Genomic DNA, 72,089 nt, shown 5'->3' with positions numbered 1-72,089 from the left:
CCTTGCTGGCAAGATTTACCAGAGCTTTCCTACACCTGAGATAGGAAGAATACATTTGACAACTTTTGCTCTCATTAGAACAAAAGAAAGCAAAGCAAACCAGAAGACATCCAAGAGAAAACTTGGAAAGCTACATTTTGAAAGCAAAAACTTTTAAAAGGAACAAACATTTGGAAAAGGTCTTTTAGAATACAAACACTTATGTACCCTAAAATGCAGGACACACTGTGCTCTTCCAGTACTGCATAAAATGATGGAAATTACTGCACCCTTAGCATCATTGTGAGGTGTCTTAGTTCATAGGTAGCAGAACATGACACTGGTATGGCACTAACACAAGCGCTTACTTAAGAGTTACAATTCATATCCAGTCTGTAAAGTCTCACAAATAGGAAAAGATTAAATGGAATTCTCGTTAGATTAATGAGTATATGAAAATAGATATTCTAGCCAGCAACTCTGTTTCACTTCTCAGGCCAGTTAGACAGAACAGAAATCTATTTAGGGATGCATGGACAGAGAAATTATATCTCCATTTTAGTAATAATAATGGATTTCACAAACTTCCATTTCAGCCTTGGTTTCTTTTTTAATGTATTTATTTATATTCCTGGATAGAGACAATGAGTCAGCAAAAGCTGCCCTGGCCCTACAAAATATAAAGACCAGCTCTAGTAAATTGTGTAGGTGTCTGAGCTCATCATTCCTCATGGGACAGTTTATTAATCAGATCATAGTGTAGCTCTTCCCAGTGGATCACAAATAATGTTTTCTCTGGGAAGTGCAGGAGGTTTCTACATCTTAACACTCTGCCACATTTATATCAGTCTAATCTCCATGCTGTGTCCTTGTGTTAGCTAAAATAAGTGATAGCAAGCAACATCTTCTGGGTCTCCCAACTGTGATATTGGGCTGATATTTTCTTCAGGAATAAATCAGGCAATCAAATGCCAGCACTTCCCTCCAGTGCAGTGGCAATAACACAGCTTTATACTCTCAATGTTGGATTGTAATTTCTTGGGATTTTACCTGTGTTCTGAACCATGATCAACAAATGATAAACTGATATAATCTGCAGATACTATCAATCTAACATGTTAGAATACCTATGGATAATTATTTTAATTGATTGCAAACAATTTTACAGGACTTATTTTCTCTAAATTTATTTTTCAGTGATACATAATTACCTTAAGCTGGGAAAAATGTTTAAACTGGCAAGTGAACTAATTGAGACAAATGTCCTAAAACCATGGTCTCTTTTCTAGGAGAGGAAATGCTATAGTAAGACTGGCAGTGGGTTAAACTTTGGAAGATTTGCAGAACTTTTTTATACTGAAAGCCCATGATACCTTTAACAGCATTAGTCAGTCCATTGCAAGCTAGTATGTTCTGGTTCTCTGTACGTTTTATGGACTTTTAGTAGAACTGGATCAAAGATTCTATTGAGAGCAGTTTCAGTATCAGTGATCCATACAAGAAGCTGCGTGCTAGCGTTGATCAGGCTGTGACGCAAGTATTGTGAAATCGGAATATTTGTTTCGAAAAGGTACAGATCCTGAAGCTGGAAAGTCCCAGCTACGTTTTTGGTTAAAAAACTATTTCTAGCACTAAAGCACTAACTTTTTTTTTTTTTTTTCCTGTACAAAACATGGGCTTGACTTATTAACGGAAAATTATAATTAGCCTCAAATTCATATTTTCTCATTTAGATATTTGTAGGGCAGAGGTGGCATTTAATCAGAAAGGAAGTGACAAGAGATTTCATTCTCAACCTGCCAAGCTGTAGTGTTGCCCGGGTGCCCTGCAGAAATCTCTCATGTCTCCCATGCACCAGGCAGCAGCAAATGAGCCCATTAAGTAGTTCTTCCTGCTCGGATGACCAGCTGGATAACAGTTAATCCTGACATTTTAAACAGAACCGACAATTTGACAATAATTTATATAGCTGTGGGAGAGTTCATTATGTCAGGGGACTGCATATACAATGCCCAATGGAAATGAATCTAGGAAGGATTTTAATAAAGAGGAGCTATGCTGTGTGAAGGGGCAACATGGAGGATCAAATGGAGTGGGGGGCATGAAGACCGCCTTTGTACAAATATGAACGTATGAAAAGAGATTGTGGATGGAACGGAATTTCACCAGGGAAGGGGACTCCCCATGTGCAGGCACTGTGGACTAAGCTTCTCTATCAGACTTAGATTTTGCCATCAGAGCTGGATTTTGCCAAAGTGCAGCACAGTGTGAGGAAGTTTCAGGCTGAGCTGTTGTACAGAGAAGCAACTCAGGAGGCCAAATTAACTAAGAGTATTAGACACCTAGAAAGAGCATACATTATAGTTTTGGTGGGTTTTTGTGGTTTTGTTTGTTTGGGGTTTTTTTTGTTTGTTGGTTGGTTGTTTTGGTTTTGTTTGGCTTTGGGTTTTGTGTGTGTTGGTTTTTGTTGTTCTTGTTTTGTTTTGGTGTTTTTGTGTTTGGTGGGGTGTTTGTTTGTTGCTGTTTTGTTTGTTTTGTGTTTTGGTTGGGTTTTGGTGTTTTGTTTTGTTTTTATTAAATGACTCCTGAAGATAATCTCTCAATGTAGATTTCAACCATGCTGTGCTGGCATCCTCAGAAAGTCCTTGTCTAGGTGTTGGTTGATTGTTACTATTAAAAAGGTGGGTACCCAGTGATGGGCTGCAGGACGTAGGTTAAAGCTGTAACTCAAAACCATATGGCAATGTATGTTAGGCTATTGGGCAAGCTGTACAGTACCCTGGTGTTGCGTGACTGAGCCTAAGGAGAGATGTATGCAAACTAAACTTGCAGGTAGAGTCCTTAGAAGGCAAAGAGCACATTAAACCACATAAAGGTATCTGTGAGCTACTTCTAAAAGGTTAAAAACCAGCTTGCTTAAAGAGAGGTGACAATGATAAGAGAGACAGATAATGTAATTGGATAAAAATAATTTTACTTCCAGAATGCTCTTTTGAACTGCTTACTATAACTTAACAGAAAGTTATTTGCAATTTCAGGCTGCATTTAGCAAAGTTGCAATTGAAACAAAAAAAAGAAGAGCAGATATAATCCCATATGTCTACTAGGTGAATAGTACTAGCTGGCAAGAGGAAAATATGACTGGGCCAGCAGTGTTACTAGCTTTTGATCTTTTGGAAAAACTTAAAATGAATAAAATCAGAGGGAGGGTGTGAAAGGTGTCTGACAGTGTGTTACTAAATGAGGGAGCGGGTGGGTTTTGGTAGCTTTTGTTTTTCAATTGTATTAATAAAATTGTTGCAAGCATGATTCACGTGGCATCAATCTCCTTCCTGAGCTAAAAGGAAGAAGGAGAGCCAGTCCCACCTGCAGCTTGTCATCTTCCATCGCAGCTGTCAGGTTTGGTAGGACACAGGGTTGCAGTCCCATGCGAGACACTGAAGATGAGACTCTTGGAAGCATCACAACAGCCAGGATTCAAAACAGGAGGTAAGATTCAGCATCCCACTGTACCAGAGCTGTGCTTGCAACAGGCATCTCTTAAAGAGCATGGACCTCCCCAAGCTGAAATGGATCCCAAGTGATGGCAGGGACATGCTGCTGGTGCGTGGCCCTTCAGGGCACCATTGAGACCTGCCATGGTCTCACCTCTCTACCCCAGATGTTGTTCTCCCAAAGCAGGCAGATCAGATGGTCATGGTCCCCTGTGGCTCCTCAGAAACAATCTCCCCATTTCAGATCAGACAGGACTATGCTTTAATTAGATACAGTAGTATTGTTTGAAAAACCCTGCAACATATTGGCCATGGCTGATGTTAAGAGAAACTAGAGAATTAGGAGACAGGATCTCACATAAGGCTTTTTTTCATTGCTTCCTATGCAACCCAGTGCCTTCAGGAAGTAGCTGTGCTGTTTGTTTATTATTATTAGCTTTTATTAGATTCAGTGCAACCTACCTGAGAGTGCCCCCTTTTTCCATTTCTGGTTTGACACCATTATTTGTACAGAAGTACAATATACTGTAGAAATTATTACAAAGTAAATTATTACAGGACAAATTATTAACATTTCTTATATATTATTTTAAGAAATAATAACCCATTGTTAAAAAAATATTAAAGTTGAATACTTTTGTAGCTGACTGTGGGGGTAGCAAGCAATTTTAGCAGCCATGAAATGTTTACATTTGTGATATCTATAGGAAAACTGAGGATTTTTTTAAATACAAAATAAGCCATACCTTGATTCAGATAGTTTTGAGGTGAAGATCTGCAGCAGTTCCAGCAACTGGTTGACACGGCATCTACCCACCACAGCAGATGAAACAATTTATTTTTATAAACGTAAAAAAGCTATAGAGATGTATGATATTTGTTTGTTGTGCAATTAAATAGCTAATGTCGACATTTCAATTATCATCATTAGCCTTCAACCTGAACACCCTACTGAGATGAATGGGATCAGCTTACAACCACACAGAGAGCCCTTGCCTTAGGGTGTCTGAAGAGATGGGCATAATTGCACATGCTGGGCTCCTGTTCAGCTAATGTATGGAAAGTTGCTTCCATCACCACATAAGGCAGAATCTGAAATATTATTAAAATGGTGGTTTAGTTTCCGGTACAATTCCAGTTTTCCCCACTGCTAACAATTAAAAAAAATTCAGGTGCTGAGAGCTTTGATGACCAGTTATATTCACCACATTTCTTCAGATGAGACCCATGTCCCCGTGTTGTCAACCTCTTCCCACTCTCACTAGAAACTTTCTCCTCCCTGCCTCTCCTGTACCACCTGTTCCCAAACCTTCCACATCTTGTTTTACATCTTCAACACCAGAACTTGGTTGTACTTCAGAGCTCCATCTGAGGATCAGCTGCTGGCTCTGATACAGGACCTGGTACATCTGCTGAGTGGAGCAAGTCTGTGACAGACACGCAGCCAGGAACATGCATCTCCTGCAGGATGCTTATCTGGGTCCTACAGAAGAGCCAGTGGCTCACGAGGTGGCCCAAAGCCACCACTTCTCCTCTGCCCCATGCCATGATGTGATGCATGTCCATGATCATGTCCCCTAGCTGAGCAATGGCACAGTGATAAAGATGGCATTGAAGGTGTGGGAAGAACAGCCAGCTGTGCAAGGGGAAGGTGGCACATGCAAAGTGGAGCTGACAGATTTGTACACCAGTAATGTGAATGCCCAGTTGGATTACCCAAAACATCTCAAAGGTTTCATCAGGAAAAGGCAAGAAACACTGGTTTCAAGAACAGAAAATTTAGAGCAGTTTTATCCTGTATGGTGAGATTATTTAGTCAGGAAAGCAGATGCAAAACTGCAGATTTTATAAGATACATCACATTTATGCATCACGTCTGAATCTACCAGTTGGCTCACACACAGTTCAAGGGTTCTTCCCATCTATGAAGGTACCATCCATACAATAAACAGATGGTGGACTTAACACACCAAAATCTGCCCGAGCCTGCAGGCAAACCTGTGCAGGTGACTCATTGTGGCGGCAAACCATCCTCATTCAGGGTGCCTACCACTTTTCTTCATCTTCTACTTTCTCTCTGGCTTTTTTTCCTAGTTCCCCTCCTGAGGAGATGGGATGAACACAGGCTGACTACATTTTATGTGCATTTTAACAGTACAGGACTGGGCCATTTGGGAGATTTTGCCACATGACCATTGCAGCCAGCTATTTATTATGTGAGGTGAGTAATGCAGATGGTCTATTGCTGGGTGAAGAGATGACCAGTGGCTCCACACAAACCACTTGGGTTCTAGGTAACCTCCTAGGCACCAGCTCAAAGCCAACTACAGATGAAGAGCATAGCCAATACTCACAATACCCCAGTGCATAACTTGTTCCAGCTCTTGATCCTGGAGAACAGGGAATTGATTTTAGCACAGAATTACACCACAAGTGCTGCATTGGCAAGTTTGCCAGTGTGGAGTATCATATTCTAAGTGACAGTAACGCTTTTCTTTTCCCTCTCTCTTTACCTTACAAGTATTTTTCTCATTTTACAGTCTGGCAAAATTGATGCAGAGATAGTTTAGGTGACTTATACACAGTAAGTCATCAAGAGTGTATCAGTCAAAACATAGACTAAGTTGTCTGAATCCCTTTAAAAACAGCTTTTGTCTCCTATTTTGGCCTGACTTAGCATCATCTGACATCCCAAAGTTTTGAGTGTGTAATGTCTTAAACAATGCATGACAGTGCTTGCGTGACATTTGCCAGACCCCTTAAAACAAGTTCTGACCAACTTTTAATTTCTTTGTCCTCTCATTAAATACAATCATGTCTATATTTTGCATATTGTTATATTTGAACTCAGGTATCTTTAATGAAATATTAAATAAATGACAAGGAGGAGGACTTTTTTGTATTATTATAAGCAATAAAAACAAAGCAAATTACTAAATGATTATTCAATTCCTCTGTTTAAGTACCTATAGAAAATAAGGTAAATAAAAATATATTTGACAGTGAATATGTCCAGTGGGAACACTTCCTTGTGTTTTACTTTATAGTGGCTAAACATTAAGTTAATCCTTTAACTTGAATTTAATGTATTAAAGCAATAACCATCAAGGCACAAGGCATTTCCTGGGAATTAATGACTGACTGGGAGAGTTGATGAGCCAATGTGAGGCTGAGGGCCATTAACCTCAGCTAGTCATTCATTTCCCCAAAAATTCCCTGTGCTGAAGTTTTCCGTGCTTTTTTATTATGTCCTTATATACTAGGTATATATTACAAATATTTTCCCTTCTGTTCAAGCAATTTCTAAAAAGATACCATAGGAAGGAGACATTCAGGTAATAACACTGTTTCCCTTGGCTTTCCTGATAATTTTTTTTTTTTTTTAAAAAGATGGCAAAATTAGAAAAGAAACCAAAAGCATTTTAGAAACAAAATATTAATTCCCTAAATTCACACTGCAAGGATTGTTTGAGAACTCTAGTACAGTCACAGACAGGGAGTGACGCAGACTGGCAGCTTCTGCAGTCAGTGGAGCCCAGATGGGCTGCAGTGGAGCTGTTGGCAGCAACGTGGATCATCATTTCTTCCAGAGGTTCCACAAAGTCATGTCTCTGATGTCCCCTGCCTTGACACTTCTCACCCCTGTTCATTGCTGATACCTCACTTTTCCACATTTCCCCAGGAGCAGCAGATATCAAGACCTCTCCAAATTAATTTTAACACTTGGAACAGAAATTGTTGATGCAAAATCACCATTCGTCCGTCACCAGCAGGTAGAGGAAAATGATCTTTCGCCTCTATTCAGCACTGGTGAAGCCACATCTGGAGTGCTGGGTCCATTTCTGGGCTCCTCAGCACAAGAGAGACACGGAAATACTGGAGAGACTCCATCAAAAGGGCCACAAGGGTGTTTAAGGGACTGGAGCATCCTTCCTACGAGCAAAGACAGTCTGCTTGGCTGGGAGATGAGAATGCTCAAGGGTAATCTCATGAATGTATATAAATAGCTGAAGGGAAGAGAACAGAGCCAGTGTCTTTTTGGTGGTGCTCAGTGACGAGACCAGAGGCAATGAGCCCAAACTGAAACACAGGAGGTTCCACCAGAACACCAGAGTGACTGAGCACTGGTACAGGTTGACCAGAGAGGCTGCAGAGTCTCCATCCTTGGAGATATTAAAAAGCTGTCTGGAGGTGGTCCTGCTTGAGCAGGGGAGTTGGACAACACGACCTCCAAAGGTCCCTTCTCAAAAACCTCAAGAATTCTGTGACTTTGGGAAAATCAAGAGGTTTGACCACAGAAAAGTTTTTTGTTCTCTGGGATCCTCAGGAAACCTTTTTGACTAAAAGCTCAGTTTTGCATCATATTCTAGTCAAAGGACCTGCATGGTGACAGACTCATGGAATCAGATCCTAAGCTGTCCCAGGGAGTTTAAAACCAAAACCAAAAGTTGTGATCTTCTATTTTGACATGATACTGTGTTTCTGTTTATGTAGCCTGACAGGTCATCTTCGTGCATTATTAGTTGTTATTAATAAAGCTCATTGCAGTAATATCTCAGGGCCATTGGGGAATGGCATCCTATTGTGTCGAGGGAACAGAACAAGCTGCTAGACATTCCTATGGCATTCACAATGTTTTCCTGCACTGGTTGAAACAGTAAATAGACAATTCATAGCAATTCTTAGGAACAGAAATAGTGATGGCACTCTGTCCAGCTTTCATTTTTTGCCCTTGATGGTATTGATTTAACCTTTATGAAAATTAATCTCCAGAGAAGAATAGAGCCTGAAGATTTTACTTTTAAGACTTGCAATTTCCAAGAGCAATTGCAAGTTGTTGCTCTTTCTGTTTTTTGGGGGGTTTGTGTGTGTGTTTTTTTTCTTTGTTTGTTGGGATTTTGGGTTAGTTTGTTTTTGTGGATCTACTTTCTTATTTGATAAAGTGGTTACCAGCTTACGCCTTGTAACTTGGACAATCTGTTTTCAGGAGTCATTCATTCATCTTATAATTGGCAATAAAATGTTCCATCTCCTACTGTAGCTTGTTTAAAAATCAATCATTGCTAGTAACAAATGAAAACTCAGCATGTGGAAGTGTTGGAAAAGGATGGATGTTGAGCCCTGTGTAAGGAATTTTATTCATCTTGATGTTTTTGTGCACCTGTGAAGTAATTTGAGCACATGACTCCATGATTCAATTTAGGTTGTAAAATAATTTCAACCCCGTATTAGACCTGGAGGTGACATTACGCACTTCACATAAGGAATGCCCCCTATATTAACATATTTAAGGTATAACCCTCAGCATGCAGAAGTAAAGAAAAAAAAATACATGATTAAGGAAGGATCACTCTTAAATCTGAAGCCCAACTTCTGCTTTGGTAGCATTAGTACATGGTTTTCCATCACGGTGTTGATTTTCGTAATGGATGCAGCCCTCACTAGCAAGCAAGAAAATGAAATCATTAAATCCCAGTTTGACCTGATCAGAAGCAAAATAGGAGATGTCACCTCTCTTTTTGCCCTGTTCTGCCTGCAAATAGGAAAGAGGAACTCTAAAGAGGATCCTAAACCAAAAGCACTGATACAGACATTCATCAGACCCCAGGGAAGTTGTGACCCAAGTCACAACCTGAACTTTGTGGCTGATGCTTCCTGCTTGAATGGGCTAAATTAAAATCTAAACCCCAGCAAAAGAGGTTGAATTGGCAGAGAGGAAAAGACAATTCAGACATATGCTGTGTTGCCTCAAACAGTAGCACATTGTCTTGTATGAAACTATCAAAAAACTCTATCAGTGTCGTCTTTTTTTTTTTTGGCAAAACACCATGTATTTGACAAAACTGTTTCCACAAACCAAAACAATTGCCAGTGAGGAGGCTGTATTTTATCATTTGAGATGCCACCCCAGCTGTTAGAGTTCTATTAGATTGTCTTGGCTTGGTGTTTGATATTTATTCTTATCATTTAAGAGCATCAGATACTCATATCTTGGAAGATGTCTATTGAATGGTGATAAGTATTTGGTACTCATACAACAAGTGATATCACTGCACTGGAGTTAACTCAATTTCACAACCTGCAAACTCAGAGCATTATCACAGAAAGAGCTGGAGTTTTATTTATATCAAACCTACCCATGATTAAGTTTGGCACTTCCTTACACAAAATTTGGGATTTCTCTAGTGCTGTCTGTCCAAGATGTTCCACAATTCTTCCTTAGGCAGTTAACTATATTATATCCCACTCATTGCTGTTATAAAATAATAGCTTTATAAATGTATATATTGCATGGAAAGTTAGAGGCACAGTCCTTAGAAATAAATTTTAAGAAAATATTCCAAAGGCTTATAAAGAGATCCAAACTGTTGGAAGACAATCAGTCCATGAATTGCAGTGTTATGAGCTGCAATGATTGCAGAAAGCAGTAAGAGGGGCTCTGTGACTTCTCTTCCACCTAGCTATGGAGTTGCTAAAGAAGCATAACCAGGCAGAAAGAGATGTTTACAGAGAATTGCAGTAACTCCTTAACATGGCAGCCATTTGCTTAAGCAATTAAGAAGTTATATTGATCTGCACAGCAGTTTTCAGAAATACTTGCCACTTTTATTGCCACTGCTTTCAATAAACAATGGTCTCTCTAACTAGACCTGGTCCAGGGAAATGGTTGCATTAGGAAATAGATTAGTAAATGCAGAGACAAATATGACGTCAACTGTTGATGTGGACAAAAATGAATATATTTCCAAGGGAGTTATGTAGTCATGTTCATCTAATTTGTAAATTCCTACTTAGCTATGATTAAAAGCAGATTAGAAAAAAAATCTAATGATTTTGTGGTTTGCTGCAACTGAGCTCTTCTATTTCAACCTGATAAATATATTTAAAAAAAAAAACAAACAACTGTATTGGAACATACATGTAAACTGTATTGCTTTTTCGCTTCCTCTTAGAGATGGTTCCAGCAAAACCTGCATATTTTTCAGTGAAAAAAAAAAAAAAAAAAGGTGACTTGAGATCTACTGAAATCCACTGAAATAAGAGCATGGTAAGGGCTTCAGGAGACCTATGGTGAAGACCATTCTAAGAAATAATATTGATTCCACCACATGTGCTTAATTTACAAGCTGCACTGATCCTGAATCTGTTACATAGACTGCAAAGGAAACACTTTTAAATGACAGCAGACGAAATAGAAGAGTTTTATTAGATGACTGTGTTTCCATGGAATTGACACTCCAGCCTTACTTTGCCCAAGATGGATGGTTGCTAGCATGATCACATTAATTGTGAAGAGACCAGAAATAGTCAGTAATGAAGAAATTGATATGAAGGAAAAATCTTTCTTTTTCTTGAACTGATAATTGTAGAGTTTGCATGTCCAAAACAATGAGTTTGGAAAAATTGTAACAAAATCAAATTGAAACAGCCAATGTCACTAAAGCCTAGTTTCTCAAAACATTGCCCAGGTTTCTTTAACATTTCATTACTGAACATAACTCTCAGATATACTCTTCCAAAGAAGGCGAAAAAGACTTTAGAAGGTCCTATTAATAGAAGGATGATAATTTAACCTGGGAGGAAAGATGTAATGTGAGGATATTGGTTGTTGTTATAGGCAACTGTTATTAATTGCCAGTGATTTAGGATAAAGCAGATTCTTCGAGGGAGAACTTGTTCTAGAGGAACCGATCAGCTGCTGCCTCCTGGGGCTTCTAGCTCTGGCTGGAGCCACAGGCTTTGTGATGTCATTTGCTCAGACATTGTATATGCGATTATAACACTTTCTTGTCTGGCCACACTTCTCCCATTACCACCTTCCTACTGCTGGCTCATTTCCTTCGTTCTTCTGAATCCCATGTCAACGAACTTACTCTCTTCTCCACTTCTGCAGTTCTCTGGGGTGACTTTCAGTACTTACTGACAAAATAATGTCTTTAGATGTTAATACTAAATTAATAGTTCTAACTAGAGCATAATTTTTGCTCAACTGCCATAGCCCTCCCCATTTTTCTTATGCCTCTGTTGTCTACATGGAAATGTTGCAGAGCTTTCACAAAAGTTCGAGTTACTGAAGTACCCTCATTACACTGTGTTATTTTCACTATACATAGCAAATTGAAGCAAGAAGGGTGCCTGAAATTGGGATAACTTTCCAGCTTAACAATACATTTTGCAATGCATAGTTCACAAGGGCCGTTTAACACAGATTTCTCATTAGCATAATAGTCTTGCATGTTAAATGTTTTATATGACATTTCCACAGCTACTATGGGCAATAAATCAAATGGCTTTCCTATAAGAAAATATTTTCTTGGTAAATGTGCTTATGAAAGTGTTTTAACTCCTTACTACTGCTCAGAACCATCGTGTGCTATCGTGATTTTGTCGTCGATTGTGCATCTTCATCTGTGAACATCAAAGAGCCCACACTGCTATTCTTCCTCAACCAGCTGTTGGCTTTATTATGCCAAATTCTGGTTTCCGTAGCATAGACTGAAGTAATTATTTTCATTATAAATGGATCAAAAATTGCTTTGTCACTTGACAGACTCTTTGAGGGGATTTTGCATAAACAGAAAAACCCCATACTTTTCCCAGAAGTAGTTTCTAGAAACTACCTTGACACAAACTGAAAGCTCTGTGCCAATCATTCAGACTTGTTTAGCTGAAAAACAGAAGTACAGTCCAGGCTGGACAGTGGAGAAAGCAGCATTTAAGGTGGTGCCCTGCACAGCCAGTCTTCTTAGAGTGGTAAGCGCATTTGGGTTGCAACTGAAATGAAAAGCTGGTCTAGAAAAATGCTAGAGCAGAAAACCTTTTACTTGATCTGGTCTCGGATGAGGTAGAACATGGTGTGGTAGATTAAACCCAAGGACACAAGAGGGTGCTTAACAAGTTCTGGTGAAGGAAAGTGAGAGATGATTTACCATCACATAAAGTAAATGGATGGTGCATTGAGGTACATCAGTAGGAGTACTGAGTCACAGCTCATCATCTGGAAACCTGGAAATTTTCAGTACTAGAGTAACCCAGCAGTTGCTGTATGTATTCTGGGAGTAATGGGAAAATGACAAGTAATGCTTTTTGGAGCATATTATAAAATAAGTGGGTTTTATCTTCTGGGTGTTTCCATCCTATAAGTTTTCCTGTCAGATTTAGGAGAACAATATTTCACTTGGCTTTCAGTTTGTCTCTGAATCACTGTAACAATGAACGTTATTCTTCCAAACTTCAATTGCTGAAGAAAAACAGGCAGAGCTGTTTGGGAGGTGGGTGGGAAAGAAGAGAAGAGGGGGATGGGAAGAAAGTCTGTGCATGACCAATCTAATTGTCTGCGTCTCACAAACTTAAGGCAAATATGGTAACATTTGATTAATATTCATTGGGAAGTGATCGAATGCTTGTTTTCTTGGTTTGAAAATCAGAGTAAAGAGAACTTTTCTTCTGTGATGGGATAGATGTACGAGCAGCTTTCTGTAAGACCTGAAATGAGTGATGACTTTTTTTTAAAGGGAACAGCCTATGCAGTGGACATGCTTCAGTGAAAAAGACAAGAACCTTCTGCTTGAATTTAATACATTTGTAACAGTTATAAGAAAAAACACCTGCAGACAAAACAATATGTTTATGGAGGATTTAGCGGAAAATGACAGAATTCTTCTAGACTGGAGGTATGTCAGTGTGGTCTCTACTGCTGATGTGCTGTTTGAAGAGACACAAAATTCAGTTGAGGAGGCAAAACTGAAAAATCTATCATATTTTTTTTAATATTCTCATGTATTATAAGCTCAAAGAGAAAAAGGATAAACATTCAATCTAGGGATAAAATATTCGATCTAGAGATAAAATATTATTTATTACTTATTAGATGTAAAAGCTTGTGCTAGATGTTTAACTATTGCCTTCGTAAGCAGAGTTATGGCACCCAAATGTTCACATTGTCTTCTGAATTATTACACCAGTGTGCCACTAGGTTGTTAGGTTTTGGAGTGAAAGACCAGAACCGTTTTCTTGGTTGGAGTCGAGTCAAAATGCTTTTTCTAAAAGCCTGTATCAATTTTTATCCTCATCTCTACAGGTTTATTTGCACTTTTTTTGGTGAAAGTTTTGCTTGATTTTGATCTTTCTACATTAAGAATAGCTTGCAGATGTGCTTATATATAATTAATGTTTATTAATTTTGTGAAATTAAATTGTTTAAACTTGTTCCAGATAAGTACCTGCCCACGTTGCTATTAAAAATTTGTGTTACACTTGCTACTTTTACTACATACAGACTTCTGGTTTATTACTCATTAAATATTCAGATAGTCTGGTGTCTCGCTTATGAGACACAAGAAGAGGAACTGAAAATAGCCTTAATTCTGCAGAAGACTAGACAAAGGCAAGTGAATTTATTTTTGTAGCTTACTTCTTAATATCACTAGACTGCAATGTGATATCATGGTTTGTAACATGACTGCATGGCTTACCTTGAAAAAGCTGGGTCCCAAAATATGGAATTAGAATAAAGCATTTGGGAAAGGCAAAGATTTTCTTAGCCGAAGTGGAATCTGTTGCTGTGAAAAGAATGAATGTAATGGATTTTTCTTATACAGATTTGAAAACAGCATCAGTCAGTGTGATTGCATCAATGCACTCAACTCCTCCCAACCCTGGACTACTGGATCATGCTAGCATATTCTTTTCATGTCAATATCGCAGTGAACAAAAAAGATACAAACCTGATAATTTAAATACATAGTTTGTTTCCAAAATGCAAACACATCAGGCAAAGGCCAGAGAATGCGAGAACTATTAGCGAGGGATAGGCTGTTCTTCCATTAGTGCGGGAGCTAGGACAGCATGTGTAACCTGAAGTTCGCTGCAATTTTATTAAAATATGGACATTTTCCCAACACTTCACTTTTATGCATTTGCCTGCTGCTTTTGAAAAATTTGTAAGCATTGCAAAACAAATTTTTAAGAGCTGACCACCTCCGGCTAGGTCATCTTTCATCACCGGTTCTGAGAGAGCCGTCAAGAACTGGCCTTCCAGCATTTTCCTGATCATGGAAATTATTTGTAGCGGGCCAAGACTACGCGTTTATTTTGATATCAGCGAAAGGAGCCACCAGGAGCTCCTGAAGTCCCTTGCAGACGCCTTCCTGTCGTGGGGGGAGGTGGGCATCTCCGGCACTCGCGGGCCGTTTCATCACAGGTGGGAGAGGGCCGCGGTTTCGCACCGCAGCTCACGCCGGCCACCACGGGGGAGCCGCCGCTGTCGCCCCGAGGCGGGGCGGGCTCCTGCCACCTCCGTTCCCCCGCCGCTCAGTGCGGCCCCCGGGCTTGCCCAGCCCGCGCCCGCCGCCGATTTCGGCGGGAGCCGCAGAGCCCCTCGCTGCCGGAGGCCGCGCCGCTCCCTCCCGCCCGGGGCCGCTGCGGTGAGGGGGGACGGGGCGCTGCCGGTGCACGCGTGGGCGGTGCGTGGGCGGGCGGTTGCGTGGGCCGCGGCGGCGGCGGGGCGCGGACAGGTGGGCTGGCGGGGGGCGGGCGGGCGGTGCGAGCGAGCGTGTGGGAGCGCGGCGGCGGGGGCGGGCCGGCCGTGGGTAGGCAGCGGCGCGGCTGCCGAGCGGCGCTGCCCCCCGCACAGCAGCAGCGGCGGCGGCGGGAGCCCCGGCCCCGCGATAAAAAGAGAAGGGGCCGGGAGGCGCGCGCTGCGCGTTTGCTGGAGCGCGTTGCGGCGGCACCTCCAGAAACGTGCCTGGGAGGGAGGGAGCCGGAGAAAGAGCGGGAGGTTGTGCCGAGCGACGAGCTGCCGCCCTCCCGCAGGAATCCCGGGCAGGCGGTGCGGCGGCACCAAGACGCGCGGCTCCCCCTGGCTGCGCGGCGGCGGCGGGAAGGAGGCAGGGAGCAGCGCTGCTGAGGAAGACTCGCCGACACCGCCTCATCCTGCGGCACCGGCCGGCGGGGTGAGGAGCCCGGAGAGCGCAGGTGAGTGGGCAGCGTCCGCTCTCCGCAGCGGTGGCGGCGGCGCCGGGCCCTCGGGTTTAGCGGTGACCCCCTGCAGCCGGCACCATCCCGGCGGGAGGCACCTCGCCCGCGGCTCCGTGTGTGTGGCTGGGGTGAGGGGCGTCGCGGTGAGGGGCTTCGTGAGGCTTCGTGGGGTGGTGGGCTTGAGGGGTTTCGTGGGATTGAGGGATGGCCGCTGCGGGGGCCGGTGAGGTCGGGGGTGCAGGCGTGCAGGACCGTGGGGTGTCGCGGTGGCGGGTGCCCATGGACGCCGCTAGTGGGGCGGCGCCCAGCGTACACCTGGGCGGTCGCAGTCGGGCAGGGAGGGTGGTGGGGTCCCCGGGGGGGTCGCTGAGGCTGTGGGTGCCTTCCCGTCCGGGGGTGGCCGGAGGCGGCGGCGCCGTGGCCGGGCGAGAGGTTTACCTGGACGTGTGCTCGGGGGTGCAGGCAGCCTCACCCGCGCTTGGGCTTTTATTTATTATTATTTGTTATAGTGTGTGGGTTTTGTTTGTTTGGTTGGTTTTTTCTCAAGAGCAGCTTGTTCTTGGAAAATCACGTTTAATTTCGGTTTCTATTCCGGTTTGAGATTTCTGGTGGAGGCTGCGATTGCTGTTGACGTAGGGTGGTGCAGGGGTGCAGGTACCTGGGCAGCTGTAGGCATCAGAGTGTGGTGAAGTGAGTTAGTTTCTGTCCCTTAATGACTTAAGAGCGTTTTTCCAGATAGAGACATAGTGAGGAGCTTTCGGGCAGCTGCTTCCAGGGAAGATATGAGTAATTGTTAACTGGAAGAACGCAGAGTTGTAAGCACCCGTAAAAGCCAGTGGTCCCCCAGAGCCTGCACTCCAAAACTTTGTTATTTGGTGAAAGCCCTTTTTTGAAGACCAGAAGCTTTGCTTTTTCCAGGAAGGCTGCTTGAATTTTCTATTTTATCATATTTTCAGGAAAGGATTAATGTGAGGGCTCTGGGTGCTGTGTGTTTAGGTCATATTTTGTTGTAAATGGTTAATTTGGCAGAATCTGTGGCTTATGTGCAGTAAGCCTGGAATAAACTGAGTGGTTTTCATGGCATAGAGATGTTCAAGACCACTTCTAATTCTACGAGATGTTCTTCCAAATGCTAGCATTTTTGTGTATGTGCATTTCTTTACAACCTATATAAGGTAACTAAGCTGAGTATGGAAATTATGTTTCAATAAAAGTATGTTCATTTTTCAGATGGAAGTATAAACCAAATTAGTTATTGTATGTACCAAGTTGTTAAGTGTGGATGTTGTTAGTATTCCCACTTCAGAAGTCACCTTGCTCTGTCAAAGGTTATGGTGTGTCTACCAGGCAACTAGGATAACATAAGAATTTATGAAGCCCGTACCTGTCTTGGAGAGTTTTAAGTGTTCTCCTGGGTTAAATTGAGTTGGCACTGGGGTTTTTCTTCCTTCCTGAAACTTATTAAAGAGAAAATTACAAGTAACTCAGTTTGAGTATCTTAACACATCTTTAGAAAGGGGAATACTTTGGAATGGTTGTATAGAAAAACAAGTGAGGTGAAACATTGTGGTAATGGGATTTGCAGCCTAAAATATGGTTAATTTCTCTTGTATGACTACAGGTGGCAGTGTAGAAGCCAAGAACAAAAATTGGCAGAAATTATGTTCTGTGTTCGAGAAAATGAAGAGTGTACTCATGACTAAGCACAGGAACCTGGAAAACCACAGGTATGTGAAGTGATTCATACAGCTGCCTATGGTGCTCCAAGTATTTACTGTATTCTAATGTTTCTGGCTCAATAGGTATTTTTGGACCAATTATCACTTAATGTATTCACAGTAAGAGCCTAATCAAAATGTTATGGAAAAATATATATTTCATTACTAAAAGGAGCAAAAATACTTTGAAGGCACTATGCAAGGAGAGGTGGGATATTACCACTTTTTATGGTTTATTTTAACTATGAAGAACCAGAGCACTAAGTTGCATGAAGATTTTTTTTTCCTTTAAATAAATACATTTCCTATTGATAAACCTAGCAGCAGTTATAGACCTGAATATGCTTGAGATGGAGAGACTAGATACAATAGAAAGATTTGCATGTCTGGATGTTCTGGATGTTTTATCAGTACTATTTCTGTGAGCACTGAAGAATTGATAGCATGAGGAGAATTACAGAGATGTAATTAAGAAGGTGTAATTTCAAATAACTGTCCAGTGGTGATGCGTATGTGTTGTTAAGGGTTAAATCTTGTAAGATTTTTTTTTTAAAGTTTTACAATGCTGTTATCTATTAAAAGAAAAACTTGAAAATAAGCAGTACGTAATAAGAGCTTATGATACTGAATTACCTTAGTAATTAATTTTTCTCATTAATTAGCAACATTAGAGGGAGGCAAAGCTTTTCTTCTGTGTTTGCATCAGTGTGCATAGATTGTAGAAATTAGTCTGTGGGTCTGCATTCCAGGGTTCCTGGGAAGCCATGAAGGATGGGACAAACTCAGAGCTGGAGCCTGAGGATTTTTTTAGAACTGATGAGTGGGAAGTTATCCTGGTAAGAAGTGTCAAAGTCCAGCTATCACTATGTTTGTTCATGTATTTATACTTTTGCATTTGGCTTTTCTTATTCTAGCCTAAGAAGGCATTTTGTCTAAACCTTTAAATTGCTTCTGAGATTATGTAGTTATATCACAAATGCCCACAGATGACCAAGCTGCCTTGTGTCGGCTCCCCTGCAGTAACTGGCATTGGGCACAGTTTTAGTTATCCCCAGCTTCAAAGTAGGTTGCAGACAGAATGATTTATCCCACTATTAGAATGGGCTAAGGGTGTACATCCCATTAGGTATAAGTAAACAGCTGTCACCAATAAGCTATTAAGTTGTAGTATCTTGGAATCTTGAGATTCTGAAATCCAAATCAAAATGATTTTTTTCTACCCACAGTTTAAAAATAAATCCAGGAAACTATACTTCAGGTATAGCTTTGGGCACAGGAGCTGCAAGTTCTCTGTAAAGAAGCTGTTTCTCTGTTAGTGAACAGTTAGACCCTGATCTGAGTGGGGTTTTTGGGTACCATTATATGCTTCCAAAATGTGCCTTTGACAGAGTACCCTGAAGAGCTATGGCAGTTCTTAACTTCAATTAAAAATAAAAGAAGTGAATAAATCTAGATTTGTTCTTCAGGGGAGAGCTCTTCTAACCATCTTTGCCTGGCCGTCATGTTATCACTTGTCACCTGTTACTTCTGAGTGGGGACCCACTCATGTGCAGCTGGTGAGAAAAAAGCATCAGCATTAATTTCTGTACAGCCCTGTAGTTTTTTCTTATTGAACAAAAAAGTTATCAAAGCTATTAATTTAGGTTTTTTAAAGTCAATTGAACTGTTTATGTAGTATGCTTATGGCTTTGTTGAACATTGTTGAGGTCATTAGTTGCTGCTAACACATTTAGAAGAGAAAATGAAAATGTCATTTGTCATTGGTACAAAATTTTAATGGGGTCTTCCATTACATCAAGTGTTCAAAATATTAAATAAAAGAAAACTGGTAACTAAGCAGTGTGATGCTCAAGAGTTCAATTTACAGACACTTCTCAGTGCTAATTATGAAGTATTGACATAAATGAATGAAACTACTTGTTAAAGTGCCTTTTGCAGTGTATAGCAGTTATGTGTTCACAAGATGATTCATAACATTCAGCAATTTGTGATGAGTTTCCCTGCCATTACTGGAGATTACTAAGTATCAAATGTATTTGCACTACACTGGGTTACTTTAAATTAGATTTGATTGTGGAAAGGGAAGGAGAACCATCTTCTATTAACTGAAAAATCAGGCCTGTTTTATGAATCAGTTAGTCAGTATTGAATTTCTCTCTACTGTATATTACAATTTATCCTTTACAATAAAATACAAATGTTTCATCATCTTTGCTATAAATACAGCAGTGTGTGGGAAACTCTCAAGACTTCTTTTGTGTTGTACATTATAACTCATAAAATATAGCAGACTTTCTGTAACTGAAGGTGGAATTCATAGTAAGAAATCTAATTTTGGAATCTAAATGTGTAAGGTCCCATTTTCAATCAGCAGACCTTAATTGTATAGAGTGCTATTTGATTTGATGCAGGATGTATTTGTAAGTACTGCTCCCATTAACAGTGCAACAGATGCTGCATCTTAGAAAACTGTATTGTGCTTCTGCTTTGAACTGGAAGTTGTGGCTGGTTGTGTGTTCTGTTGTCTTAAGAAAACTGTGTTTAAGGGCTTGCACAATCAGTCATTCCACACCATCATGAAGATGGCTGTAATCTGTTAGATTATGAAGCATGATTGCCTGGCAGTTATTGGAAATGTCTGTTAATGATACCAGGGTTTTCCACAAGAAAAACTTTCCCACTCTTTAGTACTTGTGTAGGATTGTCTTGAAAATGGTTTGTGGGCAACAGGAGAATGTACTGGGGCCATGGGTTAATGATGCTGCATGGAAGACAGAGAAATTACTTTATAATATCTATTTATTTTGTGAAATAACAGGTACCAGCCAGTCCGGTATGAAAGGCAGGTTTTTAGAAAAACAGCAGACTGTCTATCAGGAGGATGAGGATGATCCAAATCAAAGGGAGGCACAAAGTGAAAATTTCAGGTGGAATACTCTGAGCGTAAGCATAAAACACAAGGAATGTGTCTGAGGCCATTTAGCTTGGACACTCTGGCTTCTCAGGCTAGAAGTTGATACCAGATCTCCAGTTGGAAGAGAATAGCATTTTCTTAATCTCAATAGTATTAATACAGCTGTTAAACCAAGGGGATAGCTATGATACTGCAAGATGCCCATTGTAGATTACTATAACTGAAGTAAACTCTTGTGAATGTCTCAACGTACTAACCATATGTGTAAAGAAAGTATACTGAGTTAGCAAATGCGTAAAGTAAACCTCCAGGCATGTGGTCCCACTGCTGTCTTTGGGCAGGCTGCTACTGGGCTTCTACAAGAAGTCCTAATGCAGGAAAACATGTAATTTCAGGATCATTTCTCCTATACAGTTTTCATCCTGTATATGAGACCTTGCTCTTGGGTGGTGACTCCATAGGATACTTAGAGCAAAAGGATACTGGTGACAGTATCCTTTTGCTCTAAGAAAGCCATTGCATGGTGTCAGTTCTAGATGACAGAGGACATGGTGGAGTCCACTTGGCCAAATGGAGTGCTACTAACTGGATTTATGATGCAAGAAGGGAGAACCTTCCAACTACATGCCAAGGTGTCTTAGAACAAAAGGAGTCTAGACTATCTTTTGGTGCTGGAAAAGCTGGTGAAGTGCTGGTGGCACAGAAAGGCTACCAAAATAGTGCTGGTAGCAACATCTGAGTTGCTAGGTAGAAGGTTAAAGACCTCTGCATCCTCAGTCTCCACTGTAATCTCAATAGCCTACATGAGGATAAGCAGAAAGGACACACAGGTCAAGATGACACAGCCTCTGGGGCTGAAATCCTTAACATTGCTGTACTTAGCACAGAAGTTGATGAAAGTCATTTAGAAAACAGTGAAGAGCTGCTGGAATAAGTTAGATCCAATTTAAACAGGAGCACAGAAGAGCAGGCAGTCAGACCAAAATAGAAATGTTTCCATGCAAATACCAGAAGACTAGAAGATAAGATGGAAGGACTGAATGCCTAGTTCTAAAGTTATTGGCAGTATAGGTCTACTATAAAGAACATAGCTAGCAGGACACTCATTAGGATTTCTATGAAAAGCCTGGTAAGAAGAACAGTCGAAAGAGTAAAATGCTTGCATTCATTGTGGAGAGACTCAGAACAAATGCATGTCCTCTAACAAGTGCTTCTCTGAACCTTTAAAAAAGATTTTTTTTTTTTTTTTTTTAAAAAAAAGCAATTACCATGGTTGAGCAGGCTGTAAGGAACAGGAAGATATCCTTCAAAAACTTATGTCCAAGAAAATAAAGGTGAAAATCAGGCAATTTAAACATAAAATACACAGTAAAACAAATAAAAGTCTGGTATGTGACTTATAAAAGGCAGAGAAGTTTGTCATAACTACTCTTTCAAAAACATCAGAAACAGGAGAGCTATTGGGTCAATAGGTAACTAATATCTAAAAAAGCTCAAATAAGACTGTACTGTAGCTGAAAGAGTATGAGATACTCATGTTCATGGTGCAGGAGCTCCCAAACAAAACCTCTTCTCTATGGGGAGAGAAATACAGGGTCCTTTTGAGGCACCTGTTCCAAATCAAAGTGCTGTTGGGACTTTGGGATTTATTTATTTTTTTTTAAGAACAAAATTATAAAAGTTATTTACAGCAAATTCCCAACTCTAGATGTGCCAAAGACCTCTAAAAGATCTCTTGGTATAAAACTGCTGAACTGTTAAGGGTGATGTTTAACAGCACAATACTACTGTGGTAGCAGTGAAGTTAAGGGTGCCAAAGGTGATGCCAGTTTTTAAAAAGGTTTCCAGAAAGCCTATAGCAAAGAACAGGGCAGATATGACCGGTGTTTCTGCCAGCTGTTTTCCTGGTAAATATGGTGAAAACTAGTGGGGATCATGGACAAATTTGATATACCAGGAAAGAGTCAGAACAGCCTCACAGGTCTGGTACAGTTCTTTGAAGGCACTGTTGAAGTTGTGAGTAAGTGTGGTCTAGCTGATGCAGTATGCTTAGGTTTCAGAAAGTCTTTTGGGAACTACTCATCAAAGGTGCTGAGCAAAATGAAACTGCTCTGACATAAGAGGAAAGTTCTCTCCTAGGCTGTTGGTTAAAAGATGGGGTAGGAATAAATGACCTGTTTTCACAGAGGGGACAGAGGTCATTGGTGGAGTTGTTCATATGGATCTGTGCCAGGTTTAACACTAGTCAGCCTATAAATTGGTGGTCTGGAAGAGTGTAGAGTGATTCTAAGTTAACGAGTGTAGCAAAAAATGAAAGCTAATCATGAAGAGCCAAAGAAGGATCTTGTGATGCTTAGTAACTGGGGATGAAGCTTGCTGCTGATATTCCAAGTAACGTATGCAAGGGAGAACAGTCCTGCTGTTACTGTGAACTATTAGCACCAAAAGAAGTGGTGTTGCAGAGACCTTACTGTGGTTGAATGTTTAGGGCCAGTTAAAAACCCAAAATGCTAGAGAAGAATAGCCAACAGAACAGAAGTCTGTTATGCCAGTCTATAAGCCACCTGTGCTTTTGTCTTGACCTCTGGGTACAGTTCTGATCCCTATATTTAAAGGAAGCATGAGGGGGGAGAAAAAAAAAGGAGACATAATAGAAGTAGAAATAGGTGGCAATGATGATAAGGACCAATTAAGTAGATTAGGAATCTTCCGCCTGGCAAAGAAATAGCTAAAGATGAAAATGATAAAAATCTATGTAGGAGTGTAATAGAAAAAATGAGCGGGGAATGCTCATTAACTGTCTCTTGTAGTACAAGACCCAGAGGGGATCAAATAAAATTATCAAGCGACAGATTGAGAACAAGTAAGAGGCTGTATTTTTTTTTTTTCTCATAGTGCATAGTTTAACTGTGAGCCACTGTATATACTAGAAGTTTATCTGGCTTTGGGCTTTCAGTACAAAAGCATCTCCTCTTGATTAGAAGAACACAAAGGCCAGTTCTTGAAGGCTGGGGAGGGACCCTGAGGTACATCCCTGCAAGTTTTCGCTGTCCTAGTGCTCTTTTCTTCAGACCTTGGCTCTCAGCCTTTGCTAAAGGCATCATATGGGGGATAGGTGCATCTTTGGCCTGACAGAATATGGTTATTAATATGTAAAATGAAGACAAATTGCAGTCCCCTAAAGAAAATGCTGGCCATATGCCACTCCAGATGCATTACAGAATTATTGGTGAAGAAAATGTGTTGAGAAGGACTTTTTTTTTTTTTTTTCCTTGGGCCTAATAATTTACCAAAGAAGAAAAATAAATCAATTTGGTTTTGAAGACTGTACAAGTTCTCATTGTACCACATTGAATGTGAAGTTTAGTACCTATAAAAGGGTGTTGAGATTCTTTGTTCTGAGGTGTCACGATTCAGCTTTACTTCTGTGCTTGCTCAAAGCGAGTTGAGCATTTGTTATTCCTTGCAGTTTATCTTCAGATTAAAAACCTAAATGCAAAAATAAACTGGAAAAGTTAGGGACAGGCTTACCCATGTAAAGAAATGTTACCTGTATAATAAAATGAAAAATACAGTTTTTGAGTCTTGCACATGGAAGATGAAATCTCTTTTTGTATAAATATAGTGAGATTACACCTAGGTTCTTTCCCTATCCAAACATACAAGGACTAAAGCTATGTTAGGCTTGGTCTGGTAAGGACTTTGAGAAAACAGATTATTAAAAATAAAAGATGACTTGACCATTAGGTGTGAAAACAGCATTTAAATTTTAAAAGCATGTAGAAGTTACGGAACAAGAATTATGCAGTCATCCAAACCAGTTAACAAACTAAATGAAAGAAGAGCGTCCCAGTGCCAGGACTTATGAGCTGGTGTGAATACAACAGCTGTGAGGTACAGAACCAGCACAAACATGGCACTGTTCCCTGTAAGGAGATAAAAGGGCTAGATGTTGGGGTGTCCACTAGGTTAGTTCTAACCGAGGAAAATTAGTCTTCTAGGGTTCCTGTGGTCAGTAACAATAAATCAGCTTATCCAATAGGTGACACAGAGCACCCCAAGCCAGTTCCTGCTCTGAATTACCCTCTAGAGGAGGCTTTTTCTGTCCATGCTGGTGCAGATGGACTAGGGACACAAAGATATCTGGCCTCCTTAAGTCAAAGTTGGCCTTTGAACATACCCATTCTATATGGTACCATCAGACCTGATTTTCCTAGATGTTTTAGTAGGTCACTCTTTCTTTCCAGTGGTACTAGGATAAAAATACACTGCAAGACAATCCTAGCTAAACCCATTTTAAAGGTTTCACATTGAAGTGCCTGTTTTATACTTAAACTTCAGATTGTCCCTCAGAGTTTTCTGTACTTGCCTGACAAAGCCAAGAGCTATATTAAAAATGAGTTTAAAATACTTTTTTGTTTAAGAAAAAACCTGTAAAATCAAAGGTTTTTCTGAAATAAGATAAAACATACAAAAAGAGATCAAATGGAGGTTTTTAAATTATGAAGATTAGGCCATAGAGCCTGTTTGAAAGATGGGGTTAATTATGTACCCCACCAAGCACCCCCAAAACACACTTCTTTCTCAAGAATGGGAGAAGAATCAGTCTTCTTATTAGCTCAGTTATTTTTTTATGATGTCCTTGAATGCTCTTTAGAATTCTCCTATTTGTTCAACAAAAGCAAAACATAGTTCTAAGATTTTTTTTTCATTTATATTTTCTATAATGGAATAAGATACCAAAGAAAAAGTGTAAGCAAAATCTTGTTTTCATCTTTATTTGGCACTTAGTGTAGTTAGGTAATGAAGCTGAACCACTGGCAGTGCTGATCCAAAATGGTCAGCAGAGACTATGGTAAGTTTTAGTTTTATTTTTCTAAAAGTAATTTGGTACCAGGTGCCATGGAACAGAACTTCACTACTAATGTAATCCAAGGCTTAGACTTTCACATCAGTTTAAAACTATACTATAAACCATAATGCATAGTTTTGAATAGGTGAGAGAATGCACCAGCCAAGCACACTTCTCAAGCAATAATTTTTCTAGTGTTATATCAGGAAGCATACACTTATATATATAGTGGGTTTTTTTTTTGAAACTGTCAGTTACACTTTTCTAATACACAACCTGTCTTCTCAGATGATTTTGTATTTCGGTGTTATGAAACTTATACATATGTACCTTTTTTTTTCCTTTTTAGTATTAGCTAAACTTAGTGTATTTCTCATTTTGTTTTGGGGAGGGTGACTGGATCTGTCATTATTCTCTAATGCCTTACAAATAGTTGATCATACTTGGTAGTTTTTATCTGGATGGTTCCTGGTGTTCCTGATAATTCAGGTAGTTGTGTACTCTATAATGAAAATAATAATAATTCTGAAGTCAAAACGAAAGTCACGTGCTGTCCTTGACTCAGATTTCAGTTATATGAAGTTTGTGTTGCTCACAAATAAAGCTGAAACCTTCAATAAAATGGAAGGCAGAGCCCAAAACAAAAAAGCTGCTTATCAGATCTCTGCTGAGCCCGGTGGCTGGGGACAGACGTACTTCTGACATCACCTCCTACAGCCTTGCATCCTGCTGGTTCCTGGGAATGTAAAGAATTTGTGAGTCCCCTCATTTAGGAGACTTAAACTGTTGCAGATTGCTGCTTCTCCTTTCAGATACGCTACCTGTTTTTGTTTCTCTGCTTTTTATTTGCTTCTGTGTGGTTTTACCTTTGATCATTACCCAATTGCACAAATGTTATAGTTGGCTGTTGTGGGTTTTTTTTGGTGTTTTTTTTGTTTGTTTGTTTGTTTTCTGTTGTTGGTTTTTTGTTGGTTTTTTTGTTTGTTTTTTCTTTGTGTGTGTGTGTATGTTTTGCGGTTTTTTTGTTTTTTTTTTTTTTTAATTTTGACTATCTCAGTGTTTCCTGAAACTTGTAAAGATCACCTCTCTTTACTCTGTGCGCAAATAACTTCTAATTTGAATGGATATTTAACAGCATATTAAAGATGCAGACGTAACAGTGGAATCCCCATTGACCCAAATCTGATAATTTTGTGCTTTTAAAGAAGTTTTTATTTCTCTTGTTCAGTGAGAACAAGCTGAGCACCCTAAGTGGTAGTGTGCTGCATCAGTTTTCTGATGAGAAATGCCTTGTGAGGGTTACTCTGTTTAACAGATTTTACCTCACCAGATAAACATGGATAGATCAATTACAGAGACCAAGCCGGTACTGGCAACTTTTTAAACCATGTTATTTCAAATGCTTGTTGATGTGGGCATTTGCATGTTGAGTTAGGAACTTGAAAAGTTGTAAGCTCCTCTTGAGTATGGTGAAGATGCTTTTGAACATGGGTGTTCTGTTGAATGGTTTCTGGTCTCTGAGACTGTACCATAAATAGCTCATAAGCTCTGTTGTACACTGGGTTCAATCTAAAGTGTTCCTGGCAAAAAGGTTGTTGGAAAAAGCCAAAGAATCTTTCTGTTTTTTCCACCTTAGTGCCAGTCATGGCTTTACTTGCTTTCACTTTCTGTGGTCCAGTTCTTGGGGGCAGTTTCTGAGTGAAAGGCAAGGCTGCTTGCCCCACAGAGCTGCTCACCTGAGGGTTAGGTTAGTGACTTTAGAGATGCAGGACTGGACTGTGATTGTGCTGTAGACACAAGGTTGTCCTCTGTGGGAAGTTCCTGATCTACTTACCGTCTTTCCCTTCAGACCATTTGGAAAGAGACCTGCCCATCTGCTGAAACAATGAGCACAGGGACCTGACTTTGAGAGATGATTCCGAGTTCTGGATGGCAGGTGAAGGTAAAGCACTCGCCTACAGCACAGGGTCCAGGCTAAGGTAGGATTTAAGATCAGTGTCTACACTTGATTAGGCCTGGGTTGTTTCAAGCTTTGGCTGGGCACTCTGGATTGTCCTTCTGAGACCTACCTCTTCCCACTGCCTAGGTTAGGAGCCCATCTATCTACTGCAGGGCTCTGGCTTCTGCTTTGGGGGCCAGTCTGCTATTGTCTAGGAGCTTCTATCAGAGCCTTTTATTTTATCTGGTGTTTGGATCAGCGTCAGCAAGGTGGGATTTCAAGGAGCTGCAGCATCCAGAGACAGTAGCTGTTCTGGGGCAAAATGTTTCCTCAGCCTTTTCGTCAGATTTATGTTTCTTTATTTTTAACTGCTGAACACGGCCAGTAATACTCTGTGCTGTGTCCAGCTCAAAATTGACATCTGCCGAACACTGTCTGAATGATCTTGTGTAAATCCTTGTCCATTGCTGCCTCCACTGCAGCAGTCATCTTGTTTTCTTTTTTAAAATTTCATCAGTACAGATTATGACTTGTAGGTGGCAACTGAGGGTGGAAACACTTAGAACAGAACTGTGACCTCCCTTTCTATTTGAACCTGGTCTACATGTGGATGTTACAAAAGGAAAAATTACTAGCTAGGTGTAATTGTGTGAAATTAAACTTAATTTTATTTTTTTAGATACTAGGCAGTTCAGGGGAGAGCATCTGGTAAAATCAGGGATGTGTTTCAAATTTCTGCCAAATGTCACTTTTTAGCTTGACATTTAGAGTCCAACATGCAGAAGTTGTGAGGCTTTTGGGGAGTGGTATGATGTAAAAAATGAAGTTTTAGAAATAAAAACATGTAGCTTTTATCTAAAGCATAGGTATTAAGTAACTTGGTGGGCAGTGATACTTGGGCAAGAATTTTGATGCTAGCACTAGAGGTTAAGTAGTGTAGTGGGAAAGAGGAATGTGTGCCTTGATTTCATGTCCTTCAGGTTCTTTACATCTAATGAAATCAGAGGTGGTGACAAAAACTTATCAAAAGGCCTATGGAATAAAAAACAAAGGGACAAGGTAGCCCAGGCAAAAGGCATGATGACTGAATACCTAAACAGATAATATTAACAAGGTCTATTTGACAGTCATTTTGTCAAATGAACCTTTTTACAATTCCTTTTTTTTTAATCTGAATTTTGGTTGCTGCCTGCTTGCTGAGGTGTTTGTTTGGTGTGTGTTATTTGATTTTTTTTTTTTTGTGTATGTGTGTTGTTTTTTTTTCCTGACATTCTTCAGTGATCATGCTCTGTCAAAATACGTCCATCTAATTATCCATATTTGAATTGGGAAATATTTGATTCAGAAAATGCTATAGATCTTCAATCCCCTGATTTATTATTTTATACAGAAGTGTATCAGAACTGATAAAAAGCTTTGTCTCTCAGTCAAACGTTTCTTAAAGAGCACAGGACTTTCCTTGAGTGGCGGTTGTGTGTTGGTTACGTGATGAAAGAAATGCTGCTGTCTTATTATTAAAGTTCATAGTTGTGTTTGTTACCTGCTCTAGTTGTCTCAGATGTTCTTTTACATTTTCTATCACCAGCCTATATTACTCCAAGACCCTTACAAGGAAGCTTCTCTTGTTTTAAGAAGCTGCTTACACAGTTACCATTTAGAGTCACTTAAGTTTTCCACCACATTTACTGATAAAGGCATTTGACTCGTATGATGCCTTGAAAATCTAGCACTTTCCTTCTTTTCCAAGGCAGAGTCCTTTACTGTATTTTTTGACACTGAATGTTAATCTCCCTCAAACTAGTTTTACTGAAATGTTCATTATTATCATCTTTTTTTCTCCCACTCCGATAAACCCATTTTCTGTTCCCACTTTGTCAGACTAGACTTCTTCCCTTCTTTTAGGCAGTGTTATTTTCTGCTGGCGTATTAGTTGAAGGCCATTAGCTTTGATGACTTTGGGGCATTCACAAAGTCTGGCTTTGGTCTAGTGGGAGTACTGTGTTTCCTCCCTGGCTAATGGAAAACAATTGGGGTTTCTAGGGCAATTCTGGGTTTCCAAGTTAGGCTTTTTTTTTTCTCCTGAATTGACCTCCAGAGAAAGCCACAGCTTTTGGAGATGGTGCCAGCTGAAGTGTCCCTTCTGCTGCTGTTGCAGCCCTGCAAGTGGAGGGCAAAGGTTCCTTTCTGATTCCTACAGCTGCAGCAAGACTGGTTCTGATGGCCACTGGTGGGGAACTAGATGTCCCTACCCAGGGTAGCTGGATGTGCCTGGAGGGGAGAAATAAGATGAATGGTTGAGAATTACACCTTTTTGTTAGGTTATAGGGCCTGGGTGTTTATGCTGCCTTAAACTGTGTGCACTTGATACAAAATATACCCTACAAGCATTTCAGTACTTGTGTTGTGTTTCTGGTTTTAGTGACTGCTGGAAATTAGAGGATCCAAATACTTTAGCTGGGATTTTCTCAGTGTGCCTCACATATAACTGGACTGCAAACAGTTAGTGGCTAGTGTCATTGGCTTCATAATATGGAAATGACTTTTTATCATAGTTGTAAAAAAAATTGTCCTGTTTTGCCATGTAGAAAACTATATTTCTATCATACCTGAATCAAACAGACTTCTGAAGCTGGTAGGTGGCTAAAATATTATATGGTGCTGTTACCAACCAGTCACTGAATTAATTTTAACTTAAGAAGTATAGTTCTTGTAGTGTGTCTCCATCTTTGTTCTTGTTCTGGAAAAAGCTGAGACTTCTATGGAACCAAGGCTGCCCTGGAGACCGCAGAGGCCTCCTCCCTATCCCTGTGTGTGGGGTTGCGCAACGTCTGCTTCCAGGCTGTTGTTAAATCAATAATGATTGTTTGCTGCTATGGATATACATGATGCTTCACAATGCATAGGTTTGGAGACTTAAAGAAGAAAATGGTGTCTCTGCTTTGAAATAATTTTGTAGAATAAGAAAGATACTACAGAATAGATGAAGCCTTTGCTGTGTGCTGTTTTTCTTTCTCTTAATTCATTATTTTCTCTTTCCCATTATGTTAGTGTATTAGTCTAACTAATCTCATTCAGAAGGTTTACTTCAAATGTATATACTTGTGTATTTTAAAGACAAATGACAAACTCATATTTGTAAGATTGTAATATTTCTGTTATTTGTATCTCTTGTAATTACTGTAGAAATTACTGTTAAAACTTGAATGATAGATTAACATCATTGCATTTCTCTTTTTTAATGTGAGTGGATTTACTATTTGCAGTTCTTGACCTTGCTATTAATCTACAGATTTTTTTCCCATATTTCTACATGTGTTTTCATTTTCTATGTTAATTTTTCTACATATATTGGAAGGGGATTGAGGGTGGCAGAAGTACACAAAGATGTGCAGAGAAGCATGGCCTTGTGAGGCATATAATTAAATTGTTTATTTGATGTTAATAATTTGCTTAATACCTAAAATCTAAGTTTGGAAGAAGAATGTGGGGAATTCTTTTAGAAAGTGACACAAGAGTAGGAAAGAATGTTAACAGACAGTGATTAATTACTTCATTGCAAAAGGGGAGCTTTTTGTATCTTGGTTTGAAATGAGTTGCCATATGTTGAGAAGGCAGAGACTGGCAGAAGACTTTCCTGTCTTACTAAGCTGTCAGATCAGGAAATAACTAAATTTACCATGGGGAGTTTACCTAACTAACCACAACCTTTTACTAATATGTTCACTTTGTCCTCACATACAAATTTTGAAATAAAAGTGCCAGTACTCATGTGTCACTGATGGGAAGTAAAAGGCAATATTTTGGTCATAATTGGTAGGAGGCGAGACTGACATTCACATGCGTTTTCCCCAATTACAGAATGAGCACAAAATATTTCATAGAAATTAGATAATTTCTTAAAATTTCTGTCATGCTTACCTGGCATTTGGAAATGCTTGGGCTTTTGCTCTCGTAATGCTTAGTCTTTAAAAGTGGTTTTCTTTAAATAGAAAATGAGTTACTTGTTTAAAACGGTAAATATTTTCTTTAGATTTCAGTCCTCAGCTTTAGCACAGCCCTGAGAATCTAACAAAATTCAAGGCCACAAAGATCCTTATGCTATCTTTTAAAACCTACTGGCATGCCAAAGGACGCAGACAGCAATGTGCTCAGTGATGATTCTGCTGTGCTCAATATCTTGCAAAAACTTAAGAGGATGGCACAGAATCTATGGCGTGGCCTGGTGCTCTGTTCAAACAAATTATTCTCATTGCTAATTTATAGACTTATCCTTAAGTCCCACTTGAAGACACTTCATTTTTATTCTTTAAATCACTTGGGGCTTTTCGTATTTCTTCATTTTTAACACCTCCTGCATTACGGTTCAGATGTCTGTTTATTGTAGAATTCATCTCACCATACGTAGAAAAAGCAAGATTGGCAAGCCTGTTTCTGTTAGGTGTCTAGGGATTGCCCAAAGCCTTTTTTGCCATAACACTGTCTGCAAGACACATGTTAAGTGCTTTCTTCAGTAATCTAACACCTCCGTGGAAGTAGCCGCTGTCCAGGTTATGGTCTCAAGTTTCAGAGGTGCACCAGCTTTCTGTGTTCTTAGGAGTATGACCTTGCATTTGCATTACAGCTTACCTTCACTGTGTGTTATTCGTGTATGCATCTGGAAATGTGGGGAAACACTAGGCCTGATTGGAGATAAGTATGCTTATATAGGATATCTGAGTCTTACAGCACTAATTTAGAACTGATTCTGTGTGAGCCTTAAGAGTAAAAAAACAGTTCTAAACTGTGTCTTCTCTAAACCCTTGAGTGTTGTAATTATTTAAAAGTTAGTCGCCTACATGTATGCTTACTCACACTTAATATTGTGCTTTGCAGTTAAGTTGAACTGTACTTTCTTCTTACACAGGGAAAAAACTATAAAATTTTACTTTTTATTTCTACAAACTCAAGGAGCTCTTGGGAATTCCCCTGTTCACACCTTGCCCCTTTGCAATCTGTTTCCATCTTTCTGTTAAGTTAGATTATTATTATTTTCTTTTCTAAACTAGCTGGCTGTTGTCATTTTCTTCCTTCTGTGACCTTGACCACCCACAGTTACATAGCTGGGGTGCCTTTGTTAGACGGTACAGGTTCTAGCCTGACTGCTTGACTGCAAAGCAGGTTTATCTGGAGACTGTGAAGGGATGAGAGCTGCTGTGCTTGGCATTTAGGCCCCATTTTGCCTGATGACTTGCTGTCGTCTGTCTCCTGACTGGGGGGGGGCGGGGTGAGAGTTAAAATGCCTGTTTGACATTTCATGCCTTCTGTTCATATCTGGTATATAATTTATGTTTTGGGATGCTGCCTTATGAAGTGACTCCATGGTGTACAACACCTTGGGCTAAGCCAAGGTTATGTTCTGTATTTATAGAACCACTTTCTGGAGCATTTCGAAACCTTCTCAGGGCTGCTTACAGGTCAAATAACTCGATTCTAATGTTCTGGTTTATTGAAATGACTTTAGAAATGTAATGCCATCTTAAATTAAAGCAGGCATTCATCTCTTCCACAGGTCCTTCACCTCCTGGTTGATCTTGGCAGATCTTTCTACCCATGTCTGATAGTCTATAACTAATCTCAGGCAGACTAAACCAGGCCTTCCAAATCTTCACCTCTTGTATAAGTAGTCTAATATGTTCCCCTGTCTCTGTGTCATGGATGATGGCAATGGTAGGTGAATAGGTACCAGTGCCTCTTAACTGTGCAATGTCCTAGAAGTCCTAGCAGAGCAGCCTGACAAACTTGGGAGGAGATGCAAAGAGCATTTCTACCCTTATGTCATGATAGGAGATGTTGCCTTTTGCATGAATAGTTTTGGAACTGTTGATCTGTTTCAGACAACTGACAAGTCGGGATCATTACAAAGCTGTCCAGCTCCCCCTGCACATGTGCTTTTTGTCGACTTAAACCCTTTTTTAACCTCTTATGTTTTGAAATAATGATCGGCTTTGGCAGTCAATAAGTATTCCTGGTGTGTGGTGAATCCCCATAACAAGTTACACTCCTATAAACAGGACTGTAGAGCTTCAGCCTTAAGATATTTTTTATACAAAAACATATTCTGTATTCCTGTCTAGTATAAACTAGACTAGGGCTGTTTAACTGCTGAAGTCTATATGTGGCTTGACAGGACTGTTTGTGTAATCCTCTTTCCCAAAGGCTTCTTCAATCTAGACCATGGATTTGGAGATAGCAGCCTGTTACTGCCACTGTTTTCCCTGCAGCCTCTCTGTTGTCACTCTACATATTGTTCCACAGGAGACACTATGCCTGCATATGCGTTGTCACAACTGGCATAAAACACAATTTGTGTGGGTCCCTTCCTTATCTATGTGTGAGTTGTTGCTGAGGATAACGGAGGCTGCTTATAAACAGCGTGAATTTTCTAAGCAATAATGACCCATTCCTTGCAGTCATCTCTTCTTTCCAGAGGGCAGATGAGGATTCAAACTGTGGTGTGAATCTGCTTCTTGGCCTTTTGACTAAGATAAAGCCTAGAGTAGTATGTTCAGGAAGTCTGCCTCAAGGGAGCATCCAGGATTTGCACAAACTGTGTTGTGCTCATGTGAGTTTGTGCTGCTACGATGTTCAGAGCCCACACGTGTAAATGAAACGTGATGTTGTTGGGGTCTCACAAGATGTACACGAGGCTGGGGCAGGAGGCATAGTGTCATGGTGTTTGGTACTGCTATGCCATTTCATGTCTTTGAGTGTGGAGCAGAGTTTTGAGAGGCTGGTGGCATTGTCTGTTCTCCTCAGCTAGTCTAGGTCGTCAGGTGGCCATGAACACCAGTTCTTGAGGAAATGTTAGAAACTGGAGAATCAAATTATGATGGGAATACCGGAACTCCATTACTGTCCCTCTAGGCTATCAAATTGCTTACCCTAGAAAACCATTTTTTGGATGGGTGGGGGAATTCAGAAACCACTCACACCTTGCATTTGTGCTTTTTTTTTTTTCCCCCCCCTTTGGGGAAAAGAAGCAGAGTTGCAAAGCAAGAAACTGACATCCTCATTGGGTGCTGGGAAGGGACAAAAACAAATGCACAGCAGGGGTCCATTGTGCTTGGCATGTTCACGTGAAATGGACCAGAGTGACACAAAGCAAGGCAGAAGTTCTTCTCTGGTGTGGCTTGGGACTGCAACATAATGTCACGGTATAGTGGATCTTCCTCTTTTATGGTATGATTTATTGGTGTGTATGCAGAAGACTGGGTCACATGCAAATGAAAAGGAGCAGTTATGTTTCTCCACAACCGAAGGACATGTAGATTGCCTAGCTGTAGGTAAACTCAATTTCTAGATAAGAGGGTAGCAGGAAAAGATAATAATGAACTATGGAGTGAGATGTCAACTGGTAGTATCATACATCTGGTGAAAACAGGTGCCGGAGATTCCTAAATCATCTGGGTGATAACTTCTTGGTACAGGTACTAAGGGAACCAAACAGAAAAGGTGCCTTCCTAGATTTGCTGCTCACTAACAGCGAAGGTCTTTCAGGCAAAGTGGCGATTGGTGGCTGTCTCAGCCAGGTTCAAAATCTATGCTAATAGGAGGAAAACTGCCAGCAAGACCTCAGCTCTGGATATGAGGAGAGCAAATTTCAGGTTGCTCAGAGAACTACTTATTTAGGCTCCCTGGGAAATAACTTTAAAAGTGCTGAGGTCCATCAGTGCTGGTCACTTTTTAAGTACCACCTCCTTTGCTTTTAAGCACAGGAACAGGCAGTTCCAAAATGTTCAAAGTCAAGCAGGTGAGGCAGAAAGCTGGCTTGGATGGGTAGGGATCTTCTTCTTGAGCTACGTCGAAAAAAGTATAAGCATATGGTCAGTTGAAGCAATTTAAAGTGTCATAGGAGGACTAGAGAGATGCAGCTCACCACTGTAGGGAGGAAGTTTGTGTGGCCAAAGATCAATTAGAGTTGAAGCTGGCCAGTACTGTGAGAGATAATAAAAAGGGCTTTTTAAAATATATTAATGGCAAAAGGCAAACCAGAAATAACATTGGCCCACTACTTGGTGAGCATGGTCACCACATAAACAGGGACATAGACAAAGCAGAGGTGTTTAATGCTTTCTTTACCTTGGTCTTCAACACTGAAGATGGGCTTTGGGACCCCCAAAGCCCTGGGCTAGAGAACCATGGCTGTGAGAATGATAAACTCCCAATCAATCCCAAAATTGTGTGGGATTTGCTGCTCCAGCTAGACCCCTATAAGTTGATGGGGCCTGATGAGATTCATCCAAGGGTACTTAAAGCGATGGCTAACGTCATAGCAAAACATGTCTCTGTGATTTTTCAATGCTTCTGGAATGTGGAAAGGTCGCAGTTGACTGGGAGCTGGCAAATGTTGTCCCAGTCTTCAAGAAGGGTAACAAGGTGAAGGGTTTAGAGGGGAAGCCATATGAGGAGTGGCTAAAGTCACTGGGTTTGTTCAGATTGGAGGAGGCTGAGGGGAGATCTCATGGCAGCCACAGCTTCCTCACAAGGGGAGGAGGAGGGACAGGCGCTGAGCTCTTCTCTCTGGTGACCAGTGACAGAACCCAAGGGAATGTCAGGAAGATGTGCCAGGGGAGGTTTAGGTTGGACATGAGGAAAAAAGGCTCCCCAGGGAGGTGTCACGGACCCAAGCCTGACAGTGTTCAAGAAGAGACTGGACAATGCCCTCAGACACATGGTGTGAACTGTGGGGTTGTCCTGTGCATGGACAGGAGTTGGATTCGATGATCCTTGTGGGTCCCTTCCAACTCAGAACATTCTGTGATCAACTCTTGCAATGTTAAATTGACTTCAAAATAAAAGATGTGCTAGAATTGAGTTATGTTACTTTGAGGTTTTGAGTGTTAAGTACGCAGCATACTAGAACTCAAAACTAAAAATGGAGTGGGGGTGTGATAGCTCAGACATGGTTGTGACAGGTGAGCTCTGTCTACAGACTATTCAGGCCTCTGAATGCAGAAAACCAGTTGAAGAGTATTGAATGGGTTGCTACAGGTAAAATTCTGTATACTTACTTATTTAAAAATAGCTAGCATGTTGATATTTTTCTGGAAAAATGAAGTGTTTGTTTCAGAGCTAAATGTTTACATTCATAGAAGGGGGAGAATCACACTTGTATACATCATGAAAAATAGGGGAACAATGTAGATCTGGACTGCTATTCCCAATAGATGTTTTGTTTTGTTTTTTTCTGTGTTCCCTAGTACATGCTAAAAATATGTTCAATATCTTAACATCTGCATTGTTATGAAAAATGGCATGTCTTTGTTTTGGTTTCAGCTGTGTCTTTCTTGCATTACATTTTGTTCCATGTGCTCTCTTCAGTTGGGATGTGAAGTCATTTTCTTTTGTCAGCTGCAGACCTAATTGCCCTGAGTCCAGGACTGTACTGTGCAGTACTTGAATAAGTTATTTCTTTTGTTCTGCCTCAAGAAAACCCCAGTCTTTATGGTGGGGAATATGGAGTTATTTAATTGTGAAATATCTTCTATTTGGCAGAGAGGGGCAGTAAATAGGGTAAAAATAAAGGGAACTAAGCCTCTTTAAATGTAGAAAAATGGAAATTGAAGAAAGACTGAGTATGTGGGTGTATTTTGCATACTACTGTGTATTAGCATCTCTAATCCTAAGTGCACCAGCATGCCCCATTGATTTCGAGTGGAGGACGGAATGCATGTGAGGTAGACCCTCTCCTGGTTATACATGCCCTTAGAAGGCTCCTGAGCACTATGCAGCAGGGGAAGATGAGCGAGTGAAGGTTGGTTGCAGTTCTGATTCATGTGTAAAACAGAAGAAGAAAACCAGCCAAGAAATAGGACCGGACTTGCTGGAAACATCAGAGAAGGAAACACCAAGGCAATTTGGTAATGACGACAACATGGCAGTAGGTGAGGGACAGCCATGGGGAAAGTCATTAGCTGTTGGATGCTGCTGGTTCCCAGCACACTACGTGGAACACAAGATTCCTGGGTTCTTCTTTCTCTCCTGGTCTGGGGCACTGCCAAAGCTGAGACCCACACACTGATTTTTGGTTTCTTGATTGACTCAAGCAACAAAGCTGAGTGTTAATGTTCTAATGCTTTCTCTCAGGTGTGCAGTTAACAATAGGTTGCCACAAAAAGGAATCAAAGAGAAATTTGACTGCCTGGGTTGATGATCTTTTTCTTTTTCTTTTTTTCTTTTTCTTTTTTTCTTTTTCTTTTTTTCTTTTTCTTTTTTTCTTTTTCTTTTTTTCTTTTTCTTTTTTTTCTTTTTTTCTTTTTCTTTTTTCTTTTTTCTTTTTCTTTTTTCTTTTTCTTTTTTCTTCTTCTTTTTTTCTTTTTCTTTTTTCTTTTTCTTTTTTCTTTTTTCTTTTTTTTTCTTTTTCTTTTTTTTTCTTTTTCTTTTTTTTTCTTGGTTTTTTTTTTTTCTTGGTCCTTTTTTTTTTCTTGGTCCTTTTTTTTTTCTTGGTCCTTTTTTTTTTCTTGGTCCTTTTTTTTTTCTTGGTCCTTTTTTTTTTCTTGGTCCTTTTTTTTTTCTTGGTCCTTTTTTTTTTTTTGGTCCTTTTTTTTTTTTGGTCTTTTTTGTCTCCACATGTACAGAATGCACTTTAAAAGGCATGTTAAGGGGGCAAAGCCAGGCAGCCAGATCTGGCAAATGAAATGAAATCGAGGTTGCGTGTGTAACTTTAGTTCTGCATTCTTGGATGTATGAGTTGGTGCAGAGTCTTCTAATGAATGGTAAGTATTGTGATTTTTTTTTTTTCCAGAAGAGACACACCTGTGACAAAATGATAGTGTTTATGGGATGAGTTGGGAATATGTAGTAGATGAGGTGATCACAGATATTCCTGAGATGGTTTGCTTGTACAAAGCTGTAGCAGACACTTGGCTGCCATTGGCAACCTCCTCATCGCAGGGGCTCCTGCCAGATGCTCAACCTGCAACTCCAGTCTTCTGGTCAACAGCACCCATGGCAATAACAACTTCTGGGGCTTACCTGTGTTTAGTGCCCTCCCTTAGTAGATCCCTAGAGGTGTAGGAGGTTTCCTTCTTTTGTGCACTTGCAGTGAGGCAGCAGTGTGACAGCAGGTCCTGGCTTCCTACAAGCTTCCTGTGTGCTTCAAAGGAGGTGCTGGCCTGTGTGGGCAGCCTTCATTTATCATTTTGAAGTAGCCAGCATCCTGCTAATGGTGCATGTGGTATACATTGGGAACATATCATCTCTGAATTTCTTCTTGTCACAAGAGCAGGAAAGTGTAAGTGATACAGGGCATTGGACAAGGACAGAGGAGGATCTCGTGGCTAAGACATCAGATGGTATGAGAGTGCGCTGAATTCTGGCACTGCTGCCTGTGCCACGGAGTTCCTGTGTGAAGCTGTCATTTTGGGGCCAACTGCTCAAATGCTAGTGCCTGTCTTGTTTTCTGGATTTCTAAATCAACTGCAGGAGATGCGTGGTCACTCAAAGCCAATTTTAGATGACTTGATGTGAGGAATGCAACAAAAGGCACAACCACAATTAAGGAATGATAGGCAGTGAGACTTAACTACTGAATATGTTATGTGATACTGGAAGAATTGGACAGCCTGCGGTCTGGAATGGTCTAGTTTCAAGCCAAACACAGGTTACTGGGATTCCCTCTCCCTGCTTCACCTACCTCCCCCCCAATTTTTATATTCCCCAGAGAGCGATGTGCTTAAATAGAAATGATTGAAACCAAAAAGGCAATAGATGTGTCACTTAATCTATAGCTCTTTTCTATATTAAGTTAGTTTTAAATAGCATTAAAGGCTCAGTTTAGCAAAGCACTTTAGTAAGGCATCTAACTGCATATTTGAATTGAGGCCAGGATTGATAAACTTGGATACTGTGTGATAATACATTCTAATAGCAACACTGCATCCACAATGGTTAATGTGTATGTCCCAAACAGTGCTGTATCTTCCTTCTGCTGAGGTTTGGGGTTGCAAGTTTCAAAGCTGGTTTATTTGTGGGTTTGGTTCACATGTTTCTAGTAAGAATGGGATACAAAGGAATTTTTTTTGACATAATAGATTTATAAGCAATGAATAATGACTAATTTTCCTAAATACCTGCTGTCCATCGCAGAGGTCACTCTCATTTTGATTCCTTTAGCACTACTTTATTTTTTGCAGAGATTATGGAATAATTTGCTGTCCCTGTACAAGATTTATTAATAGTTACAGCAGATTTTCTGAAAGACCATTCTGAGTCTTCAGCAAACTGGAAAGGAAAAAAACATTGTTTAAGTAAAGTAGCATTAAAACAATACTGATTCTTAGTTTATGGGGTGGCATTTAAATTGGGCCTGAAAGCTCACTGTGATGAGGCCTTTACAATTACAACTAAAAGACTATTTGCTAGTTTTAAAAAATGCAAAAAGATTAAAGCTAAGACTTTCACATCTTCCAAAAGATAGACCTCTGTGCAGTTGTCCTCTTGAAATAAGAGATAAATATTAAAGGCCTCTAGAAGACATTAATGAAGAACAAGACAGGGAAAATCCATGCAAGGGAAGGAGAGTGTAACTAAGGACATGTCTATAAAAAAGGCACAAGATGTACCTAAAATATTAACAACATTTTTGAAGTCTTAATAAAGTCATGTCAAAATGAACTATCATAAACAGAAACCAAATTAGAAGAAACATTGTTTTCACCTGACTTTCCAGTGGAAAAATACTGACTTATTTTTTTCAATCCCTGCAAAATTTTCAGAGTTACTTCTTGTGGCTGCGTAAAGAGCACCTTGGCCAGAAGTTATTATTTAAAAATACTGTAAATCCTTCATAAAGGTATAGGAAGTAAGTGTATTTCCCTTAGCTTTGTGAATTGAGTTATAATTTCAAAATTTAAAATTAGTGTCAGTGACTCTATTCTCTTTAAGTTTCTCTGTAAATCAAATGAAGACTGAACAAAATGCCACACGTTTCTTAATGAGGATGGTGACTTCTAGAAAATAGTGTCTTTAGGATATGAGAAAATGTAATCAAAATGTGTTCATTCAAAAAAATAGCTTTTTATAGCAAGGAAGAGTATGTTTGATTATTTTAGAATAAAATATGGTTGCATTTGCTCTTAGGCCGATTAAGTTGATACACTCAGAAAATCCTTGATGTGATAAAATGGCATTTCCCACTGTTTCCTCTTAAAACTAAACATAGTAATGTTTGGTTTTTGTGATGCATTTGATGAACATATTAAAAAAAAAGACATGATTTGAATTAGAAATTAATAAATCTTTTATGTGATTATGGAAAAAAATGAAGTTGTCTCCTTTTTCACTTACAGTTTAGTTTTGCAGTGGTTATTGGATCGTTCAAGGATTCTGTCTGGAAATCCTCCCACAAATTAAGCTTAATAGCCGATAAAGTAAAGTAGTATTTTACTGTACAGTGGTAGGGCACTTTTCTACTCTGCTAGTTATAACAGTCTTAATTTTGAGGCTCTCTGGGGATGAAATTACAGTTTCTTTTGTGTACTCCTGTTAATCTTTCAGTGATCATAGCTAAATAACGGGAAACACTAATTTCAAGTTTTCATCTTTTTTTAAAGGCAACCTAAGTAAATTTTACGAAGATTACTCGTTAACTTATGTCTCTGCTAGCAAAGTACCAAAACAGCACAGCGTAACTTTCTTTTGTCTTTTTTTGTAGATGTTATCATTAAAGTAATTATATAGCTTTTTCCTTTTGTTTTCCAAATCTAGACTCTCATTTTATTTTCTGTATACATACAGACCTAACTCCTTTTTTAAGAAAATAAAACAAAAACCAAGCAAACAAAACCAGGCAACAGTGATACAAAGATTTATTTTATTTTATTATTTTATTTTTTCATCAGGAATGTGATCCTATATTGCTCCATCTGGCTAGAGTATATTCCTCTAGTGTGTTGCCCCAACTGGCTCATAGTTCTGGAGGAATCACCTATGTATGGATAGGTGATGCATCCATAAATATGCTTCAACCCCACAACATTTAAAACAGTGTGGAAGAGTAATCTCTTGTCTTCCCTCTCCTTCCTGGAGTAATCAACCTATAAAAATTATTTTTTACCATTGTTTTCTTTTGTAGCATTTCTGACTCAAAAAATAAAAAACAACTAGGGAGCTGATATTTGCTTAGTGAGTAACCTTTCATTTTTATTTTCCCCAACTCTTGAAAATGTATTAGGACATTTGCATATTTGTTTGATATATATCCGATATGTTTTTTATATATATGTGTGTGTTTATATATATATATATAAAAAAAAAAAAATGGAGTGTGTGTATACATGTATGATACCTATCCAATTTCCTCTGGTTGTTTCTATTATCATGACTGAGACAAAATGGTTTTTCTTCAATGGTAATGTCTCTCTGTAGGTGATTTGTAAATGTAGCTGTCCTGTGTATCTAATTCCTCTTCTGGAACTACTCCTAGAGAGAACATATTAAGGGACTATCAGTGAACAAATAAAGAGTGGGGATAAAAGTTTGACACGGAAGTCAGTAGCAAAAGCCCTATTGACTCTCTTGGGATGAGAATGTGTGGGGAGTGGATGCACAGTAATACATGGTCATATTAAATCACTGTTGCCCCCAAATGTCCTTTGTGCTGCTTCACCATGATTCACTGACTGTACCCTACTATTCAGCTTATGAAAACTAATTCAATTAGTAGCAAAATTCACATAAATCTCAAAGTATACTAATGCTTTTGCTGTGATTATTATTCAGCAAGTTAAAATACTATTGAATGTTCAACACAATCAACCTCTGTTAGTTTTAAGTGTTTATTTTTTAGGATCTTGTTCTGTCATGTGCTATTACTTTTTTGGAAAAGAAGAAACACTTCAGTTATAGATTCTACAGTAAAGTAGCAATTGAGAAAAGTATTGATAGTCAGCTCAGACTTGAGAAACTTAATGGCATTACATGGTAAGAGTAGGGAAGTATTGTAAGGAATGTGGGGCTGTTTGACTTGGACTTGCTGTACTTCTGGTACAAGTAACTCCTTCTACAAATAACTATGCATGTAAATCACGCTACTATTGCTGCTTACGTGTGTAGCATTAACAAGTTACACATAGAATCATAGAATTGTTTTGGTTGGAAGAGACCCTCAAGATCATTGACTCCAACTATAACCTACCTGTAGCATTAAGCCATGTCCCTAAGAACCTCATCTACACATTTTTTAAACCCCTCCAAGGATAGTGACTCCACAACTTCGCTAGGCAGCCTGTTCCAGTGCCTGACAACTCTTTCTGTGAAGAATTTTTTCCTAATATCCAATCTAAACCTGACTAAGATCAGGTCTCTGTAGCATAGTCATCAAATCCTTTGGTGTGTACTTTGACTTCTGTGAGCTGTGACAGTGCTTAGTGTCAAAATTGAAGCATACATCTTGGGTCTTACAGAATCGGTGCTGTGTTTCTAAACCTAAAGTTTAACTGGTCGAGCACAGAAGATATAGCTGGTGTTCTTCTACATGACCTCTGTTAAAAATGGGGTAGGTTTGAAGTGTGACCCCAAGGTTTTGTTGTGAGGTCAGTAAATAGTAGAGATGTTACGAAGCTGCTGGTTGCTTTTTATCTAAGGAGAGATTGATGCATTGCTCTGTAGAAAATTATAAAACTAGAAGATAGCATCTAGAATATCAATGTCTAGTATTTGTGATACTAGAATATCACACACAGTGGTGTTATGATTTTAAATATTCAGTTTATTCAGAAGATAGGTATTGTTTGGAAAATGTAAAGCTGTGTACTCGGTAGTTTACAGACACGCTAGTTTTGCCAAGAGTTGCCAAGAAGTTGATCGTTTGGACCAAGGTTTGCTGCGGTTGCTATGTGCAAAAGCCTAGAACAAGCCAGCGGGAAATAATACCAGGGTGGGAAAGTATTGCTATGGTTACGGAGTATTTTCTTTAAAGGAGAAGTGGATAACACAGCAAGAATCATTGAAACTTACGTGATATTATATTATACAAAAAGCAGAAAGACTGAAAGATAATAACTGTCTTGTGCTCTTAATGGCATTTTGTTACTTTCCAGCAAAGAGGGATTTAATTAAAGTAGGAATAATTTGTGGAAGCTTTGTTAGAAAAGTATACTTAGCTTTTATTTTTTGAAGTGGAATGCCAGCACAATATCTTGCATATTTTGGCTCTGTCTCTTTGTTTTTAAAACAAAAGGGTTTTTTTTTTTCTCAAGTGGATTAAGAGTTCTTTTAAAAATAAAGTGTAATTACACACAAATAATTCAATACATATAAACTTTTAAGTCAATTTTTCAGTGTATTAAAAACTGTAAAATAGCTGCATTTTGCAAAAATACATGTAATTACAAAATACAATTAATATTGTAATAAATAAAAGCGTGCTTTAAGTGATGCTGTAAACCTGAACTGTAAAATTCATCTGGGAAACATACTTTTTTCTTGCAGACATCCTCTAGGATTTAGTTGTAAACACCTCTGTTGGCTTGATCCTGTAAATCAGGGAGTAAATACAGTATGGAAGTACAGCTCAGAGATTGCATTTTGATATTTGGGAAGATCCTTTCTTCCCCCCCTGCCATGTTTATCAAGAGGCATGGTGTGAAGAATCCATACGGCGTGGGCTGGACCATGCCCAGCTCACCCCGCCCCTCCAGCTGTTTGGAAATGCTCTGCTGGGAATGGTGGGGCTGGAAACCAAGGAACCCTGTGGGAGGGACAGGACAAATTTCTGCTCTAGGACCAGGAAAAGCAAAACCCTTAAGAAGTGGCCTTTTTTTTTTTTTTTCCATGGCTACTGTGCTAGATTTGTCTGTTGCTCTTTAATAGCCATGTCTCTGAAAGCAGTATTGCTTGACTACACTTCGAGGCCCATTGCTGTAGTTCACTTGAGTCTGGTTGATGGAACCAGACATACAAGACAAAACTCCTGAGCTGCATAACTGTCTGGAAGGTCTACACCTGACCCTGGTTAATGTGCCAGTTTCATTTCTTGTCTGTGCCAGGGAGCATGGAGCAGAATTCATCGTGCTGGGGAGGGTACAGGATGGCAAGAAGTGGGGACAGACAACATCTCTGCTCACAGGACCTTGCTCCCCTTTGGAGCACAAATCCACAACACCACATAAATTGTTTGTCACATCTCTGCCTTGGGCATGTTCTGTTGAAGGTAAGAAAGGGGAGGATTTAAGTGATCAGGTGAAATACGTTCAACTATTTATGACTGTTTTCCATAGTTTTATTGCTGTTTTGCTGGTACTGTAAGGTAAGCATTTTTAGTTTGGAGATGAGGCACTGCCTTTTACTTTACTCTTGACAAGTATACACAAACATGAAAAAACTTGCTGTATCTAGTAGTGCGGACCCTGGCCATTTCAACTGAGATCAAAGAACCTCTTTAGATAATCTGATAGCTTTGCCAGATAAATCCTGACTTCTGTGCAATGGACACTAAGATGCACTGTGAAGTACAAATGGGAGAAAGAGTGGTCCTGATAGGGACCAAAGTATACAGGGGATGGAGTTCATCTGTGTAAGAACACTGAGACAAGAGCCTTGACGAGAGAAGACCTGAGACTGGGGAGGAGCAAGGGAACTGAGATCAACTGAGAAAATGTAGATTGGCCACTTGGGCAGAAAAATAGGGAGTTTAAGGAAGAAGTCTCAAGAGGGAGACGGGAACTGGGATGTAGAAACCTGATGGACTCGAATCTGGGCTGAAATGAAGAACTGGAGACAATGGAAAAGCATAACAGTGATGAGAGCAAGTGGCTTGGAGGCTTAAGAGTGAATGAAGAACAATTCTTGTAAGGAAAAAAACAAAGCATCTAAAAGTAGCAGATATCAAGGCTGAGGAAATGGGTCAAAAATTGTGTTTGCCTCAGGTAGACCCAAAGATTTCTGAGCATGGCCTACCATCTCTTCTTATTTGTAAGATGTTATTTGTAGTTGACACACTGTCAAAATAAGGGTTTACATGGAAGAGAGCATCTTACTGCTTTGGTTACTCCTTCCATTAGCTAAATTGTAGAAGTCTATAGTGTGGATCCAACCATTCCACACTGTGGTCAGGCCACTTTCCTATGAAAGTGTTTGTTCTTCATTTTTTTCCCCTAGGGCCTTAAAAATATACTGAATAAAAATAACCTTGTGCTAAAAAATACCTAAAGTCAGTATTAGTGTTGGCAACGCTGTCTTAGCTCACTGTAATTCTGATTGTTTAGTCATGACAGAGGATCTAATTACGCATTCATATAATGCTTATGCCAAGAGGCTTCTTCTTCCATTCACTACTTCAGGTGAGTTTGCATGGGGATGCATCAAATTTGACAGCTGCAGACCCTGGAAGATGTGTGGTGAACAAGAGAAGTTTGCAAAGAATTACTTAAGGAACTGAGTCCTGCCCTGGGACTCTCTTTGTGTCTCTGTCATAGAGGTCTGAGAGATGTCTTTCACCTCTGTTTGAAAAGCTGGTTTTCCTACTCAGTTATGCCATTTTCAGAGCATCTGCCTATGTGTGATTGTTGGCAGTGCTGAGCAGTCTTTTCCTTCAGCGAGGTCAGTGGAAGCTGTATTTTGAAGGTCTTTGACTCCTGGCTTGAGACAACTTAGGTGTGATTGACCCCTAGCCAAGAGCCATTGGAATGTCTTGCTTTGGTGATGGCTGAGGTGGTTTTGAAGCAGTTGCTGAACCATTGCAGTTTACAGCTCAGATTATAGGCTACTGGGCACCATTTCTCTTTTGTTTTTTGCTATAGCTTAAATTGGATGACCACAGTCAGTGGTACTTCAAGCTTTATTCTCTTTACTCCTCAGTTCCTCAGGGTTGAAATGAAGATAATTCTTGTTCCTTTTTTCATAGGGAGATGGTGCTTATAAATATTATGGAAGTAATTTTCACAGTGTACATACAGTGGTGATAAGCCCATGAAGAAATCTGTGTACTTCTTTTGAAAGCTGGAATTGAATAGGATGCAGCAGGAAAGTCTATAGCTAGGTAGTGAATGGCAGAGTAAATTGAAAATACAGTTTTGCTCATTGACCAAACAGCTAGTGGTCTGGTGCACTGAATGAGATGGACCTGTACAAGAAAAATAACCCTAGGTTTTGAACAATAGCTGGAGACTATAATCACAGAATCATAGAATGGTTTGGGTTGGAAGAGACTTTACGAATCACCTAGTTCCAGCCACCCTGCCATAGGCAGGGGCACCTTCCACTAGATCAGGTCGTTCAAAGCCCCATCCAATCTGGCCTTGAACACTTTCAGGGATGGGGCATCCACAGCTTCTCTGGGCAGCCTGTTCCAGTGCCTCACCACCCTCCCGGTGAAGAATTTATTCCTTACATATAATCTAAATCTACCCTGTTTCTGTTTAAAGCCATTACCCCTTGTCCTATCACTACATGCCCTTGTAAAAGGGCCCTCTCCAGCTTTCTTGTCGGTCCCATTTAGGTACTGGAAAGCTGCTATAAGGTCTCTTCTCCAAGCTGAACAGCTCCAGCTGTCTCAGCCTGTCTTCTTAGGAGAGGTGCTGCAGTCCTCTCATCATCGTCATGGCCCTCCTCTGGACTTGCTCCAACAGGTCCCTGTCATTCTTATGTTTGGGGCCCCAGAGCTGAACACAGTACTTCAGGTGGGGTCTCACGAGAGTGGAACAGAGAGGGAGAATCACCTCTCTCAACCTGCTGATCATGTTTCTTTTGATGCGGCGCAGGATGTAGCTGGCTTTTTGGGCTGCAAGCGCACATTACCAGCTTGTGTTGAGTTTCCATCAACCAGCACCTCCAAGTCTTTCTCCCTAGGGCTGCTCTCAGTCTGTTCTCTGCCCAGCCTGTATTGGAGCTTGAGATGGTCCTGACCCATGTGCAGGATCTTGCACTTGGCCTTGTTGAACTTCGTGAGGTTCACACAGGCTCACCTCTCAAGCCTGTCATGTCAAGGTCTCTCTGGATGGCATCCCTTCCCTCTAGTGTGTTGGCTGCACCACACAACTTGATGTTGTTGGTAAACTTGCTGAGGGTGCGCTCAGTCCCACTGTCCAAATTGCCAACAAAGATATTAAACAGCTCCAGTCCCAATACTGTCCGGTGAGGAACATCAGTTATCACTGGTCTCTACTTAGACATTGAGCCAGTGACTGCAACTCTTTGAGTGTGACCATCCAGCCAGTTTCTTATCTGGTGAGTGCTGCATCTGTCAAATCCACATCTCTCCAATTTAGAGACAAGGATGTAATGTGCGACAGCGTCAAATGCTTTGCACAAGTCCAGGTAGGTGGCATCAGTTACTCTTAAGGCATTATTTGCCCTTAGTGAAGCCATGTTGACTGTCAGCAATCAGATCCTTATTTTCTGTGTGCCTTACTGTAGTTTGCAGGAGGATCTGCTCCATGATCTTGCCGAGCACAGAGGTGAGACTGACAGGCCTGTAGGTGCCCAGGTCTTCCTTTTTTCCCTTTTTAAAAATTGGAGTTATGTTTCCCCCTTTCCAGTCAGTGGGAACTTCACCAGACTGACACAGCTTCTCAAATGTTATGGCTAGTGGCTTAGCAACCTCATCTGCCAGCTCCCTCAGGACCTGCAGATGCATGTCATCAGGTCCCATGGACTTGGTGTGTGCACACATAAAGGAAGATAGACTTTAGGCTGTACACGTGTCCTTCAGTCTGACCCCATCTGTGTTTTGAGGGCTCAACTTCACACTAAGATAGCGTTTCGTGCATCATAACTTTTTAGAAATACAAGTATTTTACAGACCTGTATGCCTTTAAACATTGTTAATATTTCCATAAAAAGATTAAGTAACTGGGAATACTAATTCAGTGATAAAGTTTACCTGATATAGCTTACTAAAAAGAGTTCTTAAAAGCTGGTCAGTGGGCCAGTCCACATGCTCCTGCATCTGGCTACCAACCAAAAGGACATATTTAGAAAGTAATTGAGATAATCTCTGTAGAAATCATGGGTTTCACTCCTATTGTTAGGTGCAATGGAAGCCTAGAATAAGCAAACCTTACATTTGGTAGGACTGAAAACTCATCTTACTTCTCTCTGTCCTGTTCTTCCACTATACCCTTGCTTGGAAGCTAGCTTTTGTTCTGTTTGCCAAGGTCCCCCCCTTTCTTTTATTTTCCTGTGATCCTCAAATTTAACAGGACTTAATTTAACTAGTGACATGCTATTGAAAAAGTTAGGCTTCTAGCCATAAAACCTGTGAATAAGGTATTAGAATTTTAATTAATGCTTCACTTTAATAGAGGATAAGTTTTTGAAATAACCTGTTGAAACTTTCTGCAGGGAAAAAACATTAATGGCAGTTTCTCAAAGACCAGAGAACTTCAAATCTCATATTTTTCTAGAAAATACAACATTTTTTTATATTATGTAACATCCTTAACTGCTTATTAATTATAGCATTGAATAGCTGTGACACAGCCTGGTCTACCAAGTCGAGAGACTAGGGTGCTTGATTGCTGGTCTTCAGTCTGTGTTTATGCTGGTAAATTTTTGATGTCCTGAATAATCCTGGTGAGATAACACTGAATAAGAACAGTAGATAGGGAACCCTTTAAATCCTCTGCCTTTTACTGGGAATCAGTGAAGGACTTTTCATTTGGGGTATAATCATTGCTTCACATTTCATAATAAGATACTAGTGTGCTGAAAATTATGGAGCAAATGTTTCTACAGACAAATACATGGCAAATATTCTTCCTGGTTTTGTATACACAGAACAAATTCACTTGCGTAGGAACAGTCCAGGTAGGAGAAAGATATTTTTGTCTTCCCATTTGTGTGCGTACATGCAGCAAAATGAGGTTCTTCACAGGCATGTGAAGGGAAGGATTACTGAAGTAAGGAGGAAATTGATTGCAAATTAGAGTCAACAAATTCTTCCCTATTGGTCCTGATTTCTGTGTTCTCCAGACTGTTTTGTTGTTGATTAACAGCACCGAGGACTGAGTGCTGATTTACACACACTTTACTCAACTTCTTGAACCATGTGCATGAACAGAAGTCACGTTATCATTTGGGTGGGTTTTGGTTGCTTGCACGTCATTGACTAGTGCTCCTGGAGGTACTGCAGCATGTCCCAGGCCTTTGCATGGGGCCTGTAGATCTGGTGCAGATCTTGAGCCCTTTGGAGGACTGGCTGCAGGAGGTCGAAGGAGACACAGCACCAGAGGCCTGGACTGAAGGAACTGAATCGCACCCATAATATCTGAAGAGAATTCATTGTTACCTTTTTTTAACCAGTGAAGTTGTTTTGTAGCTACCTAGCCCATTTGGCAGTAGATTGTCTGATAAGAAGACCCGGAAGAAAACATTTCCTAGTCTCCTTAGCTTCCCATGCCAGTTTGACATTTCAGAGACTGCAATGGAATACTACTATTTCATCAAACTCAAAGAGACTGCTCTTGCACCATAAGAATATCCTGCAAACAAATACTGAACAACTTTGCTACTTTTAATTATATAAATGTTTGACATATTTTTTCCTTAAGTTCTCAATTCTAAGCCTGAAAAACTGTGGAAGTAAGAGTCAGACAATGTCAAGGTCACAAAAATGAACTGTCAAAAATTTTACCTCTTCTGCTCCAGGGAATAACTTTAGTATTTGATAGAGAGAGGGGAGAGAGTAATGAGCCTGAGGGATTCCTTGTCAACGAGGGAAGGAAAGTAAAACCTCTTTCATACAAGTCCAGCCTGTAGCTGAAAGTAGAAATAATGGTGTTAATGAAAGCAGTGTGCACCTTTGTCAAAGCATGCAACTTTTTAGAACTTCTTGAAAGATGTGGGCAACTGAAGGACCTGCATGGGCAAGTACCACATCCTGCACCTGGGGAGGAACGACCCTGTGCACCAGTACATGCTGGGGGCTGACCAGCTGGAAAGCAGCTTTGCAGAAAAGGCCCAGGGGTCCTGGTGGACACCAAGTTGAACATGAGCCAGCAATGTGCTCTTGCTACAAAAAAGGGAAAGGGTATCTCGGGCTGCATTAGGAGGAGTGCTACCAGCAGGTGGAGGGAGGTGATCCCCTCTACTCTGCACTGGTGAGGTCACACCGAAATTGCTGTGTCCAGTTCTGGGCTCCCTAGTACAAGAGAGACATGGAGCTACTAGAGAGTTGAGTGAAGGGCCACAAAGGTGGTGAAGGGACTGGAGCATCTTTCCTGTGAGCAAAGTCTGAGAGAGCTGGAGGTGCTCAGTCAGAGAAGAGGAGGAGTGGGGGGGAATCTTATCAATGTATATAAATACCTCAAGGGAGGGTGCAAAGAGGACAGAGTCAGGCTCTTTTCAGTGGTGCCCAGTGATAGGACCAGAGGCAATGGACACAAATTGAAACAAAATGAGGTTCTCATCAAGAAACACATTTTCAGTGTGGGAGATGACCAGGCACTGGCACAGGTTGCCCAGGGAGGTTGCAGAGTCTCTGTCCTTGGAGATTTTCAGAAGCTATCTGGGCACAGTCCTGGGCAACTGGCTCTAGGTGGCCTTGCTTGGGCAGGAGGGTTGGACCAGATGACATCCAGAGGTCCCTTCCAACCTCAACAATTCTGTGATCTTGTAGTTGTGGTGAGAAACCTCCTCTACTATATTTCTTACAATAAAGAAAGCGGAAATATCATTCTGCTGCCCTTCACTACTGTTGTGTCTACTTGTTTATTTAGTCCCCAAAATGTCCTCTGAAAGTTATTATTATTTTAATGTTTAAAAGTTATTATTTATTTTAAAAACCATAGTTAATCATTCTACTGTTCCTCTGTGGTACTGAAAGGTTTGTGGTAAGTATTTGTGCTGCAGTTCACAGTCTACATTGTTCTTATTCTTACTGATACAAATAAACAACAGCTAGTATGACAAAACACCATTGCTCTGTAGAGTCTACTCAATGTATAGACTCTTAGAAAACAAATATGCTTGGAGGCAAAACAAATATCAAAACTCTAAGCATATCTATGCTCCTATCTATACATTTGTACATGTTGGCTAACCAAACTGTTAGGCAAACTGTGATCAGATGGATTATTCTTGGATAGTTAAAAAGTTCTTTTCCCTCTGATTTCTTTAAATTTTTCTTTTTAATTTGATTGTTGCCTTACCATTACTTTGATGTGTATTTATATATAATTCCACTCATTCTTACTTAGGGCGTATTGTAGTTTCAAGACAGGCATGTGTACTGAACAATGTCCCAATCTAATAGTTATTATCATACCAAAGTCTGCTTTGGTACAAAACTACTTCTCTCCCTATCCAGCTTTCCTTGCCTAAGTACCAAAATACTGATTAAGCTGCCCGCACTTGGAAATTTTTTCCTGCTCATGAAGACTTTTTGCTACCTTTATTTTTTTTACCTATCTCCAAGTAGTTTCTCTTTTGACACTGTTTTTTTCTGAAATAATTTGGTCCTATTTATTCTCCAGAACACCTCTATTTAGGGAGTGACTCAGTAGTCTGGATACCTGGTGGAGGTTGCTAATTTGGTGGACATACTCGTGCTAGTTTACATCAACAGAATTTTTCCTCTATGTTGATTCAAGACAGCTATTTTGAAGAAGATAGACTTTGAAATGTTCATAACATTTCTTCTTTCTTTTACTGCCTTTTTAGAGTGCATTTTTTTTATTTTTAAGTGAACTCTCATGCTATCTTTGGAAGAGTTTTCTTAAGTTTTTTTTGCTTTTTCCTACTCTTTCTTCCTGCTACAAGTTATCAAACCATTAATGGTCATTTGTGCTGAAATAGTCTATTAGTTACAGTAAACCTGCTTGCTGTGAGTTGGGCTATATTAATTATATCTAACAGCCAAGTGTGAGGTTTTTTTATATTTGTGTTATAGTTCAGATCTCCTCCAAGTTCCTTGGGGACTGCAAACTAAAAATATGTTTAAGTGTACAGATTGTTCTAGTCGCTAAAGGGCATTTCCTTATTCCTGTAAGGACTTGCTGTGGGAGCAGCTCTGAGTTGACTGAAGGGCAAATTTTTGGCAGAACAAACATCTTCCATCTAATACCAGCTCAGGAGAGCATCTTTCTCTGCTATATGCTATTGGAATTAAAAAAAAAAAAGTTCTTTTGAGAATTGGAAGTTTGAAACAATCAGGTAAGTGGCTACCAAAGCTCTGCAAACAAGCTGACTGGTTTAAAAATAAAAAGCCCGGGAGCATCAGTAAGTTGACCAGTGACAGTGTCTGGTCTTACAAAATTACACTGAATTTTGTCTTTCTATCCATAATGTTCTACCCTGGGGACATGTTTTTGTATCTCGGTATTTACAGGCTTGCTACCACATAATCAGTGAACTTGTTGCAATGAGAATGTTGGAATAAGAAATGCATCTGAGTTCATCCCAACAGTGCAAGACAGTAGGACACCTAAAAGGGATCTACATATGTAAAAATGTTTAGGACAGCTTTTGCTCAGCATTATACAATGCTATCCCTTTGGCCAAATGAGTTAGAGATACAATTTATTGAATTTTGCTGTTTTAAAAACTAGATGTTGCTTGAAATGAAATTGGAGAACTCTATTGATGCTGGCGTACCAAATTTTAATGTCTTGAAATGTTTGAAAATGTATGTTATAAATAAATCTCTTGTCATGCACAGTATGTGCTCTTCCTGTAGCAATGAAACACAGACGGATGTACTTTGCTATTCTAACCTGAATTGTGTTAAAAATGTTATTCAAAACCTAAGTTCATAAATTATTGTGGTGTAAAGTTTGGTTAGTGGATCACATTGTTTCCCCATACCTGCAGAAAATACCTGTGCACCACGGTTCATTTTAGTAGGTTAAAACTTGCAGGACTATTGAACCTTGTGATGTTTATTAGTATAAAGCAAGGAGGTTAGTCTTTTTGTTGAGCACAGGACTTGTAACCAGGGGATGAAGCTCTGTTCTTGCCTCAGTCTCCAAACCTTCCTGTATGACCTGGAGAAAATAATTTAGTCTTCTTGAGGCCTTATGTTCTGCACTTATGAACAGGAGAAAAGTTCTGCAAGTACAGGCTAAAAAGGCTTTTTAATTCCTGAACGTTGTCACGATGCTTTGGGATCCTGAAAAGGAAGGTACCAGGTAAAGGGAAAGGACAGATCACTACGTTCCTCCTTTTCAAGATTCAAAGGTGCAATTTGGAAAAGCTTCTTGAAGTTTGAAGTCCTGTGTCCTTATATATCCTGCATGAAACATAAACACTTTTATTTCTCTCTGGCTCACTTTTCAGCTTTCATTTCTTACTCCTCAGGAAAATCTCCTAAAACTGGTCCATGTGTTTCTGCTAATTACTGCTGTCTGCCATTTTAGAAAAACGAGGAAGAATTAAGTAGTTAGAGGAACCAGGCAGTAAAAAGGGTCGCTTTTGGACAATTCATGAAGTAGCTGGTGCCTTTTAATGGTAGGGTACTCCCTCTGCTCATGAATTATTCATTTTAGTGCTTTTGTTATAATGGCGACAGTGTTCAGTCTCTGAGGCAGTTCTGGATAGCCTTCCTCAGTTGAAATATCGCACAACAGCAGCTACCATTTGTTTTATAAACTAATGCATCTAAGTCAATAACATTGAGTAAATGTATTTTCACAATCAAGAAAACAAGAAAAGGGCTGAATAACAGTATTATAATTAAGAGGGTCTGTTTTGCTGAAGGTTCAGTTTGTTTACTTTTGTGGGAACTATTCAGGGAAATAATTTAAAATAAATATTTTTACAGATTATTGTGTTTAGCATTAGATGCAAATTATATCTATAATGAAAACAGACATTAGTGTCTCTGCTCTGGATAGTATTGTTCAATAAAAGGCAGTTTAAAAACACTCATTGCACATAAACACATCAAGCTTTTCTTAAAACCAATGTTTAAAGGTCTCTTTGAAAGGGTTTTTAAGACGAAGCATAACGTATCCGCATAACCCACACAGAAAATGTATCTGAGCCATGTGCGTACAGAAATAAAAGTTTCTTTTTGGTATCTAGTATCAGTCTTTCGTTAAAGCATGGACTTTCCTAAAGAGAAATTCCAGTGCAGGCGGTTACGGGTTCTCCCCTAACGGCCTCCCCCCCGCCTCCCAACACTTTTGTGACGCTGACCGAAGCCCCGCAGGGTGCACTGGGGACAGTCCCCACGCAGAGTGGGGAATTCGGGGCTGGGGACTCCGCGGAGAGAAGCATGTGTTCCAGCACAGCGCACTCCCTCTCTCTGATGTGATTTTAAAAGATGTGTTTTCTCCTAAGCCATATATGTACTCCTAAAATGCCTTCGAGCTATAGATAAGTGTGCGTGAGGAACGTAAGACGGGAGCAGATAGATGAGCAATTAGGTCACTTGGATTAGGACGGAGGGATTTTTTGCACTGAACTCTATTCTCATTCCTTGCTGATCAGATTCTCTGCATACACGGAGGGTTGAAACTGCGTAAGTAAAGAAAACTCCATAGATGGATATAGTTGCAGAACTATAAGGAGCATTGAAGAAAAGTTTGAATTGAAAGTATATGTGGTTTTGGGGAATCTGAATCATGCAGTATTACTTTCACTTTCTCTAGGCTTGTATTTCCTATGAACAAACCATCCGGGAGATAGAAGTTCTGATTTAGATAATGTCTTGCAGTCTTTGGAACAACACATTCTGCTGGAGGGGGAGTCCCTTCGGCAAAGGTTGCGCTCTGTGAGCAGAAAGCTTTCCCCGCTGCCCACCTTCACGTTGTTTCTGCCGGGAATGTCAACTTTGGGCCTTTTCCTGCAAATTTTTCTAATATTTAGGTGGCTGCCCCACGTAAAATGGAAGCACCGATAGGAACCCCTCCTTTCCTTTTTCCTGTAGCTCTGCTCAGACTATTCTCTGTTAGCATGGTAGTGGTACAAAGTGTGTGGTCTTTCAGCTCTGAGTAATGCATTTTGTGCTGTGTGACTGAAAATGCCTTGTAGTCTGCCAGGGCTGACTGAGGGTTGTGGAATGTGGTGCCTTTTCTCTGATTCTCTATGAAATTTTTTTCCCCTCCCTTTTTTTTTTTTTTTTTTTTTTCTTTCAGTAGAAATGTGTAGGCAGCTTGTTGAGAAACCTCAAGATGCAGGGGAAATGCTTGTACGTTGTGGAATGCGGCTTCCCCTGGGAGACCCCGGCCGGGCGGGCAGTGAATGAGCAAAGTGGAAGAATGAGAAAGGGAGGAGGCTGGAGGCAGGGACAGATAGGAAAGAGTGAGAGAGGAGGAAGGAAGGAGGTGGAAACGGAGGGGCCCATTTCCCTTTTTCTGAAGCAATGACAGCTGGTTCTGTCCTGCCTCACATGACAAAGTGCTTTGGAGAGGAGTATTTAAGCTGGATGCCAGTGAGCAAGGGTGGTCAGCTGATTTTATTTTATTTCTTTTTCCAGGCTTTAGTCAGGTGATCACTGGTGACTAGTCAGCCCACCAAGAAGGGACTTCAGCACACAGGTAAGAGAGAATCTGTGTACTCTGACATGCAACTGGTGGGGACAGGGGGAGGTAAACAGTCCTAACATTGTTTGAATAGTTTTTAAAAAAGTGCTCCTGACTTGCTTGAGTGTGTAACACTGTGACTGTCTCTTTCAATGCTGCTACTTTTGCTATTCACTCTTGTTTTCACTCTTTTTTTAAAATCTGTCTTTAATTAGGAGCTTTATTGGGAAAAAAAAAAAAAGAAATCAATTGTGTGTTGCTAAATATAGTCCTGGTTATTGCATGAATGTTGCATTCTGTTACTTTTTGAATAAAATAACTTTCCATAATGCAAGTGTGTCAAATTCATATATAGAGGGGAATTCCCAAATACTTAAACTATGAGTCATAAAAAGTTGAAGTACCAGTACAACAGTTCACGACAAAAACTCTGTTCAGCCTTGGGTAGCTGCTTTTGTATGTGTTGGTAGTTAAGTATGTCTTTAAAAACCCAGAGATGTGCAAATGCTGAAGTGTTTGTAACTCTGTTGGCCAGAACACAAAACATAGGTAGCGGAGGCTAAACAGGTGACTGGGAAGGAGGATTGTTCAAGCGCTCTCGGTTTCACGCGTCTTTTCTTTCATTGTTTGTATCTAAGAATCTGGTGAAAGAGTCTTCTCACGTGCTGATGGTGCTTCAAAGAGCTCTGACTCCCTAATTCCTTTTGTACGATGTCTTAGAAAACAAAATGAAAACAGTCATGCATACAAGTACTGTAAGTGAAAAATTACAAAATAAAAATACCAAGTGAGTGTGACAGGTAATGGTGGTTTTCAGATGGTTGTGTGTCCAGCTATTGTGCCACCCTCCCTTCTCTTTAAACATAACTATGTAATGTGTTCATCCTTACCCGTTACTTCTCTTTACTAAAAGATCTCAGATACTCTCTGAAATTCTGAATGACTCATACTGAAAGATGTGTTCAAGAGATTTTAAGATGAAAAAGACAGGCAAGTGTTCCCAGCTCCCACCTGTAGCTCTGAAAAATTCCTTGTGGTCTAGGGTCAAAGAGACTTTATTTTGAAAAGCTATCATACAAATTTCCATATTTTACAGCTAACCTTATTCCTATCTACTATTTTGCAGTATTTAGAGAAAAACTATTTAAGACATACTTTTTCTTTTCTATCAGTTTATGCAGTGTTTCATAAGATGCTGGCGCTGTACACAAGAGGGATAAAGAAGCATGACTTTCTAATTACTTTTAATTTTGTAATGTTTCTCTTTTCTCATTGTTAAAAACGTCTCTGCTCGTGACAAGCTGGCTGTGAGATGTTGGTATTGTCTTATAACAACAGCCAGTGCTTAGATGCTCAGATGAACTGAGGTTTAATCTCAGGGAAGGAGACCCTGGAATGGGGTGATGGCATATATGGAGGACTGTCTCTGTTGACCTCAGTGGACGTTTATCACACACAAACCTGAGGGAACACCCACCTTTGGGTGACAGACTGGGAAGATAATTGCAAGAAGCATCAAAGAGGTTGATAGTGGTAATAGTGTATTTGGAAAAAGGCACAATAGCTGAGAAGTCGTTCTTGTACTAGATCATGGTGCAGAGAGTGTTCTAGGTTTCAAGTAGTCTCTGAAAATAGTTCTCTACTAAAGGATTTTGAGACATATTTTTCCCTTTTTGTAAGATGGGAGGAGAAGAGGTTTCATGAGGTGAGGAAAGATTAGCGAAGGGAAACTGTGTCAGGCAATAATGACTTCAGAGCGATCTCTGCTAACCAGAGAGTGATGTGCTTGCCATGATACCATGAGGGCCAGCAACGAGGCACTTGCTCTTCAGTGCACTCTGTCTGAGAATTGGGAACTGCATAGGCTTGGGGCTCTGGAGAAATTAGGTATCAAGTCTGAGCATACCCCAAGTTCCTGTAAGCCGTTCCACATTGGCTCTGTCTTAGCAAAGTGATCTTTTGTGAATGGATGCAAATCTTCTGACATTTTTGTGCAGTTGTCCTTAGGGGAATTCCTGGCAGGTGGGCTTGTCCCAGGCTGAGTGCTCTAGAAATGCTGTCGGTGCACACGCGTAAACCACACAGTTCATATTTTCACACATAGGCGCTACTGTGGCATGAGAGGGGATCAGACATGTGAAACTGGAATGGGTAAATATAATACTAATATAAAACTACTTCAGACAGTACTGATTTCTTTTCTTCTTTTTTTTAAAAAAAATGTAGTTAAAACTGGGTAGTCATTGTAGACTGTTCTTTCTTCTTTTCTTTTTTCTTTTTTTTTTAATCTGTGGGTTTTCTTGATTGTGAGCACTAATATCTTTAAATTTCTAGCAAGGCAGACTGTCTAGTTCAAATATGTCTCAAAGACAGGAAATATTTTAATTTAAGGTATATTTCTGCCTTTTCATATGTGTTTTCAAATATGTTTGCATCTGGAGAGAGGGATTTGTTTGAAATATTACAGGTGCAGTTCCTAGATTTCCACTTATTGATGTAAGACCTCTCTTTCAAATAACTTCTAACTTGTGATCACTTTAGGTCATGTTTATTTAACCTTGGCATTGCCTAATGATCATGATTGCCTTGCAGCTAAGTAGGAAAAAATAAATAACTTGCCTGCAAATGAGGAACTGATCCTGTGTATATGGCGTTATAAAGGATAACATCTGCAGTATTTAATTTTCCTTAGAGTAGTGGAAGAAGAATTAAGAGTTCAACAGCTGTACTGAGTAAACTTTCAAGAACATGAGCTTTTAACACCTTTAAATATAGAGATACTTACTCTTGTAAATAAAACCAGTTTAAGAATCTTGAGAAAAATCTTAAGAAAGAGTAGCTGAATCACGTTATTTTAATGAAATATTTATTATAATGAAGTGTTTTACTATACATTTTCTCATCTCTTTTTTTTTTTTTAATTAACTTTGGAGAGTGAAGAACACAGATTTTTAGGTTTTTTTTTTTTTTTTATTACTACATAAAGGACAGACCCTGCTGTTACTCATTTTAGTAAGATCTCTATACATTTATATCAGGGCTTCATTTGACACCAAGAGAGTCACCACTTAAGTATATAAGTATATATCCCACTTCTGTTTCAGTTGGACGGTGTTTTAATTGTTTAAAACCAAAACTCTTTCCTAGTTATGAGCAGAGTTACAGGCGCAGACATCAGAAATCTGGGATAGGAATTTCCAGTTCTGAGGAACTTAGACTTTTCTGGTATTACTCACATGAATCTCTTAATGCTTCGGTTGCATACTAAAACCCCCAAAACTGCGTGAAATGTTACTATCGCCAGGCAAAAAAATCCTTCTTGTGCCTTTAAGATCCTCTTAGACTTATTATGTGATAGTTTTTTGCGCTGGTTGAATTTTAAAATAGTCGGAAGGGTCGTTATTACTGCAAACCCCGCAGCGCAATCACTGCCTGTCCCGAACGGCCCCCGCAGCGTTCGCCCTGTGTCGGGGAGGCGCCACCTGGCGGGCGGATGGCGGTACTGCACTGCCAAGGCCCCGCCTCCCCATTAGTCCCCGCCCCTAGGTCACGCCCCGTCCCTCGGCCCCGCCCCCCTAGCCAGCAGCTTCCCACAGTCGGTGGCTTTACCACTGGAGACCCATGTGCTGGGCTTCGTGCCTTTTTTCTTTTTTTCTTTTTTTTTTTTTCCTTTTTTTTTCTTTTTATTTAACATTACTTTTGGGTTTTCTTCAACATTCCTCTAGTTTCTCACTTTCATAGAATCACAGAATGTAAGGGATTGGAAGGGACCTCGAAAGATCATCTAGTCCAATCCCCTTGCCAGAGCAGGAACACCTAGATGAGGTTACACAGGAACATGTCCAGGCGGGTTTTGAATGTCTCCAGAGAAGGAGACTACACAACCCCCTCTGGGCAGCCTGTTCCAGTGCTCTGTCACCCTTACTGAGAAGAAGTTTCTTCTCAAATTTAAATGGAACCTCCTGTGTTTCAGTTTATACCCAGTGCCCCTCGTCTTACCATTAGTTGTCACCGAGAAGAGCCTGGCTCCAACTTCATGACACTCACCGTTTACATATTTATAAACATTAATGAGGTCACCCCTCAGTCTCCTCTTCTCCAAGCTAAAGAGAGCCGGCTCCCTCAGCCTTTCCTCATAAAGGAGATGCTCCACTCCCTTAATCATCTTCATGGCTCTGTGCTGGACTCTGTCAAGCAGTTTTCTGTCCTTCCTGAACTTTCCCCCGATATTTTATACCTGTTTTCTCTATTAATCCAGATTACATGATGTAATATACTGCAAGTGGCGATTGTTGCAAAGTCATCCTAACAAAAAATCCACCTCAATGAAAATTTGTGTTTTTCCAAAACAGTGAGAGAAGACTCTTAAGAAGTCTCTACATTTAGTGAAATGTGACATGACTGTTAGCAAACCAAACTTAGTCTTAATGCAATAGCACACCAGCAGAATAATTCTTAATATGGCTGGATAACTGGGAAATGCTGTTTGTAAACTTACCAGAATCTGTTGGACTATAACAAAATGTTAGAAATACCTAAAGCTTCCTAAATCAAGTGTTTTGTGTTAGTATTCAACATCAATATATGTGAGCTGTTTCCCAAATCAATTTTGCTTTCCATCTTAGCAGTTGAGAAGGAAAAGAAAATGTCTTATGACTATATGCGTTGATAGAAGTAATAAGCTTCTAAAATAGTCATGAGCTCTGACACTTAATCATTCTTTCTGATGAATGATTATTCAGAAGTGAAAGTCCTGCCACAACATGCTTATATTTCAATTGAAAGCTGTCATTGCAGCACATGCGCTAAACCTCAGTTACATGGATTGAATATCCAGTAAGTTCACCATGTGAAAAGAATAAGCAAAAAAACTATGTTTGATATTAAAACGCCTTGGTACTTTTGGAGCATCCTAAGAATAAAGTGGCTGCTCTTTAAAAGGTAAGAGCTAGCTGTAGGGAACTGCTTGCATGGGACTTGTCACTGGCAGCTTGCCATTTTTTCCCCCTGCCACCACATGTACCACTTCGACCAGCGATGGCAGATTGCACTCTGTGGAGGCTGATAAGAAGGATTTTTCTGAGCCTGAACACAGAAGGTGCCATAAGAAGCATCATAAATGTCCCATATTATAAAATCGCTAAAGACGATGAAGTATGAAAAGAGTTAGTAGAGGATGCTAATGATGTGCAAAATTATTGGGTGAAATCGGGGCTCAGAACTTGCTCATGGAAAGCAAAATAAGACTAACATGAAGAAAAAAGTGCTGCAATTTAAATAAAGCAAGTTGGATCTTGATAAAGTTTTCTTCTTCCCCGCTCACTCAGATCATAACTAGCTTTATGGCGAACCATCTTTCCTGAGGAATTTATTTATGTGCACTTTTTTTTTTTTTAAGTAGTGTTATGATTTGTCATTTTTAAGACAAGAATATGGGTAAGCCCCAAAATGGTGACTTGCAACTGAGGTTGGCAATTATTTACAACTTAACAAGAGTTAATCAGAAAATCCACATTAGGGATGCTTTCCCAAGGGCTGTATTCCAAGCTCTGTAGTATTACTGTATATTCTGAAGCTCATATTTAGTTTGATACTCAATCAAAATTCATACCAACAGAAGCAACATATTATGACAAGTTAATATAGTTTGTACTGTGCAGTGCCACTGCTCAAGATGTTGTTTACCTAAGGGTTTTTTCCCTTAAAAACAGAGGCCTGTTTTTATTGCACATTTTCTGTCATAGTAATAGAAGCTCAAGACCTACTTTTCCAAATGTTTTCTCCTTGTTTATGTAATTATTAAATATGAGTGTGCGCTGCATTATAGAAAAGTTTTAATCCTCTAAGCTCTACATTTCATGCATGATACAAATTAATTGCTCTTTTCCAAATAAGACTGCCCACTGCTTAGGAGTTACTGGGTAGGAATTGTGGCTCTTCAGAGTGGGTAAATCTAAATCTACAGGAAGTTTGCTCATGAGGAGAGGCCAGGTCTGAAGTAGGGCAATAAAACTTGCAAATAGGCAGTTATGGGTTTAATTGTATTTGAATCCATGCATGCTCAAATTGTACATTTGGTTCTGAGCAATGGCTATCTGGGATCTCTTGTTGACCATCTCGTATGAAAAAATTACGGAAGTGTGTATTTTTCCAAAGAATATTGAAGAAATTAATTTCAGTGATACACTAAATTTAAAAGGTCTCCTACAGGATGAATTATTCACTGAGTGCTGCTGTGAGAACTCTGAAGATGTAATAGAAAGAGCTTTTCCCATAGCCAAGCCACCTCCTCACTGAATTCTTCTTCTTTTGAAGAAAGATGAGCTATAGGGTTAAAGCTTTTTTGCTGAACATTCTGCACTGTGGGTAGGTGCCCTGCAAACCATTGTGTGATATGGGGCGTACGTTACGTGCTAAAGCTGAATATTCTCCTTAATTGAAGGCAAAGGTCTTTTCAGAACATCTCGTGGGTCTCCGGGAAATGCTTTGTGTAGATACTGATGTAAAGGTTTTCTGAGAATAGAGGTGGGAATCACCCCAAAAAACCTATCCGCCTGGGAAAAGTGTTTAGCCCAGCAAGTTAACACGGGAATTTACCGGTTGGGGGCGGTGGTTCTTGCGCGCTTTGGGGTTTATTCGGTTTTGGTCTGTTCTGCGGAAGGCTTTTAACGCCGGCCCTTGCCGTGTACCAAGCCCACAGGAAGGGAACTTCCACGCTGCCCCCGCGAGTCCCCTGCCAGCGGGGCGGCCGGGCCGAGGCCGGAGCCGGGTGGGGGCCTGGCTGGGGCCTGGCGGGGCAGCGCGGCCCGGGCGGGGCGGCCCCTGACAGGATGGCGGGGGCAGCGGGGCGGAGGCCGCGGTCCGAAGGGCAGCGCGGGTTTCCTCCCGCCGCCCCGGGCGGGGGGCTGGCGGGGCCGGGCGGGCTGCGCGGGGTGTGTGTGGGGTGCGTGGGCAGCGGCGGCCGTGACACGGCGGTGGGTGGGGATTACAGCATTTCATCGGCTTTTCCTCCGACACCTTTTAAAGATACAGCCCACGACGCTCCTCGGGGTTGGTGCCAAGCGCTGCTGGAGTCATCTCGCAGCCGAACTCGAACTTGATAGCTCGCCTCGCTGCGAAAATAGGAGTCGTTCTGGGGAAAAATCTAAAGTTTCTCCGCGTTAACCTGCCACCCCCCAAGCTCCCGTGCAGGAGCAGAGCATTTCTTTGGTCAAATCTTTTTGATTGCCCATTAACCTCATACAAATTCATGTCAAAGTACTTTCTGGAAGCAGAGTCTTGTAAGTAACGTCGTGGGGTAAGAATTGTTCTCTTTAGTCTTGGCCAAGGTGGAAAAAGATGGTTTTCTTTGCCTTTTGATTTTCTTAGCTCTTCTTCTGTCTTGCTGCAGCTCCGAATGTATTCTATGTTCAGTATTTCTGCAAGCATTTGGCTCAAAAGTGGTGAACAGCTTGTTACTGGTGCCTGTTTCCCTCTGAAGCACACAGGATTTTTTTAATTTAAAGGAATAACAAGAATTTGCCTCTATCTAGTAGAAAACATTTTCATTTTTAAGGTTCTTCTTTCAGTTGTGAAAGTGCAAAATAATATTAATTGCCTATTCTTCACTCTTTTTGTTCTGTAAAAAGCTTAGAAGCTGTTATAGATTAAGTACTTGTCAATTTATTCAGTACTAGTACTGCTTGGGTTTGAGAAAATACAGGCATAGAATGGGTTACAGTACTGAGGTTATTTTGTTTTTCCTTTTTATTAGGCTTATTCTTCAAGTAATGATGTCCAGTTAGTCAGCTACTGGGTGGACAGGCTGAATAGATTCCAACTTAATAAATGTTAATGCACATTATGACCAGCCTTGAGTAATAACGGATGACAGTATAACTTTCAATCAGAGAGGATGCCTGAGCCATTCTGGTACAACTCTGTTATGTACTTTTGGGAAGGACATGTGCATTTCTCAAAAATAGGAAAGCATCTGATAAATGCACAAAAGGTGCTGGGGGAATGCAGGGTTTGTTGCTTGTTTGGTTGGTTTTTTTGTTGGTTTTGTTGTTGTTTTTTCCAAAGAAAACAACAGGCAAAGTCTTAAGAGATAGCTTCTTCTAATTTAGTACCTCAATATGTATGATACCCTACCTTCATTTTGAGATTTGTTGTCTTTCTGCTTCTGAAAAACTGACCCTTAGTCTTCAGCCATTTTGTAACCATTACCTTATTAAAAAATTGAGCCCTGCTGTGGATCTTAAAGTAGAAAAAGAAAAGTGAAGCGGTTATGGATTGATGTTTACAAAACTGAACGAGGCAGCAGCAGCCCTCTAATCTTGTAGCTGTTGAGTTAGTACAAGTGATACTTGTCATATGTCCCTATAAGTGTGAGCTGACATTTGTTTATTCCTTGCTAATTTAAGCACAAGTATTGCCTCATAAAATTGTTTAATCCTTATTGGAAAAATATAGGCACTTAATCAACCAATGGTGAGGATGAGAATTCATCTGCTCTTTATTTTTTAATATAATTATTTAACACGTACATCTGACATTTGGAAACTTCAACTGAAATTAGTCTCTTAAATGTGTTTGTCACTAAGATTTAAATGGGCTCCAGTATATTTGTTTCATGTAGTGGAGGAGGAGGGGAAATAACATTTGAAAGTTATCACCGCTTGCCTGGAAGTATACAAATGCTACCATATGTCTGGAGGTTTTATGTAATTTATTAAGATGAGAAAATAACCTAATCGTTCATACTTTAAATAAAACTAAAAAACAATAAAATAATCTAAAAATGAAGTATTATTTTTCTGAGAACACGATTGTGCAGTCCATTCAGTGCCTGAGAGGTAAGAGTGATCGTCATTGGTTCTAGACATAGTATTCCAAAATAGCAATACATCAGGTATTTTTAAGCTACTGTGTGAACAGGAATACTTTAATAGACCAGCACCACTTGTCTTTCAGAGCTGACTGAGCAGTCATATTTTAAAATAAGTTTGTTATAGTATATTTTGAATGCAACCTGCTTCCGAGAACCTTTATTTGTGGAGGCGTGTAAGTGGTTAGCTGTCCTGGGCTTAAATGCAGGACAGTCAGAGCTTGCAGGAAATCAAAGATTCCTGGGCATGGGCTGTATGTACTCCTGCCAAACTTGGCTGCATCTGTGTCACGGGAGGACCACTGCAGGGCAGGAAGGTGAAAGCAGAACTCTCGGTCTACCTAAATGTGCAACCTTTCTTTATGTGCAGGTTTGGAATCTGTAGCTGGTATGCCCTTTGTGGCCACCGGTGTGGGTGAGGACCAAGTGTTGATACTGCCCATGCAGTGATGCCTGGAGTTGGCTTTGGGGTGGGTTTAACACAAGGATTTATGAAAGACTGTGATTTGGGCATTGGGGGCAGGGGTTGTTCAATAACAACTGATGATGTCCTTAATGTGAAGCAAAGAAGACAGGCTGGTTGCTCTTAGTCTGGTTTTGAATGGTTTAGTCACTGTTTGTATGCGTTTTCCCCATGGAGGTCTGTGAATGAGATCTTTAGACAGGTGAGCAAACAGGGAGTTTAAAGAGCTTTGATGAGAAGTTACTAAGGTGGTGCTTTTGGAAGTACAGGCCACACAGATGCTTAAGAGATTGTACAGAGTTCCCAGTGGCTTAAGGAATTATTCAGATTTGTCAGTCTAATTGCAGTGACGGTTGTGCCATGACTCCCCTTAAAAAGGGGATGGGTGCGTAAGAGAAAAGAAAAATTAGAGGTAAGGAAGCAGAGAGGTCATCCTTGCAAACCTGTTACTCCTGGAGTTTTTGTTTTGTTTTGTTTTTTTACTTTTTGTCTTTAGTTGCTTCTCTGCTGTTCGTGCTCTCTCCTACAAGCACACACATCCCTTGCTGGTCTCTTCAGCTACAGGTTGATAGGATTTCCATAGGAGTGTTTCAGAATTTTCTTGTGCATGGGGGAGTGATAATGAGACAAGGGATGTTATCTTCTAGTGCCATATTTCCCAAGTCTCTTCCTAAGAAAATCAGTTATCAAGGACCTATCCAACCCAACCTTCCATACAGTAATAATTGCAGAGTGGAGAGCATAAGCCTCCACTCTTTCTCCAAGCCCTTCCTAGCCAGATCTCCAGAAGATTTTCCTTAGGACAAGGTAGATGGTTTAGTGCAGAAGATGGAGTATTGCTGGAGTGCTTTTTGTTTGGAAGTGAAGATTTCTGTTGGGTTTTTCCACGTGTGAGGAATAGCTCTTCAAGATGTTGTTTTTAGCCATAGTCATGTGTCATAGCAGTCAAGATATAAAATGGGGAGATGTGCACAGAGCTGGCTGTTCAGGCAGATAACAGTATGCCATTATTATGCCTGGTTAAGCACCTGATGGCTGGGCAGGTCTAAGTCATCAACCCTGGTTTTGATTCTTGGTTGGTAGTGTCTGCAGAGGGGTCTGGGCTGCTTATAGAAGCGAAGAACAATGGATTGGGAAACTAAGCATGTCAGCTCTGTGCCGGAGGAGGCTGGCTGGGAGTTCTCCAAGCCGGGCTCCCTGCATTTTGTTGGGCAGCTTCTTGCAGGAATGATTATGCTGGCTCTTTGGAAGACTCATGTGACACATAGGTGTTGCAGGGGGCAGTAATATAGATCAGGTTCTGCTTCACTGCCCTGTGAGATATGTCTTGGCATTTTTGGTCATCGTTCTTCAGGGACAGTTGGTGATGTCCGGACTGCCTCTGGGGCACCCTTTGAGGAGAAACCAGTTGGATCCTGACTTTCCATCTGTCTTCCAGTTGGGGCACTCTCAAAATGTCTCTGATTGTGTATGGTCAAGGAATTCAGCCTTGACAGAGTTGCTGGGACCGTGTTAACAGGGCAGTGAAAACAGGCTGTGACTGGTGTTAGTGAACTGGTCATAGCGAACAACACTCTGCCATCCTGCTGTTGCTCTTTAGTGCAATCTGTGCGCGATCCAAAATATGCTGTTGGATGGGTGAACTGATGTGTAGCTGTGGGGGAGCTATAACTCTGCAAATTCTGCATGCAGAAAGGGGATTCCCTTCTGAATTCCCTGTCCGGTGAGGCCTGTATAGGCGGCAAGAGCACTGGTCTCCAGACTTGAATATACCTCTGTTCTCCAGGGGGCTTCAGAATTACTTCCTACAGTAAGTAGAAGGATGATTGAAGAAATAGACAGGAAACCTGCTGTTATTTTGATGTGATGTGAAGCTCTTTCTCACCAGATTTTGGCAAGTGAGAACACTGTGTAAATCTGGAAATGAAATTTATTTAAATTGTCCTAAATAAAACCAACATGCTTGTCAATAATAACATTTTGATTTAGCATCCAATGCTGAGCCAAATTGGAAATTTATCTTTTAGGAAGAAGTCTTACATAAGTGACTTTCCCTTATTACTCTTCTTTTTCAGTGTGAAAATCTTTTGAATTCTAGCGTTTATGAGAAGTATAAAATATATTTTGTATCCATGCACTCCACACAAAAGCATAGGTGTGTTGTCCAAGTCATACAGAGATTGGTCAGCCCAATGAAGTAACTACGAGATACCCGTACATTTCACGTGACTCCAGATATGGGGGAATTCCATGTTAGCCAAGCAATACAGCATTTCTTAAACTTTGGGGCAAGGGAATTTTGTAAGGTATTTTTTATTTTTCCTTCACTAACAGAGCTTGATTTTTCTGAACTTTAATAGTTGGGACAGAAAAGGGCAACTGGATAAATCTTGTTTTTCAGCTTAGAGAACTTATACAGAATTACTGCCTGTAAATTTTAAGTGATGTTTAGATTGTTAAAGAACAAAGTGATTAAATTACATGATTTGTATCCTCTGAAGTTTTTCTAAAGATCTGAGTATTGTTTGGTTTCAGTACGCTTGCTGTAGTGTGTTGGTTATGGCTCTTCATAAACAAAATAATACAAACATTATCTTTATTACTCACAGTGCTGCTGCATAGTTGCGGTTTAGGTTTTGCCAACTATTTGCAATGTATAGCCACAGACTCTCTCTGGGTGGCGTAAATAAAAACAAAGTCTTTCTGTTCCTATCAGGACTTGTTTTTTCAATTAGGCACATTAGTGTATCATTAGGTAGAGAGCTAAGAGTACGTCTCTGTGTGTGACTCTTCTCTAGTCTGAAGTGGCAAAAAACCACATCAGAATAGATTTACATGCATCCTATTAGCTGTAAGCACCCACAAGATGATTAATGCTCTACAAGAGAGACAGACAAGACCGTCTCAGCCCCAAGAAGCTTACAGTCTAACACTGATAAGACTTGTCTTGTAATTTACGAGGTGTAAAATTAATTTTGTGTTTATTGGTATTATGACCCTCCTCTGCATGTAATTCTGGGGTACAGAAGCCATTGTATGCATGTGAAGTAGCCTGCAGTGGCTTCATGAATCCCTGCAGATCAAACACCTCCTGTTAGCTGTTCATAAGGTGCAAGATGAGAGTCACCTCTCTTCCATTTTAAGACCTCTCCTGGAACATGCCTTAAAACAATTTTCAAATAACAGGTTTCAGGAATCATGAGCTAATTTAAATACTCACATGTGCATCCATTCCTAAATCATAAAAAAAAAAAAATCATAGTCCTGAACTGCCTTTTAAGGTTAACAGGACAGGAAAAAAATTTGCAGAGGGCAAGTAATAGTGTATACCCAGAGCTGTATGGTGCCTATGAGTTTTGAAGGAAAAAAGCCCTATATTTTATTATTGGTTTAGTGATGTGCTATGTTCTTTACAACTGCAATTTCCTCACGGTCGTTCACCCCCTGCCCTCCCAGCCTTCCTGTAGTTTTCCTTCATAGGACCAGAGAAACAAAATATATAATCATGGAGAAGTATTTGTACTTCATTTTTGATCATGTTCCCATCCCGTGCTTCAAATTGTGTTTGCAAGTGTTGGCCTTTTCAAATGGAATTTCCCATCAGTTTTTCTTGAACCATTTCAGCAATTTTAGAAATGAACAGGATATGTGACTTTTTTGAAAGCAAAACAGAACTTCAGTTTTTCAATAACTACTTTCAGAAATATCTCCTAAGCCATTGAAGTAAATAAGTATTAGCAATATATGTACTAATTTAAAGCCATTGAGTTTACAGGAAGTTTTCTACCAAAGCCTGTGGTGTTTAGATAAGTCTCTAATGATTTTGCTAAGTACAGAAGTATTTTTTTTTCTGTACGTGGATAAAAATTACACTCTACCTTTAATCTGTTTTTTTAGCCCAAGTGGCTAGGTAGCAGGCTCCCCTTTGAATTTGACACAGAGACAGTTGAGAAGAGCAGGTAGCAAAGATACTTTCTAACAACTAGTTTAAAATATCATAGCTAAAAGATACAAAATTATATTCTATATAATAATAATGTTATTCAAAGTGTGATTTGTATCTGAGACTGGTGTGTGAGAGCTTTCTGCTTAGTGGCTGGGAATGTTACTGCTCTGAGCTATATTGATATGGAGTGATTTTTTTGCCAAAGAAAATTGTTCTTTTCCTTTCTGAAGCTACCTGTCTAACACCTGCAAGAAATGGCAGCTATTTGCTATGGAAAGCTGGGAATTAAGTTTATCAAGCAGCATTTATCTTCTGGAAAACAGTTAGCAGTCCTGCTAAGCTCTGCCGTTTTATGCCAAAATAAGGAGCAGGAGCATTTGAGGAGTTTGGTTTATGCACAGTAGCTGAGAAATAACCAGAAACGTAAAATAAATCCACCTGTGGTGATCTACACTGTTGCATTATAAATAACTATGACCACTGATGAAGCACAGATAATGGTAAAGATGCTGGTTTGTAAGAAATATTCACCATCTTCTCTGGCTAACTTCTGAGAACTTGCATTTTATTTGTTTATTGGACCTTATTCTTCATTGCAAGTAAAAGCTATAATTAGGCAATATCAGAGATTTTTGTCTTGGGGAATGTGGAGGAGAATTGACCTTGCTTGAGATTGTGAATATAAAGACAATTTTTCTCATATGCTTATTATACCACCCCATCAGTAAGTAGTCTCAAAATACTGGTGACTACTGAGTGGCTCTGCTTTCTTTGCTGGAGAGTTTCTATTGCTATGTTTTGAGGGACTTATGAAAGTTTGTTGCAGCGTTTCTATTGCTGTATCTTATGGAGTGACTCCAGTGGATGCTTTTGTCTTAACATATCTTGAGTCCTGGGTGTTTTATTGAGAAGTGGTCTTCTGAGTTACTTTGTTAGTTCTTGCATATGTCCTGCATGTAAGACCGTGAGATGCTTTTAAGGCTGTGATAATCCACATGAGATATGCCCCTCACTGAGCACTGATAAATTGGCTGGGCTTTCCTACTCCCTGGTAACCGACTGAGGCTTGGATGAAACTGGGTACCGAGTGATACTGGGAGGGAGGGACAACTTACATAAGACAGCAAGGAAGTTGTCTGGCCAGCAAACCTGATGTTTGCCACTGTCAGAGGGGGCCTTCCAGCAGGAGAGTCAAGGGAATTCTTACGTGCTGTTGGCCATGAAGCTCTTTGACTACCTGTGTGTCCCTGGGTCTCTAAAGTGCCCATTTAGTTCTGATTTTGAAGTGACAGATTGACTTCTTGAAGAACACTAGGAGACGTCAACAGGAATGAAGCCGGCATGCACATTGGCATGAACATCAACGGGGTGGCATCAGCTGGCAGCAGGTAGGAACCCCAGCCACCGCTGCTGCAGAAGTTTGTGTCCTTCAGGCGGTTTAAGAGCCAGGTGAGGGTTAGACCTCGCTCCAGAGAGGCTGTTGGCTTCCTGTTCACAGACCAGTTTGAATGGGGATTGTAAAACACGCGTGTACACACACGTTATTCCTCTCAGGGCTTGGCTGAGGTTACCCAAAAGATCTTCCATTTTCATCCTTCCCCCACGTACCCCACTGGAAAGTCACAGCAGCTGCGGAGGTCTCCGCAGAAGTTTTCTGGCTGTCTGAGAATCACAACTTTAAGGCTCGTTAGTTCAGCTGGCTTCCCAAACACACTGTATAACAGTCCTTTCTACAGAGCTTTTTGCTGGGCACGTGCAAGAGAATTACTATGGGAAAGATCTGGAGTTGTTTAGAGGGAGGAATTGATTCCAAATGATGTCTTGCTGAAGCTTTATTGTGTTTTTCAGACAATGAATTAAATATCATTTTATCCGTACTAGGAACTTGGAGGCAAAGACTCTTTACATTTTTAGCTATGAAAATCAGTGGTTTCTTACCCAGTACAAAAACCCCTATGTCCTTGGTTATCTTTCTAACTAATATTTAATAATACATGGTTTTGTTTTCAAGTGTCTATGTTGGCCTCCTTAGAAAGAGGTTTTGTGTTCTGAGCCCTTTACAGTTTTCCCAGTATCACATACTTACATTCAAAATTCAAAAGTGAAAAAAAATCCTGTGTGAAACACACACTTTTCCACAACTTTCTCTCACTCTTACAGGAAAAGACAAAGGGATATTGAGTATTTTGCATTTTTCATTAAATGAGTTGTCTTTATTAGAATACCTAATAAGGCATCTGTGCTAAAGTGCTAAAGCATGTACTCCATGGACTTTCATCCTCACGCTAGCCCTGACTCATCAGAATTACATGTGGTCTAGTATCTACTTTTCATTATTAGCAGCAATTCTTTTGCTTCTGGAGCAAAAGGCCATCTAACAGATTAAGCAAGATTTTGTTGAAAGATGCTAATATTTTCCTGTTACAATAGGAAAAAGTAAAAGGAAGAGGAAAGTAATTGAAAGGTTTTAATTCCTGAGAATTTTTTAAATGGATTATATTGATTAACAAAATTGCTACATTTCATGGCAGAAACTTTTTAGAAGAAGGCAGTAATTGTAATTAATTTTTAGTCTGTGCCACATATTTGATGATAGCTCTGATTCATGCTATTATATTCTCTCTTCCTTCACCCACAGCAAAACAAATTTAATTTGATTCATACCCTTAAGAAAAAAAAAACACGCAAAATTACTCACATGGTTATGATTCAGCTCTTGGCATAAAACCCTGTCCTCCTCCATCCTCCCCCTCTCCCACCCAAACCACCCCCACCCTCACCCACTATATATTTATGTCACCGTAGCCTGAAAAAGTTGAGTAGCTCTTTAAAAACAGAGCAAATGAAATCCCTCTTCAAGCTGCCCTATTGCTTATGTTGATACGAGTCTAATAAGACTTCCTTTTCACAAGTGCTATGGAGGCAGCAACAGTGCTCTGTTTTTCATGTTACTTTAACAGACAACAGTACTGTATTGATCTTGAGACATGCTTTCTTTTAGCAGTTTAGCAATGCAATGGCAAGCGATGCTAAAATTGCTCAAATACTCGTATTCAGGAGTCTGCCTTTCCAAAAAAAAAAAAGAAAAATATTTTTGAGGAAACTGTATATAGGGATTCTCATTGAAATGGAATACTGGAAGAGCTTACCTTAATACTATTTTTGTCTTTTTCTTAATTAGCTTTAATGATCTAGACCTTAACAAGCCTTTCCCCAAGAAGAGATAGAAGCTGCACTGCTTTCATTACACAAATGTATAGCAGTGTGTCCTGTTTCCTACAGCTTGTGTCGGGTACCTCTTTTTACGGGTGATGGCAATTTTCTGTCTTCACCTACTGCTGGAAGTACAAATGTTATGGTTCTGCTTACCATTGTATCTGACGAGCTGTGTTCAGCCTTCAGCTCTTAGGAACCACGGCTCAAGTTCTGTCGTCAGACACTAGAAGCATTCAAAGGAGATGTTTTATACATGAAAAAGAAATGTTTACAGAGAT

General features: G+C 40.1%; 1 long non-coding RNA gene across 1 annotated transcript; it reads left to right on the top strand.

Annotated features, from left to right (window-relative positions):
- Positions 1 to 17,153: 17,153 nt before the first annotated feature.
- On the top strand, positions 17,154 to 55,540 carry LOC309449137. The gene is made up of 3 exons (XR_014185908.1): positions 17,154 to 17,179; positions 17,920 to 18,006; positions 55,272 to 55,540. It is a non-coding gene; the product is annotated as an uncharacterized lncRNA (long non-coding RNA).
- Positions 55,541 to 72,089: the final 16,549 nt, after the last annotated feature.

The sequence above is a fragment of the Streptopelia decaocto genome (assembly GCF_964273445.1).
Source record: "Streptopelia decaocto genome assembly, chromosome: 1".
In the NCBI taxonomy this organism is placed as follows: Eukaryota; Metazoa; Chordata; class Aves; order Columbiformes; family Columbidae; genus Streptopelia; species Streptopelia decaocto.
The sequence above is the reverse complement of the archived record's forward strand: the minus strand, read 5'-3'. Positions and strand labels throughout refer to the sequence as shown.